Source organism: Miscanthus floridulus, chromosome 16 (assembly GCF_019320115.1).
Source record: "Miscanthus floridulus cultivar M001 chromosome 16, ASM1932011v1, whole genome shotgun sequence".
NCBI lineage: Eukaryota > Viridiplantae > Streptophyta > Magnoliopsida > Poales > Poaceae > Miscanthus > Miscanthus floridulus.
In genome coordinates, this window is record NC_089595.1 from 2,355,527 (window position 1) to 2,426,705 (window position 71,179).

The 71,179-nt window shown below is 43.6% G+C and overlaps 4 protein-coding genes across 13 annotated transcripts; 3 read left to right on the forward strand and 1 right to left on the reverse strand.

Annotated features, from left to right (window-relative positions):
* The first annotated feature begins 11,461 nt into the window (after positions 1-11,461).
* On the forward strand, positions 11,462-19,298 carry LOC136512798 (E3 ubiquitin-protein ligase MBR1-like). 6 transcript variants are annotated; one of them, XM_066506795.1, is made up of 9 exons: positions 11,462-12,635; positions 12,924-13,128; positions 13,222-13,406; positions 16,438-16,553; positions 16,680-17,321; positions 17,961-18,430; positions 18,512-18,610; positions 18,706-18,852; positions 18,978-19,298. In XM_066506795.1, the coding sequence occupies exons 4-9, from the start codon at positions 16,472-16,474 to the stop codon at positions 19,122-19,124; spliced, it is 1,587 nt and encodes a 528-aa protein (XP_066362892.1). In that variant the 5' UTR covers positions 11,462-12,635; positions 12,924-13,128; positions 13,222-13,406; positions 16,438-16,471; the 3' UTR covers positions 19,125-19,298. The 6 variants fall into 6 exon arrangements, with proteins under 6 accessions (XP_066362892.1, XP_066362893.1, XP_066362895.1 ...); XM_066506796.1 differs by lacking the exons at positions 12,924-13,128; positions 13,222-13,406 and having other exon boundaries at positions 11,462-11,618; XM_066506798.1 differs by lacking the exons at positions 12,924-13,128; positions 13,222-13,406 and having other exon boundaries at positions 11,462-11,618; positions 16,701-17,321.
* A 995-nt stretch (positions 19,299-20,293) lies between these two features.
* On the forward strand, positions 20,294-21,632 carry LOC136512799 (fasciclin-like arabinogalactan protein 11). The gene has a single exon (XM_066506799.1). It carries the CDS (start codon positions 20,622-20,624, stop codon positions 21,411-21,413), a length of 792 nt encoding a protein of 263 aa, XP_066362896.1. The 5' UTR covers positions 20,294-20,621; the 3' UTR covers positions 21,414-21,632.
* Positions 21,633-22,845: 1,213 nt separating this feature from the next.
* On the forward strand, positions 22,846-27,166 carry LOC136512119 (PHD finger protein ALFIN-LIKE 1-like). The gene is made up of 5 exons (XM_066506115.1): positions 22,846-23,083; positions 23,169-23,201; positions 23,291-23,513; positions 26,349-26,478; positions 26,556-27,166. Exons 1-5 carry the CDS (start codon positions 22,966-22,968, stop codon positions 26,811-26,813), a joined length of 762 nt encoding a protein of 253 aa, XP_066362212.1. The 5' UTR covers positions 22,846-22,965; the 3' UTR covers positions 26,814-27,166.
* Positions 27,167-28,365: 1,199 nt separating this feature from the next.
* On the reverse strand, positions 28,366-34,868 carry LOC136511653 (arginine--tRNA ligase, chloroplastic/mitochondrial-like). Of its 5 annotated transcripts, none has more exons than XM_066505697.1 (18): positions 34,706-34,868; positions 33,857-33,969; positions 33,639-33,736; positions 33,422-33,497; positions 33,169-33,270; positions 32,863-33,078; positions 32,218-32,298; positions 31,380-31,460; positions 31,202-31,306; positions 30,404-30,582; positions 30,198-30,282; positions 29,923-30,124; positions 29,786-29,855; positions 29,599-29,668; positions 29,418-29,507; positions 29,240-29,308; positions 28,830-28,928; positions 28,366-28,636 (listed from the first exon to the last, which is right to left on the reverse strand). In XM_066505697.1, exons 1-18 carry the CDS (start codon positions 34,800-34,802, stop codon positions 28,526-28,528), a joined length of 1,944 nt encoding a protein of 647 aa, XP_066361794.1. In that variant the 5' UTR covers positions 34,803-34,868; the 3' UTR covers positions 28,366-28,525. The 5 variants fall into 5 exon arrangements, with proteins under 5 accessions (XP_066361794.1, XP_066361793.1, XP_066361792.1 ...); XM_066505696.1 differs by having other exon boundaries at positions 33,639-33,742; XM_066505695.1 differs by having other exon boundaries at positions 33,639-33,760.
* Between the last annotated feature and the right edge of the window lie 36,311 nt (positions 34,869-71,179).

The following is a 71,179-nucleotide window of genomic DNA, read 5'->3' on the forward strand; positions in this document are numbered from 1 at the left end:
TTCCTTATTGTCCTTCTTCTTGTTCTTCTTGTTGTCATCATCATTGTCGCTACTGTATGGACATTGAGCAACAAGATGATCTTTGCTTCTACATTTGAAGCACCTTCTTGACTCTTCCTTGTTCTTGGATGAAGATTTCTTTCTTCTAGCACGGTACCCTTTCTTCATCATGAACTTGCCAAATTTCTTGACAAAGAGAGCCATCTTCTCATCATCATCATCCCATGACCATCATCTTCACTTGATGTATCTTGCTTTGCCTTGCCCTTAGATGATGTGGCCTTGAATGCCACGCTCTTCTTCTTCTCATCCTTCTTCTCATCTTTCTTCTCCTTCTTTTCTTCCTTCTCATCACCATCTCTATATGTATCATCGGTCATTATATCTCCTAACACTTGGTTTGGTGTCATGGTGTCCAAACCACTCCTCACTAGAATAGTGACCAATGTGCCAAATCTTGAAGGCAAACATCTCAAGAACTTGTGGAAGAAGTCCTTGTCCTTCACCTCTTCTCCAAGTGCTTTGAGATCATTGACAAGCACTTGAAGCCTATGGAACATCTTCGGCACACTCTCATCCTCCATCTTGAAGCTTGTAAACTTCTCTTTGAGAATATATGCCTTTGCACCCTTCATGGCTTGAGTGCCCTCAAATGATTCTTCCAACTTCTTCCAAGCCTCATGAGCCATCTCAATATTCTTGATTTGCTCAAATGTTCTCTCATCAATTGCACCATGAATGGCACTTAGAGCAATATCATTGTTTTGGAGAAGCACTTCTTCGGCCGCGGTGGGATTCTCTGGATCATTAATCTCAATTTTGGTTTCTACCACCTTCCACACTTTTCTATTGATTGACTTGATATATGTGGTCATCTTTGATTTCCAATACGGATAATTTGTGCCATCAAATTGGGGTGGCTTCTTGGTGTTGTTAATTTGAGCCATTTTTACACCGAAGGTTGTTAAGCCTCAAATCACGGTGACCTCAGCTCCGATACCACTTGAAAGGTCCTAATGGCTAGAGGGGTGTGAATAGCCTAATAAAAATTTCTACAACAACACTTAGCAAACCGGTTAGACAATTATGAGGCGAAGCAAGTGTTGCGCTAGCCTACCAAAAATGCAAGCCACCTACCACAATTCTAGTTGATATAGTTTCTATCCATACAATAGCTATGTCACTACACTAAACTAGTGTGCTCTCAAAGGCTAACTAAAGGGCCACACTAACCAAATTAACAAGCTCTCACAACTAGCTACACTAAAGAGCTTGACAACTAGTTTACGGTAATATAAAGAGAGTGAGCAAGATAGTTATACCGCCATGTCAAGGAGTGAACCAATCAATCACAAGAATCAATATCAATGAAGACCAATCACCTTGGAATCAAAGGATGAACACAATGATTTTTTACCGAGGTTCACTTGTTTGCCGGCAAGCTACTCCTTGTTGTGGTGATTCACTCACTTAGAGGTTCACGCGCTAATTGGCATCACATGCCAAATCCTCAATAGGGTGCTGCACAACCAACACAAGATGAGGATCATACAAGCCACGAGTAATCCACTAGAGTACCTTTTGGCTCTCCATCGAGGAAAGGTCAAGAACCCCTCACAATCACCATGATCGGAGCTGGAGACAATCACCAACCTCCGCTCGAACATCCTCGCTGCTCCAAGCCGTCTAGGTGGTGGCAACCACCAAGAGTAACAAGCGAATCCCGCAGCAAAACACGAACACCAAGTGCCTCTAGATGCAAACACTCAAGTAATGCATTTGGATTCACTCCGAATCTCACAAAGATGTTAAATCTATGATGGAGATAAGTGGGACGGCTTTGGCTAAGCTCACAAGGTTGCTATGTCAATGCAAATGGCCAAGAGAGTGAGCTTGAGCCGGCCATGGGGCTTAAATAGAAGCCCCCATGAAATAGAGCCGTTGTACTCCTTTATTGGGCATAAGGCGGGGTGGCCAGACGCTCCAGTCATATTGACCGGACGCTGGACCTCAGTGTCCGGTCACGCAATGCGTGCCACATGTCCCCTCTCTTCAAATGTCGATCGCCTGATCTTAACGATCAAGTGATGACCGGATGCAGCAGCTCAAAGTGACCGGACGCTGAGCCCCAGCGTCCGGTCGTTTCCAGTAAGCATCCAGAGATGACTTTTCCCGATCGGACGCATCTGGTCATGCTCGACTGGACTCACCCAGCGTCTAGTCACACGACGACTCCCCTGTGCGCTGCCACGTCAGCTGGACTAGACGCAACCCTCTAGCATCCGGTCACTAAGTGACCCAGTGTCCGGTCAGAGACCGACGCCAGCGTCTTCGCTGCCTCTATTGATCGGACGCGCCGATCCTAACAAGACCAGCGTCCGGTCACTTACAGTGACCTCTGTCTTTTCTGTCTAGGGCGCCGATGGCACCATCGGACTGTCCGCACTCTATGGACGGACACTCCACCGGTGAAGTTTCTAACCCTTGCTCAAATATGCCAACCACCAAGTGTATCACCTTGTGCACATGTGTTAGCATATTTTCACAAACAGTTTCAAGGGTGTTAGCACTCCACTAGATCCTAAATGCATATGTAATGAGTTAGAGCATCTAGTGGCACTTTGATAACCGCATTCCGATATGAGTTTCACCCCTCTTAATAGAATGGCTATCGATTCTAAATGTGATCACACTCGCTAAGTGTCTCGATCACCAAAACAAAATAGCTCCTACCATTTATACCTTTACCTTGAGCCTTTTGTTTTTCTCTTTTTTCTTTTCAAGTCCAAGCACTTGATTATCACCATGGCATCACCATCATCATGTCATGGTCTTTATTTGCTTTACCACTTGGAATGTGCTACCTATCTCATGATCACTTGGTAAACTAGGTTAGCACTTAGGGTTTTATCAATTCACCAAAACCAAACTAGAGCTTTCACCTTCTCAAGCTTCTTAACCAATGTATCACGGCTATCTTGAAAAGGTTGTGCTTCCTCCTTACCCTTCAACTGAATCACATCCTTTCTTAGCCTTTCTACTTCCTCTTTGAGCTCATAGTTTTCTAAGAGATTTTGCTCAATCGAAGATTGGCTTACTTGAGAAGCACACTTATTAGTACAAGAGATATTTAATTGAGATGGTGTACAAGTGAGTGTGTGAGTTAGAGGTTGAGATGATTTTACCGATGTGATCACAACCTCATGAGCTACCTCAAGCATGAAATGTGATTCCACTAACTTTTCATGTGAGCACTTGAGATGAACATGGTTGGCTTGGAGAACATTGTATTTGCTTGATAGTTCATCTAGTCTTACCATGAGCTCAATGTTATCCTTTTCTAGTTGTGACACACTAGAAGAGGAGTTAGTAACCAAAACATGCTCAATTGACAATTTTTCATACCTCTCATTTAAAGCCTTTAGTTCTTCCAACTTGGAGATGAGAAACATTTCTTCATTTTGAAGTGATTGCTCTTGCTTCTCATTCTCTAATTTTAACTCATCATTCTTTTCAACTATCTTCATGATGATGAGCTTGTCCTTGTGGGTGAGATGATCAAGATTGCAGTTGTCTTCAACTTCAACATCACTTTCATCTTGATCATCTACTTATGCTTTCTCCTTCACTTGATCTTTCTTAGAGGCTTTCTTCTTACTTTTCTTGGCCATGAGACACAAGTGATGAGAATCATGAGATACTGAGGTTGACTCATCACTTGGCTACTAGCAAGCTTGATCAACATCGCAGAGGTCAGCTTGCTACCTTGCTGTCTCAGCAATACCGGACACATCCGGTACTTGCGACCAGACAACACGACATATGTGGCTTGCACTTCTTGCTCCAGCTCGATGCTTTGCTAGTTCCTTGAGGCTTCTTCACTGTATGAGGATTCAATGGACATGCTTTCCATATACTCGAGCTCATATGCATCATCGCATTTGGATTTTCTATATAACTCAACAAGTCTAGTCCATTGAAAATAGCCTCATCTAGAACCTCTGCACTCAATGTACTCAACATGACATTAATTGCCTGAGCATTGAGTTGCACACATATCTCTTCCTCTTTTGGAATATTTTTGTAGTTGCTCCAATCAACTACCGAAAGAGGTATGCTTGCATCCACAATATGCTCAACAAGAGGACTAATAGCCCTAAAAGCATTGAGTACATGAATTGACCAAGGTAGAAAGTTTGAACCATCATTTTGGAGAAGCATTGGCTCTGACTCGTTAGGCGTCGACATCCTTTTCTCATGGTCGTAAAGCTTTTAGTGAGTCACGGCTCTGATACCAATTAAAAGAACCAAGGATGCCACCTAGAGGGGGTGAATAGGCGTTTCTAAAAATTCAACTCTTCAAAATATGAAAACTATTAGTGTAATCAGAGAAATAAACCCCTCATGAGTTAGCTAACAGAGTAAACAAGGTATGTGTAAGGTATCTAGAAGCTAAGACTCTGCACCACAAAGGTTAGAAATGAGATTGAATAAAAATAGCAAAGTCCACAAATACCGGACGTGTCCGGTATCAATACCGGACGTGTTCGATATACACGGGTTCTGCACGATCAGCTTTCAACTTGATCCTTTTGATTTCTCCTTTCACATCAAGTTGCTGGCACTTAGTAGTAACTTGTTCACAAGCTCCAGTAACACAAGTGGATCACGAATACTCAATGAAAAGAGAGATCGAGACACGATGTGTTTTACCGAAGTTCGGTCTCCATCGAGACCTACTCTCTGTTGAGTGGGCTGCAAGTGACCCAGCAAAGGTTAGCTCTAGAGGACCATGACGGCCACTTTAGCCGGAGTATTTTCCAACTTCTTTTTCCTCCTTCCACTAGCTTGATTCCTTCCCTTGCGGCGGTGGAATAGAACTGTTACAAACTTTCTGAGGCACACCACAATGTCTTGGGTGCTCTCCGGTGATGCCTAGCCATCTAGGACCGAAGAGTCCAAGAGTAACAAATGCAAATCATGAGATCGACAATATGCACAAGTGCTTAAGGGTGGCTTGCTTTCAAATTTGAATCTCTCTTAACCCACAAGATGAATTTTGCAAGATTGAATCAATCAATCACTAAGAGAGGGTTAGAGAGTGTTCTCAAGGCTCAAAAACGTGTGAGAGAATCAGCAGAATCAACAGCCTCCAAAGATGGATGCTAAGGGGTATTTATAACCCCTTTGAAAAACTAGCCGTTATGTGATCGTTGGGCAATACCGGACATGTTCGTTATCAATACCGGACACCGTACAGCCCCAACGGTCACTTTGTCAGTGACGCGCAAGACGTCGAAACTCCCGACGATCGCCGAAACTCCCAACTCACATCGGAACTCCTGATGAGCCAAGCCAAGACAACAAAGGAATTGTTGTGACTGGGCAAATACCGGACACGTCCGGTATCCATACCGGATAGCCAGACCAGCAGAAAATAAGTTAGCTCTTTCGTCTCTCAAACACTCAGATCTCACATGGGTTGGCTTGAGCACTCATGAATGATTATCTATCAACATGATGCATCCCTCTTAATAGTACGGCATACCTATTAACTCAAGATCAAATAAAAATAGAGTTTGAAGCGCTTGAGTTGAATTTCCTTGAACCGAAATGCCATAGCCTTCAATCTTCATCAAGTGAGGGTGTAAACATATTGATTTTGATTTTATCCTTGAGCATTACCATCTTGAGCATTTGACTTGATTCTATTCAACATCAGTCATCCCTTTATAAAGTCGTCTAGGATTTGATTCTTTACTTTAATATGACCAACATGATTTGATTGGTGCCTTGACTAAATGCAAGTACTTTCTTCTTCACCCTAGCTAGGTTCCTCGATCGCCAAGCCGTCGCTTGCCTTTCACCCTTACTTAGTACCTTGAAGTCTTTCCTTGTTATCTTCACCATCTCAAGCCGTCTAGTCACACTTGATGTCGAATCATTCATTAAGTTTATTTGTATACTTGTCTTTCATATAGCAAACTTGTCTAATTTTTTACTATTTGACCCTTTTTGAATAAATTTACATTTGGCCCCCTGAAAGACTTAAACTCATCTTTGGACCCTAGGGGTCGGCGCCATGAGTTCTGACGCCGAGGTAATACGTCTCGGCGCCACATATCTTGACGCCGAGGTGCCTAGCCGTGCACAGAAGAAAATCCTACGTGACTGATACCTCGGCGTCAGAACATATGGCGCCGTGGCGCCGAGCTCGAGCCACTGGCGCATGGCGCGCGCGACGAGGCGGATAAGGCTGGCGCCTGCTGCTCACTGCTTTTGCTGCTGCTGCTCACTGTTTTTGGTGCTGCTGCTCACTGCGCTGAGTTGATGCGTGCCTGCTGCTGCTCACTGCGCCAGAAGACACGATGAGAGAGGGAGATGAAATGAGTGGAGCAGAGCTGTCCACGCGTCGGCCAATTTCTTTTTTTTCTATTATGGTATATATACAACAGTTTACGAAGATGGATGGATCATGGATAAACGATAAAGTCCTGGTCCGGCGGCCTCCACTAATTACCTCTATTTCTACTCGAAAATATTCGTTTGCTTGGCACAAGCACATACGAGTTTCAGCGTCCGCCCCGTGATCTTTGCCTCTCGGTTAACGCAATCATGATATTATTTTAAGCAGTCCTATTTTTTCCTTTTTTTAGTTTTTTTGTCCTATTTTCTACCTAGATATTGATAAGTTTTTGCCGTTGTCTTTTAAAAAGTGGACCAATAAAATAGTTGTTACTATGGTCCAAATTCGCAACCGCCGTACCCGTAGCTGCCGAATTTGGATGAATCTTTCGCAATTCGCTTTGAAGATTCAATCATCTGCATGCTGGTACGACCCTATATTCGTCCAAATTCGTGCACGGCCTTGTTTAGATTGAAACTTTTTTCAACCTGATGAATAGTACCACTTTCGTCTTATTTGGTAAATATTGTCCAATTGTGGACCAATTAGGCTCAAAAGATTCATCTCGTGATTTCCAACTAAACTGTGTAATTAATTATTTTTTTTACCTATATTTAATACTCCATGCAAGCGGCTAAAAATTGATGTGATAGAAAAAGAGTAAAAAAACTTGGAACTTTGATAGTATCTAAACAAGGCCCACGAAAGTATCGCGGCAGCTGCGGGTACGGCGGTTGCGAGGTTGTTGTTTTAGTCCGCAATCAGCTACTACCCTATTCCATCACAATTTTCACAACATGGTGGCACTACTGGTCACTGGTCACTGGTCACTGGACACTGATCCTGCTTGTCGTGGCACGAGTAAAGCTGGGGCAACATTACAACTGCGCAACTGCAGTCTCAGCGTGAATCCGCAATTGTTAATTACCACATGGCAGCGGCAGCAAAAGACCTTGGTTTTCACATTTCTACCACGTTTCGTGATCTAGGTTCACATTTTATGTATCCCGAATGTCAACACAATATTTTTTAAAGGACCTATCATTTTTATTAAAAAAAACTGGATGATACACCACGTGTTGTTGCGGAAATTATGTTGTGTTCTATATGAGAAGAATTTTATGCAGATAATTAGTAGTGCTATCTAATAACAATATCATAGAGTGTGCCATGAAATTTTAGAGATAAATTTAGATAAACAATGAATAATAGTGTGGATATAACTATGGTTATGTTCGCTTCTCTTATAATCCGTACTTTTTAGCTTATTTTTTTAGCCGGAACATTGTTTTTCTCTCACAACAAAACAATCGGAACAGTGTTTCGGCTTATTTTTTTTAGCGAAGCGAACGGGACTATAGTAACAACTATTTTATTGGTCCACTTTTTAAAAGACAACGGCAAAAACTTATCAATATCTAGGTAGAAAATAGGACAGGAAAAACTAAAAAAAATAGGAAAAAATAGGACCGCTTAAAATAATATCATGATTGCGTTAACTGAGAGGCAAAGATCACAGGGCGGACGCTGGAACTCGTATGTGCTTGTGCCAAGCAAACGAATATTTTCGAGTAGAAATAGAGGTAATTAGTGGAGGCTGCCGGACCAGGACTTTATCGTTTATCCATGATCCATCCATCTTCGTAAACTGTTGTATATATACCATAATAGAAAAAAAAAAGAAATTGGCCGACGCGTGGACAGCTCTGCTCCACTCATTTAATCTCCCTCTCTCATCGTGTCTTCCGGCGCAGTGAGCAGCAGCAGGCGCACATCAACTCAGCGCAGTGAGGAGCAGCAGCAAAAGCAGTGAGCAGCAGGCGCCAGCCTTGTCCGCCTCATCGCGCGCGCCGTGCGCTAGTGGCTAAGCTTGGCGTTAAAATCTGTGGCACCGAGCTCGACGTCAAAATCTGTAGCGCCGAGGTATCAGTTACGTAGGATTTTCTTTTGTGCTCGGCCAGGCACCTCGGCGTCAAGATCTGTGACGCCGAGACGTGTTACCTCGACGTCAGGACTCATGGCGCCGACCCCCATGGTCCAAAGATGAGTTTAAGTCTCTCAGGGGGCCAAATGTAAATTTTATTTTAAAAAAAAGGTCAAATAGTAAAAAATTAGGGCAAGCTTGAGACCAATCCATATGCAATCTTTCTTGTCTCATTAATTATTTTTCAACGTGCCTGCTTTCATATGAGTTATCAAAATCCCATAATAAATAAGTCTTAATGAATTACATTTGCATTGTTGTCTTGTGTTTGAACTAGATTATTTTCAACAATACATCATTTTGGCTTTCAATAAATATATGTGAGATAACATATTTCCTATTCACACTTAGCAAATGGGTTAGACCTTTAATCACATTATCATTCAATCATCCAAAATCCACTAAAGGGATAGATGCACTTTCACCTAGGAGTGGCGGTGACCACCCGGCCAGTCCCCTGAAAACACTAGTCTCTCGATAAAAGGGGCGGTGCACCGCCATAGGGTGGTGGTGACCGTGGCAATGCCCAACTCCAGAACCCCCGCTCTTTGTTGAAATTTGGCGGTGCCACCGGACAGGGTGGCGGTGCTCCTGGCGGTGCACCATCGCACCTGGGGCGGTGCACACCACCACGTGCAGTGCCAGGTCCCACTTGCTCGCTCTTAGCCGAGTTCAGGTGGGAACCGCCCTAGGGGTGGCGGTGCCACTGGACAAGGGGCCGGTGCCAGCCCAAGCACCTCCCTCTCGCCCTGGCTCAGCCGGTCACTGCCACAGGGGTGGTGGTGCCTCCAGGGCAGCACCCCGAGCCAAGTTTCACCTTCTTTTCTGCGTCTTTTTCACCACCTTTGCAAATGTGCTAACACTCCAAGTGTTTCACCATCACGTACAAGTGTGTTAGCATTTTCACAATTACTTTTCAAAGGTTAATCGTTTTCTCACCAATTATGCACTAGGCCTAAAATGCATATGCAAGTTTTCCAACACCTAGTGGCATTAGATGATCGAGTTGTCCGATAAGAGCTCCCCACTTAATAGTACGACCATCGATCTCAAATGTGATCACACTCACTATAGTGTCTTAATTACCGAAAACAAAATGTCCCTATGAATATCACATTTGCCTTGATCCTATTTTATTTTTCTCTTTCTTCTTTTCCAAATCCCGGAGCTTGATCATCATCACATGTCCACACCACCACCAAGGACTTCATTTCATGTGGCCATTTCCATCCATGAGTGCCACCTAGCTCCTTTACTTAGGTTGGACAAACCTATTTCAAATCCACACTTAGAGTATAGGGTTAGTCCAAATAGGTTTCATCAATTAACCAAAATTAAACTAGGGCTTTCATCATGTTCAACCGTGACGAAACCGACTTGGGAAGACTCTAGAACACTCCAGAAGGCAACCACTGCAACCCAGCGCGAGCCTCTACCATGTGGGGCCAGCCGGCCCCACCTGTAGGCCGGTCGACTTGTGGGGCCCCATGCCAGCCTCTCCTCACTACGTCGGTTCTTCACCGCCTTAAAGATCAAATCTGCGCTGTTGCTCAAGGTCGGTTTGATCCGAGGGTCCAGATTTGACGTTGCCCCCAATATATATGCCCATGTACCCTCTCCAACAGAGCCATCCTAAAACCCTAATTCATATCATCGTCATTAGGATCAGAGTCAGCAATCAAGAGAAGATTAGTCCTCCAAGACAGGATCTAGTCTTGTAAATAGAAATAGTGAGATAGAGAGTGAGGGAAGAGATTGGAGGAAGCTTGTCGATGCTCTCTCTACGGCTCCTTGGTGGAGTCAAGTTCTACTTGAGCTTGCTTATGAGATTTCTCTAGTAATCAACTTCTAATTCAAGTAAGTATCATGTTTATATTGTTCATCAGGTTCGCGACTCTCTTTTGAGTGCTTTAATCTATAGACGCTCTAGGTTAAAGTATTTAATCATAAGTGTAAGCGTGGTGCTTAGACTTGGTTAATCATGGATGCACCCTGCATTCCGGACCGGTGGTAGATCGTGAGTGTGACACTCTCGTTGAGTCCTTTCTAGTCCACCTCCCGTCTGTAGGCCAAATAGGACCCGGTTACTACGGAAAGTATTATCTGTTGGTGTCTTTCCTTAGTACTATCCCCAATTAAACAGTAGAAGACGTAGCTTACCTAAGTTAGAACTAGGAAACCTTAGTAATCCTCTCTACGCTCCTATTTATCCTTAACCTTGTTGCTACCTTTAGTTAAGTTAGACTGTAGTTAATCTCACACATTTCCCTATGGATACAATTATTTGAGGTGTGTATTTTTTTTGTTGTACATATATAAAGCTTTTAGTTCCACACTTCCACTTAAATTGCATGCTTTCTTCGAGATGTACACATTATTTGTTCCCCTTTCTAGAATTTATTCCACATGGACACCATTTGTTTTAGCCAAACAATTTGTTCCCGAATGTACAAATTACTTGTTCTCCTTGTCTAAAATGTCATTCCACCCAAACAACATTAAGAAGAGCTTGCACTTCGGTAGATCAGAAACCGCCTGTGATCCGGCAAGTGAAAGAGACATGGATCATGAGACTTATCCTAAGTCAAATAATCTTGTGTTTAAGTTTAACCAAGTTTATACGGATCAAAAACGAAATGTCACTCTTTGCTCGACAGATCAGTGAACGGAATAAGAAATAGTACTATAACAGTATATGCAAGGGCGACAAATTACGCAGCGCACAACCTTCCAAAGAGAGAAACGTGAAAGAATAGCAAGAGCACAAGGAACGTGTGCCGCCATGGTCTTCCTTCGGTGCACAGAGACCGCCGCCGAGGCCACGTTGGCCGTGTCCGGTGCGGCACGGTCGCGGTCCCACCGTGGCATTCTGACGTGGGCCCCTCAGAGCCGACCTAAAAGACGCATCGCTTGCCGCCTTTTGAAAATCTCATCTCATCAAAAGACCACCGAAAATGCACCCACGTCCCACCGACCGATGGGCCCGCCGTCCGTCCTCGGCCCACAAACCCCAATCCCGCACCTCCAGCTCCGCCTTATAAATAAGCCCCCCCGCCGCCTCGACCCCCTTTCCTTTGCCCCCGGAAGAAGCCTCGCCAAAAGGAACAATTCCTCCGCTCTCTCGAGGGCGGTTGCGTGCTCGCGCGAAGAAGCCCCGAGCCCCGGAGCCCTCCCGCTCCGACCGGTGGGGGAGCGCCGATTCGAGCCGCCGATCGGCCGTCCGCGAAGGTATACCCCTCCGATTCGGCCCCCAGCCCCCGCTTAATCTGCGTGGGACTCGTATGCATTCGACGGTAGCGGCACTGTGTGGTTTGATCGGCCTTTTTTTTTTTGGTACAACCCATCCTGTGTGCGGGTGGATCAGTGGGCGGATGCTCGTGGATTTGGATCGTTGCACTAGGCTGGGGTTCTCCCTGCTGGGTCGCGGTCAAAGTAAAGGGGGATTTGGGGTCGCTGTTCGCTCGTCGCCGTCTTAATTACCCGGATTAGTGCGATTTGAGCGGCACGGTGCATCGATTCTGCGTGCGGAAGCGTGGCGGTTGCTGTGACATGGATGTGCCCCTGAATCTCCTAATCCGTGGTGGTCCCATCACTTCACCTCATATTGTCTGATTTGTATTCTAGCTGTTCGCTTCATCTCTATCACCAAACCCGGAAACCCCTGTTCTCTCCGTAAAAGGAATAGTCCCACATTTCAGCCTCTTATTATGTGTTTTCAGTGAATTGATTGTTACCCAAATCCATCACTTACTCCAGCTTCTACAGATAGGTCATGGTCTGAATCAGTTGGGCTCTTGAGCTATGTCATTTAGGCTGGGAAACAGAGTCTCTGTAAATGGGGAATGCTCCTGATTCGGCAGTATGGAAACTTGTTTTATGTTAGGGTACCCTTTATGTTATGGTCATGGTTGGGTGTGCCAAACAATCCCTACTACCAGGTGATCAACATGCGCCAACATGTCTTGGCTATCCCCTTGTTATCATCTGTTTTGACCATTGCCTCTTTCATGTCCCTTCTGTTAATTGACCATTCTCCATTTGCAAAATTATGTTACTATGGTTCAGCTTATATCTATATCCTTCTTCAATTGAAGCTCTCTGACGGTATGGATGACTAATTGGTGTCTAGCAGTTTGAGGAATCATGTTTCCTGTCCCAGTTTACTTACTCTGTAGCTTAGGAACTCCAATCCACCTTGGAGCGCATTCATGACTGATGCTTTTGACCTTTGAAGCTTATGAGTGGGTAATTCTTTTCTGTATCCCCCTTATTGTTTATTAGCTGGTAGCAGAAACCGACAAATATGTATCCATACTACAGATCTGAATCTCGTTTATCTCCACTTTTCAATCTGTGATGCCAGGATTTATCATTTTGTTTAACACACTTTCTCATAATTTAAAAGCAATGCACTAGAATTTCAGGTTATGCAATCTCTTAATATGTTTGTTCACAAGAAAAAAATTATCATATGCATGACTTGTGCTATATCTCAGACTTCAAATGTACCTTCTCCCTGTGACACTCCTACAGCCATTAAATTATTGAAGGTGCCCTTTGATGCTTCAATCTGTATTGGAAATATCTAAATTCCATCAGACATAGAACATATAAGTTCTACACTCAGTTTTTCTTTAGAAGAAGAAGCATTGAATCTGTTAAAGGTACAACACTGTTGTCCTTTGCTTTGATGGTAATGCATGAAATTCAAACACCGACGTGTCTTCTGCGTCTTCAGGTATCTTTATTGGTATTTAAAGACTATATTATACAGCATTCTATTTTATCAGAAATGGCACAAAAAAAAACGTTATTTCTTATGGGAATGCAGGTTTAGTGAGATCTGGCCTCCGCAATAGTCACCTTCTTGAAAGCAGATGTGTAAGGCTTATTAGAGTTGGAGTTCGATCTTTGGGGACATGAATTGATTCTGTTATTTGTTTGACTCCAATTTGGGGCAGTCACGGGCTTTAGGTTGGGTGAGGAATTGTCGTTTCAACGAATTCAGGTACTCAGGTTAGTGATAGTTTCAGAATATTGTAGTTACATATTTGTGGCGGTGAGTAAGCTATGAAGTCATGATGAGAACCTTAATTCATTGGGTACCACATTCACTCCTTTTTTTGGGGAAAATATACATTCACCCCCTAGCTTAATATGAGCATTTCCTTCTCTCTAGCTCTTCCATGGTCCAACTAAACCTTGGAAGTTCTTCTGGAGAATTATCTCAATCTTTTCAGATATTTGCATTTATTACTTCGATCATTTGAATTATTCGACTAATGACATTGCAGGTACTATTTGAACACTGCACTAAAAAATGGAGTTTCTTTTCTTGTTTGACATCTTGATGTGCCAAAATCAAGCTCTCATTAAAGGTCAAACAAATGGGCAAAATTTGGGCTCCTTGATTAGTTTTTTCAGTGTTAAGCGATGAATCTGCTTTGGTAAATGGGAGAGCTGATCCAGTTTGTCCATATGCCTTGTGAGGACTATTTGTCCTCAGTAAGAGCATATGTTCAACATCACTGTTGGACTTCTGTTGCCCTTAGAATGAGATGGTGGCTTCTCTTACAAGATTGTAACAGCCTTTTAACAGCCCAAGAGACAAGAGAGGCCCTCCAGTTGTGAGTTTTTGGAAGAGCCAATTGCTGCTAACTTCATATCATTCTGAGGACTGGAAAAGGTGGACCAGTGCCACTCTTAGCATCTACCACCTAGAACTTTTAGCCCATTGGTGGTTGTATGGTGAAGTTCATCAAGTATAAAGGCGAGAAGGGTAGTTTCATGGCCCACTGTTAACTTATAGGGAGAGAAATATTGAGGTTTGTGGAAATATTGGCTGGAGCAGCATGATCACCCACTAGTCCTGATTTTGGATGGTAGATTTAGGTTGGCGTAAATGTGGGATAAGGAAAACAGTTGTTTCACACCAAATTAGTTGATCTGAAGATCCTTTCCAAGTAAAAAATCAGCTTACCATGTAGAATTGGCTACGGCGAGGGTAGCTTGGCCCATGAAGTAACAATTCTTTTGATCACACTGAGAGGATGCCATTTGCAGATAGCTATTCAATGTTGTTGGAAGGAGAAAGATGCTAGTTGAAAATAGGTGAATTGATGATGTTGGAAACAAGATGCATTTATTCATAAGACGAACAAAAGGACAACAATTTCGAGGAGGAACCTTTAGCAATCTTGTGTGTGCATCTGTTATTCATACATGGGCATGTGTGTACCTGAAATGCTAGTGCTATATCTACCTGCCTTCATATTTCCTCGGGCTTCTGGAGCTGATAGCTAGTGCCATACTTTCTGCCTTATATGTCCATTTCCTTTCTGTTTAACAGAATTATGTACAATTTATTATTAGGTTCTCTTCCCATGACTAAGCTCGTTTGACGGGCTTTTCATTCCATGTAAAGAATTAGAAGATTCTGGCCAATCTTCTTATGTTCAATAGAATGTAATACGAACTGTACTGTTTGATAAGTGCTGCCATATAATTTAGTTGCACACTGTTTCAACTTCTTTGGCTATTACTGTATTCCTGTTGTTACAGATGCTGTCAATAGGTTCTTTGCCTTTTAAAATTGGTCCTTTCACCTGGTGTTGTACAGAGTCCTGGTGTATACTGCTTTACTGAATTAATGTGGTAAGGCTAGTGTCTTTGTAGGTTAGGTATTAGGATTTTATACTTGATACTGAACTATTAAAATATCATCTGTAATTTGATCCTAATATCAATGGATTGTATAGCTGCTTATCTATTATTTTCTATCACTTGGAGAGAAGACAATGCAGCCTTGATATGCTGCTTGTAATTATCTTGTATAAAGCCTGTTAAATGTAATCATATTTAATGGTGCAGTATCAAACTATCGATTTATATATCTACTAGCCTCTTTGTTATCTTCAAACAAACATCCTCTTTTTATACTGTTCATGAACAACAATACAGCAATAAATATTCTCCAATCCGGGCCTGGTGCAAGCGGTAGAGTCTTACCGCCTGTGACCGGAAGGTCCCGGGTTCGAGTCGCGGTCTCCTCGCATTGCACAGGCGAGGGTAAGGCTTGTCACTGACACCCTTCCCCAGACCCCGCACAGAGCGGGAGCTCTCTGCACTGGGTACGCCCTTTAATTGACCGTGCTGCATTTCTGATTTTTTTTTTTTTTGTTTCTTTCATCTTCCAATATTTGAGTGCAAATAAACCTTTACGGAAGGTAAAATTTGTTAGTGCCAGGCACCATAATGACATGTATACATAAAGATTCTCTTCCACTTGCATGTACATTATTGGCATAACATAGGTATCCTCTAGCTGCTTGGTGACCAAACATTAGAGAGTAGTATTTTGTTGTTTTCAAAAGGTTAGAATTTTGAACTATTCATCATATGGGAAAATCCTATGCTCTATCATTACTTACCAGGCCCAGTTTGGTGACCAAACATTAGAGAGTAGTATTTTGTTGTTTTCAAAAGGTTAGAATTTTGAACTATTTATCATATGGGAAAATCCTATGCTCTATCATTACTTACCAGGCCCAGTTACTGCCATCACCAAAGCTATAAAAGTTTCTGATTCTTGTATTGAGGTCTAAAAGTCAGGTTTCCACCCTATATATTTTATTTTGTAGCAGACTATTATACAAGTACGATGATGATGCCTTCTCTAGTTTAATTTATAAACTAAATACTGTGGTCAAAACATTTTATGTTTGCTTAGTTAATTAAGTCGGCATGGTTTCTAGTCTTCTTGGATATGACGAGGATTTCATTTGTGTTGTGTGTGTTGTACCAAAGTTAAATAAGACACTGGATATGATGGAATCTTTGGGGTTTTGGCACTGGCAGCTCTAGCCTGTGTGATTGTAATCTCACATCTTGCGGTTCTAAGGTTTGAATGATCCTTTTTAATTTGTTCTGGAAGTCTTAAGTATTTGTGATTCTCTTTATATTACATTTTCTTTTCTAAATCTACATGTATATTTGCATCTACAATTTGTTTTTATAGAATACTAATGCCGAGCCTATAATTTTCCAGGTTAAGCAAAATCAAATCCCTCTGTTCATGTGTTATGGCGGGACATCATCATAATAACACACATGCCTCCAGGATGGATCATGTGAACAGGTTCCAGAGTGAACCACAGCCTTTTGGTATATGGACTTCCACAAACATACTAACTTATTGTTTATTGTACATTTCAATTATTGTGAACTCATCCAATTGCACCCCTGTTATGCCAGGTCCAAAGTTACTTATGCATTCTAGAACTGATGCAGCGAATGGAGCTCTATCAACAGGTTATGGGGGCGCACCAATAAGATCAAATGACATTCCATCCTCAAGTCACACTGGGCAATCTCATATTCAGCACAGTGATGCTCCTGGAACCATGCTTGCATCCTATTCTGGCTATCCTCATGCTGGAAGCTCCAGTAGCATCTATGCACCACATAATACTCATCATCCGCCTTCTTTGAGTTATCCACATAGGTCTGAGGATAACTTCATTCTGAGTTCCCATATGGATGACAGAAGCGTTACACTGAAGCGGAGAAATCCAATTATTCATCCAGTGGATGGAGTCAATATCGGGAGCTGTTATGCTGGCAGTTCATCTAATCCTCAGTTCCCTCGCTACATTCCTGCTCCTGAATCCTGCCCTCCTCGAGTAACTTCAAATATGGGTTCAAGCTACTGGAGTGATCATCCCTTTGGTAGCCATGGAGGATCTCAGAGGAATGTGAGAGGACGCCATGATCACAATCCGATCCATTTGGGACACAATCCAGGTGTACCTTGCGCATCAAGCAGCACTCATGGGCCACAAAACCATACTAATGTAATTGGTCCTCCTCGAAGTACAGCAGTGCCACAAGATAGAGCACATTTTTCTATACCTCCAAGAGTGACTGCCCCAGGTTAATTTTGATGCCTTTTCTTCTAGTAAATTTCATGATTGATATTACTTTCAAGTGTTTTGTTGCTATAAACTGTATACTACCTCCATCCCAAAATATAGCTACTTCTGGGTCTGTCTTTAAGTCAAACTATTTAAACTTTGACCAAGTTTCTAGGAAAAATAATTAACATCTATGATATCACATAAGGACATTCTGAAAAATTAATTGATAGTTGATCTAATAACACTATTTTAGTGTCCTAGATGTTGATATTTTCTACGATAAATTTTGTCAAACTTATCACATAGTTTTGACTCAAAACAAACCTAGAAGTGGCTATATTTTGGGGACTGAGGGAGTAACTGTTTTATAGTTCTATTATAGTACCATCAGTTGCAACATAGCAATTTTCAATTGCTTTTTAGTGCTGTTGTTGTTTGGGACTTGATTGCTTCTGCTGGGTTCACGTGCCTAAACCTTGATTGCTTCTGCTGGGTTTCAACTCTAGCCTACCCCAACTTGTTTGGGACTTAAAGTCTTTGTTGTTGTTGTTGTTGTTGTTTTTAGTGCTGTTCAAAATGAAATGATAGATTGCCAAGCACCCCGTTTTTTCAAATTTTGTTGTTATTCAAGAAGTTAAAGCTTTCTGTTCTGCAGGGACCGATGGAAACTCTAGCATGGCCTTCAGGGAGAGGCCATACTATTCTGCTCCGCAGAGGACCAACATAAATGCCCCCCCTATCCCAACACCTCCTGGTTCTTCTTATAGTCTACATTTTGTGCATGGTGGGTATGCCCCCAGAGCAGTCCCCCCTAACAGCATCAGCCCATATCCTGCCCCAGCTTTTGCGACTTCGAACAACTCGGTGACAGTCACCCATGAGCCTGATATCTCTAGCTATCGGCCTGCTGTCCCTGGCTACCAGCCTGCTGTCCCTAGCTACCCGCCTGCTACCTCAGCAGCAGCATCAAGTGTTCATGCTGAAGCTGCTGCATCTTCAAGACATCTGGGGCATGTGGCTCTTGGTTCCAGTGGTAGTGCAAGGAGTAGAAGTCTGAGGGATTCATACCATGCGTTCCGTCCACTGATTATTGAAGAAAATAACTTGAGAGGACCAGCAGCTGAGGTAGATGGTGTTGATTATTTTCTCATAATTACACTAACATGAATTCTTGCCCTGTAACTAATACAATTGCATTCTGTGCAGCGGGTTATGATGCTGGATCAGTTAGTTATCCATGAGTCAAGAGAAGATTCTGATCCTCACTGGGACATGAGGCTGGACATTGATGATATGAGTTATGAGGTAGTAAGAAAGAACCTACAGTCGATAATTATTATCACAAATCAGCACAGAATGTGTTCTGTAACTAATATAACTTTCTATGCTGTTATCTGCAGGAGCTGCTGGCTTTGGGAGAACGAATAGGCAATGTCAACACTGGCCTAGCTGATGAAAAACTTTCAAGCTGTGTGATGGAGATAACTTGCTGCAGCTCTGCCCATACCCATGGTGACACTGAGAGCGCAAGATGTGTAATTTGCCTGGTAAGATTACACCCTTGCACAACATCCGGTTTAATGTTACACTTGCAATTCCTGTTATATATTATCTCGAGCTGTTATCTACTATTTCAAGTCAATGCTTATCAAACACCGGTGGCTGGCTGCAGGAGGATTACAAATTCAAGGACTCTGTCGGAAAGCTGAAATGCGGTCACGACTACCACGCTGACTGCATCAAGAAATGGCTGCAGGAGAAGAACGCTTGCGCAGTCTGCAAAGCTTCTGCGGCAGACGACAGCCGAGGCACCGAATGAAGTGGCCTCCTGATCCCGCCCCATTCACCCTATCTCAGGGGAAACTGTATCTATTTGCTGATCTGGTTCTGCTGTGTAAATAATGGTCCTGAAGTGAATTATTTGTGAGCTGAATTTGAACTCCGACATCTAAATCTATCCTCAAGCTAGTTGCTAATCGATGGTCCATTGATTCACATACCGGTTTGATTCTGCGGCTGTCCTTTTGCGCCGATGGAGGGGCCGGCCGTTAAGAGGTGCTTCGCAAGCCAGCTTGGCCTCTGCTCCATGGATGGTTCGGTGTTCATGTCAGTGATAATACGTGCGATCTCGTAAGTTGCTTGCCTTGGATAAAAAATCGTCCCATGGTGTATGAACAGTTTTGTTTGCTGCGGATGGATGCACCACCCTACTGATCCAGATGGTTGGATGCAATGTTGGCATCTGCATGTTGCTGGATCGTGACTAGCAGCTGTATGCATGCTAATCGCAAATTGCTGTCTCTGTAACCACTCTTTAAAGGATAAAAAAAGACTGCAGTTGAATTAATTTCATTATTATAGATGATAGAAGTTTATATAAACATAACAATAGTAAAATACGTTTTCTTTGGCCCATTTGGATGTAAGACAGGATTGGATGAAGAATTGCATTTAAGATGACTCCGAAGATTTGTTTAGACAATACATGATAGTTTATTGATGATTTGAGAAATTGTTCATTCTCTTCCCATATACTACGTATATTCGGTCTGAGGTCGTGCTCGAGAATTGTCCCATCGTGAAGGAGATCGCGATCTGACGGCCATGAGGAGCTAGCATCACCACGTACGTGAGGCACCATACACACAGTGACGGAAAATCTTCATTGGTAGTAGCAGTAGGCTCCATTCCGTTGCTCCACCTTATACGCATTTTCCCTCTGGATCCAGCATTGCAGGCAGCATGTCTGAATATCTCGATTCCATTCACCTTCACCATGCATGTACAGCTCGGACCGAAAGCTCCACCGATGGATGCAGCAGGTTGTTAAATGTTAGCAACTCTTTACCCGATCACTGTCCCGATTTATTTAGTTAAGCCGTCTTTACGACGTCCATCTCCACCTAATTAAATTACAAAAAATTCTCTAGCTCTCACTCGCGCACAGGAGTCTTAGAAGACGGAGAGATCCGATCGATCCCAAATTCCCAGTGCAACCCTCAGCGGAAACCCCACAATGCCAGTGGAGTTGCTGCTCCTTGAAGCAAACCACCACGCCACCTGCTAATCAACGTGCCATCTTCCAGCTCGACGTCTAGCTAGCTAAGCTAGCCCCCTCCATGGCAGCATGGCATCCCACCATTTCTCTCTCCATCCCCTCGCTCGCTCTCACTCCGGCCTCGATCGGCAACCTCGCTCCTTGTATATATATAACCCACTGATCGCCTCCATTGCAATATGCACATATCAAGAATCCAACGCTACACTACACACAAAAGCTAGTACTCCTAGTCCTAGCTAGTACAACTAACCCATCATGGCGTCTCGCCTCGCCTCCGCCCTTCTCCTCGCCGTCCTCATCGTGTCGTCCGCCGCTCCGCGGGCGCGCGGCCAGGCGGCGTCGGCGCCTGGCCCAGCCCCCGCGGCGCCCAAGACAATCACGGCGATCCTAAGCAAAGCCGGGCAGTTCACCAAGTTCATCCAGCTGCTCCAATCCACGCGGGAGGCGGAGCAGATCACGAACCAGCTGAAGGGCAAGTCCTCAAGCGGCGGTCTCACCGTCTTCGCGCCGCCCGACAGCGCGTTCTCGGCGCTCCCCAAGGGCACGCTCAACTCACTGTCCGACCAGCAGAAGACGTCGCTGGTGCAGTTCCACGTGGTCTCGGCGGTGCTCGCCGCCGCGCAGCTGGAGACCGTCAGCAACCCGCTGCGGACGCAGGCGGGGGACACGGGGCGGGGCAAGTACCCGCTGAACCTCACCGCCGACGGCACCAACGTCAACGTCTCCACGGGCGTGGTCAACGCCACGCTCGACGGCACGCCGCTCTACGCCGGGGACAGGCTCATCGTCTACCAGGTCAGCAAGGTGCTCCTGCCCTGGGCGCTCTACGGCCCGCCCGTCCCCGCGCCGGCGCCCGCGCCCGCGGAGAGCAAGAAGAAGAAGAAGGCCGCGGCGGATGCGGTGGCGGACGCGCCCGCGGCTGAGACCGCGGCAGGGACCACGACGACGGCGTCGGCGGCGACGCGCGCGCGCGGTGGCGTCGGAGCTGCTGTTGCTTCGTCCTGCGTGGCGGTCGCCGCCGTGGCTGCTTTGTGGTGGGCCATCTGACCACCACGTACAGTAGAGTAAGGATCCATGCCATGCGTGTCTTTGTCGTCGTGGAGCTTCTTTTAAATTTCGGGAGAGATGTTTCTAATTCATCAATCAGTTGTTTCCTTTTTTATATAAAAAAAATGTATTGTGGATGTATTTGGTGGCGTTTTGTAATGTTTGTGTTGTATACTTTGAACTGTACATGATGTTGAGTGGACGTATATTGTTATCCAATTGTTTAATTTGGACATTATAATTTGCTTATTATTACACAACACTTTACATTGAACCCAACACGTATGGGATTGTCTTTTATAGCGATGCCCCACGGTCCTGGGTGATGGGTCATCGCTAAGACAAAAAGTTCGTTAGTTAACTTTTTTTATATAAAAAGTACTCCTACATTCATGTCCCGTTCATTTCTCTTATAATCCGTCTTTTTCGGCTTGTTTTTTCAGTCGGAACAGTGTTTTTCTCTCACAACAAATCAACCGGAACCGTGTTTCAGCGTTTTTTTAGCGAAGCAAACGGGCCTCAAAAGGAATAAATTTTCTTCCTCCTCAAAAGTTAAGACTCATCTAAGTTGTGAGCGGAGCTCAAATATCAGTTTACTTCTACAATACCCTGGAGCTCAAAATATTAATTTATATATATGTTTTCGTTGTCTCTTTTCATTTTTCCCCTATTTTCATGATCTATTAGACATACAAAAAGAATTAATTTAACTAATAATAGTAAAAAAAAATGTGAACCTTAAAACAACTTATATGTTTAGATTGTAAAAAATAATCATATAGATATACCAAAATATACTAGAAGTTCACCTTATTTATTTCCTTCTATATGCAAGAAAATTATAATCTCTTGGAAAGAATTTCCTCTTATAGTGTCGTTGGATGACAAAAAGTTTGTTACCATACAAGATCAGTAGACGACCAAACGCCATATGTGCCACACGCAAATAGAAGAGTCTTCGTGTAGAGCCAACACTAGATCCAAGAATATTGCAGTCTCATAGATTGAGTTTCCTCTCAAACTGCGCTAGATGACAAAAAAAAAAAAAAGGTTTGACATTTACCGTTGCGCTTAAACGAAGAATCAAACCATTGCAGTAATTTTCAACAAAGCAATAGTATTTTTCTCTTACAACAAATCAGCCTCAGCAGCAGCCAAATTTAGATGAAAAGGGTCCTTAATCGTCTTGCTGTATGACTTTATGATATATATGGATTAATAAGGAGCCTGATTTTACTATTCCGGTCACAATACCATCTGTACCTTTGTGGCTTTTATCCTTAATAAGATCCTAATATGATTGTGAATTTGTGATCCCACCGAACATTCTCCGACTTGATTTAGCTCCCGTGATTTTGAACAAAAAAAAAATCTTTGTCCAAGCTCTCGTAGACTTTAAATAGATGATGAGGTTTGCTTCCATCGTAGGACAAAATAAAAATCTAGACATCCGCAGGGGCTCCCGACCGCATCGCGATCAGTCATCTCCTCCCTTCCCTCCTGCGGTCTCGCTCTCGCCGGAGATCAGACGCACACGCGCCGCCCCGGGCCGATGGACGCCTCCTACCGCCGCGCCGGCGCCGGGAGCGGCTCCGCTCCCCGCTCCGTCGACGACATCTACAAGGACTACCGCGCCCGCCGCTCCGCCATCCTCCGCGCCCTCACCCACGGTACGCCCCCGGGGCTCCTGCTTCCCGCCACGCTTGTGAAGGTTCCAGCTCTAACCCTAGCCCCTCCCCTCCTCTCGCTTCGCAGACGTCGAGGAGTTCTACGCGCTGTGCGATCCAGGTCAGTCTCCTTCCCCTCGCGATCTCTGGCCTTCGATTTGATCTGGGTGCGAGCTGATCCGGTGTTTGGTTGGGGTTGGGTGTCGGTAGACAAGGAGAACCTGTGCCTGTACGGGTACGCGAACGAAGCGTGGGAGGTGGCGCTGCCGGCGGAGGAGGTGCCCACGGAGCTGCCGGAGCCGGCGCTCGGGATCAACTTCGCGCGCGACGGGATGAACCGTCGCGACTGGCTCGCGCTCGTCGCCGTCCACTCCGACTCGTGGCTCGTCTCCGTCGCATTCTACTACGCCGCGCGGCTCAACCGCAATGATCGGTACCACACCATTCCTCCTCCATCTCCCAATTTTCGCCTCTGTTTCTCAAGGTCCGAAGCTTGCCTTGTTGCGGTCGCCTGCTCCTCTTGGTGTGTGCTGTCTGTGCTCATTGACACATATGACATGCATATACATGTGCTGAGGCTGTCTCAGGAGTATTCTGTGAGTTGAAGTGGATGTCAGGGTATGCAAGGTGTGCTGTGCCCTCTGTATGCATGTCCTGGTGCTGACGTGTTCGGATCCAACATTTGATTTGACAAGTAACTGTTCAGATTTGGGCCTTCTGGTTTCGTGGAATTTGCCAATTTTCGATTTAGAAAGCAAATGAGTTTGTTCCCATGTAACAATTTAAGGAGCTGCTCTGTTGAGCAAATGAGTTTGTTCCCATGTAGCAATTTAAGGAGCTGTGCCGATGAATTGTTTACTATAATCATGCGAATTACTAAGTTATATTAGCTTACAAAGCAATATTTTGCTGAAGTTGGGGAGGATATCTATTATCTGTGCTGTAGTTAGTTTGATGTAAACTTCTGAGCATGTGTGTGTGAACTGAAGTTTTATTCTTCCCTAAGATGTTAATACTGCCCTAATGAAAATTAGTGTTGTTTATTCATGTGGAAAGCTTAGTGGAGACCCTTCCTTGCCATCAGAATGTTCATATTTTGCTGAACTAAATATGCCTCAGAAATATTCAAATGCTTAAAGCCTGCTCTGTCGTTTTAAGTAGATTCCATTTTTGGGAATGAATTTCTTCCATCATGTATATAAGTTATTGCAGCATAAAGATATGAAGATACCTCCATGTGAGAAATTTCCAGCTTGTTATTCCTGAAAGACTTCTTGCTCTGACTTCAAGGCTTTGAAACTTTTTCTGTGATGGTTATACTTAGTTACTTACAAACTTTTTAGTTAAAAAGCATGCAAGTGTGAATTCATGATTACGATCTCTTCTGGCTTCCACTTGTTACTCACTGAGATTGTGCTTACATTTGGATTTGGTGGATGGTTCTGATTTTGTGGTTTGCTTAAGTACTATACTTCAAGCTTGTACTAATATTTCTGCCGAAGTAGCTATTGATGACCGTGGCCAGCCTTTTAGTCCCGAGCAGGCTGGCACAGGCTAGAGATGGAACCCAGCAAGAGCCATAGGAAAGTGCAAAAAAGAAAAGAGGGATTAGTAAGAGGCACAGGCCAAATCTGGACTAACTGCTAACTAGTATGATTTGACAAGATTATCCTGTGGTTTGAAAATGTGCAGCACTGCAATATCTCCCATGCTAGACTGAGTTAATTGCTCATTGTTAAGATCATTTGTTAGTCTCCAACAGTGGAAAAAAAGATTGATGATGAGTATAGGGAGAGACGATTTTTTTTTTTTGAGGTTGGGGGGGGGGGGGGGGGGTACAATTGTATGAAATCTGTCTTATAATATATGTATTTTCCCATATTCAATAACCACTTCTAGAACTAGAGCAAGCCCTCCTGATTATTCATTGCTATGATATATAATGACTGCAGATTACTAAACAAGAGACACAACTATTAGGTACCTGACAACATATTGTATTGTTTCTTATAATCAAAATCATTGCACATGTAATCACCACCTTTCTATACAACCTGAATGCATACTCCATTTTGTGTAAAGGACATGGATACTGACTGAAAATTGTTTGGACTTGATGTCATATAATACATCCTCATGTAGGTTGTTTGGAATAGGTTCCATTTTCTTATGTATCTCCAAATTTATTGTCCTATGAATTAGCTGATTTCTGATTAAAATCTGGAAAGGTGGTGGTATCATATATGGAGTTGGTAACTGAAGTTTGTTTGGAGCAAAAGCAGCTCATCCTTAAATTGCTTTGCTTACTAGTTCCATTTGTACACTTGCTTTTAGTTTGTACTCCAGATACATTGACATTATTTAACTTTTGGACTTGTTGTCAAACTGCTAATATTTTATAGATTTGTTTGAGGCAACATTTTCCATGAGTATTTAATGAGTTAAGTGTTTTCATCTTCACATGTGCAAGCTAGTTTGGTCTTACTGCTTTATATCTTTTGAGGACTTTGGGACAATACTGTGCACTCAAGTACTTTCGTAAATAGTATATAGCTCCAACTGCTCAACTCCTGTGCAATGTTGCCAAATTAAATTTATGTTTAGCTAAACTTCATGATTTTAAAAATATGTAGGGTAGCTTGGTATATTTCCAGCACTTTATTTGTTCTTTCCCAATGATACATTCTTCATTTGAATAATCTTTGTTGTAGACCAAGGGTTTTTTGAGAGCAGTCAGTGATGAGTACAAGTGAATTATTTCCTTTACAGCATGATGAGTATTGGGACCTTAGTCACCCAGTAAAATCACTTGTAGTTGTAGACATTAAGACACTTAAAACAACATTAAGGCCCCGTTTGGTAGGGCTCCTCTCTGGCTCCGGCTCCTCCGGAGGAGCCCTACCAAACGGTTTAGTAGGAGGAGCTTTTGGGGAGGAGCCCTCCCAAACACACCCTAATATTGGCCAGTTGCAACTTGCAATCTTATAGTTGTGGCATTGTTTTTTTCATAAAAAATGTTCTTACAGTTACCTTTGGCTAGTCAATCATACTAAGTTAAAAGGTATTAAGCAGCCTTGACTTGAACTACAATGGAAGTGAAACATTTCATATTCCACCCTGCAATTGTTTTTGGTTGTTGTAGCAGGATCCAGTAGCCCATGACACAATAATAACAGATGTTACTACAATCTATATAATTTAACTGCCATTACAGAAGTTGATATTGCGGTAATCATTTGTGTAATGCTTTTGCTTTCAAATTGAGCAGGAAGCGTTTGTTTGGCATGATGAATGATCTGCCAACTGTGTTTGAAGTCGTCTCCGGTGGTGTGAAACAATCTAAGGAGAGGGACAGATCCGGTACTGACAATAGTGGTAGAAATAAACTGTCAGCAAAGGTAACAAGAATCCGCCTTTGTTTTTACCACCTCTTCTATTGTCATGTTATGATGTTGAACTTGATCTGTCTCTCCAGCAAACAAGCGAGCCACGATTAGAAAATAATGCCAGGGAGCCTGACGAGGGCTATGATGAAGACGACGGTAACCACAGCGAAACCTTGTGCGGGACATGTGGTGGAATATACAGCGCAGACGAGTTCTGGATCGGGTGCGATGTGTGCGAGAAGTGGTACCACGGCAAGTGCGTGAAGATCACCCCCGCGAAGGCGGAGAGCATAAAGCAGTACAAGTGCCCGAGCTGCTGCAATTCAAAAAGACCTAGGCCGCTCTAGGCCTGTAGCACCGCCCTCCTCACGGGGAGGACGACCATGGATGGAAGACTGAACGAGCAGGGAGGTCATAGCTGTCCTCGCGCAAGGTTAATACCGCCTTGCGATGTTTACTGTATCTTTTCGATTAAGCTTACATATGACGAAACGATGGCGATGCTAATGTGGGCGGGAAGATCACACATATTGATTATAACCTTGTTGTGGTTTCTCCATGCCATGGAGAGTTATGGTAGAGTTTGTATGTTGCCGGAGAAGGAATAGGGGCAGAGGAAGCCTTTGTAACGTTTATAAAGGTGAATTGGTCAGCTTAATAATCCGCGAGGTTTATGTTAATATATTTTATTTACTACCAAGACTGATGGTTTGCGTCACTAGACATGTGTGATTACGTAAGCTACCACCCACTTTGTGATAATCCTCGTCATCCGCTTCAAAAAGAGTAACAAACAGATGCACTTCGACAACGATTTACTACTAGGCTAGGCAATTTCCCTTAATGCGGACAGCTTTCTTATATTTTGTTGCCTATTTGACCAATTGTGGACAACATTTGCTTAATCACCCTCTTAGTGTCATGTTTTAAAAAATTAGCACGGGATGGTTTCAGTGAATTCTGGTCGACTATCACAAAACAACTCCTTAGTTCTTACAACTTGTTAGTACTTACAGGGGAACTTCTCCAGAAAATCAGCTGCTATTGTGATCAATTTATTTATTTATTTTTAGCAAATTGTGATCAACGTTCATGGCTTACTATAGATTGTTGTTTCATTGCATATGGGTACATAGCAAGCTACCAATAATTCTCTGGAGACCGCGGTTATCACTACCTTAGTCAGACAGAATAGCTACACAAACATTTGCTATTCAAATTCAACTTGTCATATCATTTATCACTTGTAACATCCGCTTCCTCTGTCCAGAGAAAAATCACGAAAGTGCTCACTTTCTGTGGTTTACAGTGACACAATGACCATTCTGAATTGATAGCATCAAAAGAGATGTGCAATGTGGCTGGCAAATGCTATGAGAAAGTATGAAGCCAAACCTTTATATATGTGCGGGTCCTGGTACAGATAGCCAGCAGGTTCAGGTTCAGGTTATAGCCATCAGGTCAGGTGAAACTTCCAACTAGCTTTTGCTGTTTTATTTCATAGTAATCCAACACTACCAGGAACAGAAATCATAATAGCAATTCAACACTAGGAGGAACAAAGATATCATACCAGTAACTCAACACTGGGAAATCTCCAGTCATCAGGATATTGCAGGTTAAAGGACCCATTCTAGTCAGGACAATGACCCCAATCCGCTATTTTCAACTTGAATAGAGAATATTTTCGAAGAACCCGAAATGTGAACATGTTGTCTTCTGAAGAATTTGGAGTAGCCAAACCCAGTTTTACCTCAACAGGGGAGCACACAGAACAAGGGTGGAGTAGACAACGGAAGATTAGGGTTTGCGGTCTAGGATCATAACCTAAACTTGCCTACCGGCACGCTTGCCATACAGCATTGGCTGATAAGCTGCCACGAGGGAAGACGAAACACAAAATACATAATGGAAGGGATCAATAGAAACTCTGCAAGCATATTTTGCTACAACCTTTTGACTTTGAGTATGTTAGCTGCCTCAACTAGGTTACAAGACCAAAACTGCAACCTTCATGAATTGGGGTTTCTAAGTAAAGCGATGTTCGACATGCAGCCGATCACAGCTTGTAGACTGGTGTGATCCCGAGCAGGTTGAAGCACTGTCGCATGACGACAGCAGTCGCTTGGCAAAGCAACAAGCGGCTCGTCTCCTCCGGTGACCCGACCACCTGTTGGGATCAATGCAGAGTGAGAGTGGTTAAAGAGCATCAGGTCATCAGCACAGTATTACTGTTGTATGGAAATAAACGGGTCTTTTTGCAGTTTGTTTGAGCTGATGCTAACCTAAATAGTAAATACCCAAGAAACAGTGTAAGGTTCATTTGAAGAGAGGAAGAGTGATGCAAATGGAAAGAAGTATACCTGGCAGTTGGTATAGAATTTTGTGAACATTTCAGATAGATTGTACAAGTATTCACACACAACATTTGGAAGTAGATTCGTGCAGGCCTCTTCAACAACCTGAAACATATTGCAGTGCAATCAGAAAAGGCAAATTGTAGTAATTTCAGTTAAACTAGATTGCACCTGAAGCCAAACAGAAAATTGTTCTTGGAGTATACAACAAGAAAAAAAACATTCTTGCAGTATCCAAGAAGGAAAATCATACAGCAAAAAGCCAAAAAGATCCCAACACCCAAATACGCCTTATAATTACCATGTATGCTCTTCAGATCAAAACCAGAACTGACCAGCGACTCAACATTGGCATTGGTATCCTGACTTCCACAAACTTATATAAAATAAAGTTCACTAATAGTGAGGAAAGGTACCTCTGCAAATCGGATAAGATATAGCCCCAACACGCGCTCATCTGGATGGTCGAGAGAAATGGCTCCGCTCTAGAAGAAAACAGTAAGAAATTTTCAGCTCATGACTGATAGCAAGGAGAATTGGTGCTAAACCTTCACCAAATTAATGATATCTGCACGAGTAAAACATAAAGCTTACCATCTTCAGCTCTTCCACATCCTTGTTGGATTTCCGAATAATGGAACAAATACGAGCATGTGCATACTGAAGGTACACAGCAGTATTTCCCTGTTCACATGGAAGAATGAACATGAGCATAATGATGATCATGTCAACAAAATTTCCACAGTGCATTCTATGAAAATAGTTTGAGTTTTACCTTATCGCTCAGCATCTGTTCAAAATTAAATGTGTAATTAGTCAGCCGATTATTTTTGAGATCAGCATACCTGTAGTAAAGTTACAGAAATTCATTATGATAAATTGGATTATCCCTAAAATACTTAGTTATTTCTTAGTCAAATCAAGAGATGCATCTTTCTAAAACAAGACATTTCTGAACATACTTCACAGCACCATATCCAACTGCCTCTGAAGTTTGCTCTAATTCCTCATCCGTCCAGTCAACAATTTTGCCTGAACAAAAATAATGATCATATTTACCTGAAGGATAACAATAAGGTTCCGAAATAGTCCAATTTACCATTTTCATTGAGCCGTTGTTGTAGTTCTGATTTGCTCCGAGATTTAGCCTCATCAAGTAGCTCTACCAATCGAACAACCTCAGTACTGCGGGTTCGGAACCGCTTGCCATCTGAACCAAGAACAAGACCAAATCCAACATGGCTTGTTTTCAGAAACTTCTTTTCACTTGGATCTGGGAGCCAACCGGCCATCTTTGCAGCCTGTAGAAAGACAGTAGAAGATTAAATAAAAGCACAGAAAATGGATAACACCTTAGTGCTACTCCGTGCTTACACTGAAAAACATGTCAAAGTGCTGCTGCTGACCAACATCTGTCACATATATGATCCATTCTGCCTGCTCAACATTGAGCCGATACCTCCATAAAACCATGGACAGAAAAATATTAAATCCACACTAGATGCATCAATTACACAAATACATTCTGTTTGCTTCAATAGAGAACAACTGAATGAACCCTCAAAAGCACAAGCACTTACCAAAGAGCAGCTAAGTCTGTTGAGGCATAGTTGAAGCCACCATCACTCTTAACCACTATCAAAGGGATTTGATGACCTTGAATAAATATAACTCGGGCACCCTCACTCTCCTTGATCAAGCCTTTGTTATTCAATTCCTCCAGCACTTGAGGAATATAAGGATTATAGAAACTCTCCCCCTGAAAGGTGCTACATTAATTAGCCTAAACCAATAACCTGGTCAGCTGCTTCATTGAAGAGGCAAACTAGCATAAACATTCAACAATACCAATTCATCAAACTTTGATTAACAAGGGATACAAATGCTCCAGTTAAAACGCAGATATGCATGTACTTTTTCTGTGAAAAATTGAACATGGTAGAAGTTGATGTGAACAGGAATGCTGCCAAGACAATGCTAGAAACCAAAATTTAGATGTGAATCAAAGCCCAAAATATCCATGAGTAATTTCACCTCACACCTAAATTCTGTTGGCAACCAACCTTTCCATCAAAAATATACTCCCTCCGTTCCTTAATATAAGCCATATAGTTTTTAGCACCAATATTAACGCACGGCTTGGGGAAGGACGTGAGACCGAGGAAAAAAAGGAAAATCAGGCCATCTTCTCTCTTCCAATCAGATTGCTTCCTAAATCTAAGGCATTGGTTCGGGCATGTGCTATGTACGGTGGGAAGGTTTCCAAACTAATCGGCGTGGGAGCTGATACGTTCCTATATTTTGGAATTTTCTTTAGAAATCTATATGGCTTATATTAAGGAACGGAGGGAGTATGTTTCAACTACAATGTATCGTACCTTTTCTTCAAGCACCACATTTAGGCGCTTGTAGACCAAGTCAAATTCGCTCCTGCTAATGTCACAAATCTTTTTCCATGCTTCTCGATATTTTTCCTCCCCTCCCTACAGATAATACAACGCTTGGATGAGAACATGTCAACCTTCCCAGAGTCGACATCCAAAATGATGCTCTCACCTGTAGCCGAACAACTCCTTGTTGAGCCCTTGCTTTAAATTCTGCATCGTCAAACTTATGCTTGGATGCTTTATAGAAAATCTGTGTCATATAACCAAAGTTAAAATGTTAAAATGTCAGTCCCAACAGCAGGAATAAGACACGTTGTCATATGGCAAAAAAAATTGCCAATTCCCAGCACTTATTTTAAGGGATCCATTGATTTTGAAACACACAAGTGCTTTGATGGACTATGAAGGAAAACAGGCAACCAACTATGAAGTAGGTAGAAGGATGCTCAACTTATAACAAGAAACTACCAACAAAAAGAAAAATCCAATGTGCTAACCCAGATACACACGTTGAGGAGATAAATGTAGTGGATTTTAGAATGACACCACAATACAATCACAACAGTAATTTACTAATTTATGACACTGACAAGGCATAAGCCACCACAGCAATAATACTGTGCATAACAGTTGAATAAGCCTAGGGACTCATGGTGGGTTTCAACTCTAGCCTACCCCAACTTGCTTGGGACTGACAAGCTTTGTTGTTGTTGTTGTTGTTGTTGAACAGTTGAATAAGCATTTGGGTGTGGTATTCACAAGTGCTACCATGAATACAGTCAGAGCCTATTAATTTTGACCAAAGATCTATTGTTAAGTGATTGGATATATGGTTTGAGTTAATATTTCACAGAAATACTTTTGTCATTTTATCCTAATAACTTTTTTAGTATATGACAACAAAACTTAGTGGTCAACTTGGTATCGAATTTGGCTTTCATGTTTGCATGTTTTGTATGCAGAGAGCTAAGTGATAAATAATTGCATCATTGCACTGAACGTGTTACCTGAAGGTCCCCAATGGCCTGGCTACCTATCTCCTTCCAATTTGGAAATTTCTCAAAAAGATATTCTATTAGCATCCCGAACTGCATGAACAGAAACAATAGTTAGCATGCTGCATGTGCTGCAGTAAACAGTCTCAATCTTTCAGGCCACCTACAGGAAACCAAGACACAAACTTCTCCAACAGCCCAGCCAAAAAAATCTTTTAATCTAAGCATGATTTTACTTCTTACAAATGAAAATGTGTTAATAGGAAATCCTGGATACAGAAATTACATGGCAACTACTACACATATAAAAAAGGTAGTCACAATGTTAAGGAAAGTGTGGTGATGCTTCCATAGATATAAATAAATTGCCAAAGTGGAAACAGACTCTGGGTATCCGGTTACAAAACAGAAGGTGATTAACACAACACCAGCAGAACCGGTGCCAACTGAACCTTTTGGCCAATGAAGACATAGACAATTGCAGATGTATTAAGCAATGGTAGGCTATTAAGTAGGTATAGAAAAGGTTGGGTACCAGAGAAAGTATTTTCCACAAGAATCAAGTACTAAAGCAGTTCAACCATAAATATGTAAAAACATTTTGTTTCACCAAAAGCAAGTAATAAAATGTTTAGCACACAATACAAGGCCTGTTACCTGTGTACCCCAATCTCCCACATGATTTCTTCGCAGAACATCAACATTCGAGAACTCAAACATGCGTGCTAATGTATCTCCAATAATTGTAGACCTTAAATGTCCCACGTGCATTTCCTTTGCAATATTAGGTGATGAAAAATCAATCACTGCCCTCTTTACTGGCAGAGTTGGTGCCCAAGTCTTGATACCATTAACAAGCATGTCTTGTATTCTCTGCAATAATGTAGCTCATTGAAAATTTGCGGAATAGATAATGGCACTGCTAATGCTAGCATAACTTGTAGATAAAAATCTCAGTCAAACCTGTGCAACCCAGCGGTTTGATAAGGTAATGTTCACAAAACCAGGTCCAGCAACAGATGTGGATTCAATAATATCAGAAGAAGGCAAGTTCTTGGCAATGGCCTGAAAAAATGTGAAGAGAACAGTATGTCGTTAATGTTAAAGAGCTTGAGCATGCATGAAAAAAGTGAAGCGGATCATAAGGAATATTAGTTCCAAATCTTATGAGAAAGTTCTTAACGTAAGTCTATAAAGAATAAAGATAGACAAATACCTGCCCAATGGCATTAGGGTTTTTGAAACTTGTTCCAGATCCTTTAACCTTTGACCATAATCCCATAGCATTGTTGCTGCACATGGTTCAGCAAGAATCAATCAATCAATTGATGAGAACTTGGAAGAATTATGATAACAACTAACAAAGGACCAACAGATACTCAGATTGTATGAGGGATTGATGCAGCAGGTAAGGCAACATGCAAACAACGTACCACTGGTAGTCAGCAAACTTTGCTGAAACTTCAACCATTGGTTCTACCTCCACATCAGGCACGGTAGCCCGGAGGGATGAAAGGACCAGCCTGGAGAGCTGTTGCTTGACACTCCCAGCCCGTTGTATAGTCAAATTCAAATCAAGCAGGGAAACTGGAAAAAGAAATTAAGCGATGCAATCGTCTTCAGAGGCAGCAGCCCACTCAAGTGCACTCACCACAGTGGAGTCCTGCTCCTGGGGGGCAACGGAGGTTGAGGTCTCATCTCCCATGGTGGTGGCACTGCACGAGAACCGCACAAGCCTGGAGGAAGAAGCGGCTCTACAATGACCTGGCTAGGTAGACAACACCAGAACAAGAAAACAAGTCCAAATTAATCAATTAATCAATGCAGTGAGTCTGAACTGAAAAGGAAGCATAACAAGTGCAACGCTCCTGACAGCGAATCCTAATCCGCTAACAATCCAAACCTAGTGCCCACACTGGTTAATTTGAAGCAAATTAAGAAATCAAATGAGCACAAGTAACTGATAACGTACGAGAAAGCAAGCCCAAATTAATTAATTAAGCAATGAAATGAGCATAAGTAACCGAACCAAAGGCGTAACAAGTTCAATGTTCCTGACAGATAATCCCAATCAGCTGATGCAGTCCAAATCTAGCGCCCTCACCACTCACCAGTTATTAATAGTTTTAAAGCAATGTTGGTGATGAACCTAACAATTTATTCATCCAGAAAAAGCGCACGTGAGCCCTGACGCTACACTAATCTCCGCTGATGCAACGGGGTGGAGAGGGTGAGCCCCAATACAGAGCAAATCTATAAACCCAACCTCACCCAACATCCAAACCCCGAGCCCCCTCTCAAAAATCCACGGGAAACCCCACCACCATCCCTAACAGAATCTAACGCCACCCTCACCACCAAACCCTAAACCCCAAACCGCGCGTCGCGCTCACACCCAGACTGACCCTAAAATCCCCTCCCTCCCTGTTTCTCCGCGCCGAGCGGAGGCGGTGGGAGCAGCGGGCTCGGGGAGGAAGGCGTGGCGGGGGAGCGAACTCACCGGAGCGCGGGGCGCGGGGGAGGAGCGGGAGACGGAAACGGAGGCGCGCGGGGGTAGGCGCCGCCACTGCAGTTGCTGCTGCCGCGAGAGCTCGCATCCTCGGCCCGCCGTTAGTTAAATACCCCCCTCCCCCTCTCACGGTCACGCGTGGCACGGCTGGGGGAGCTGCAGCTGCTAGTGGGGAGGCGACCGCAGCAGGTAACGTAGCGTGCGCGACACCCAGGCGCGGCACAGACACGCACCGCGCGAGGGGTTTTTTTTTTGGCTGGAAGGTGAAATCCTTTTTGGCTTGTTCTTTTTTCTCGTTTTATCTCCTACAACTAAAAAGAATAAAGCGTAGATATTTTTTTGTGCGACATTTATTTTGATCCGTCCGTCTACCCACGCCTGCAATCCCGCGCCCGTCGCTCCCTCGGTCTGCCTTCCCCTGCGATCCCCTGCCGCTCGTTGCGCGACCGCGTCCACACCGCACAAAAGGAAACCGCTCCTGTGATTCAGCCTCGATCTCATGATTCCTCCGCCCGCCTCCCCATCGTCGCCCACCCGCAGCTGGCCGTGGCGCCACCGCACTCGCCCGCAGCCCGCCGCGACGCAGCCCGCGCACGCCCCTCCTCCAACGCCGCCCCATTCATGCCCCTTATCCCACAACGATCGAGTGAGGTGCCGGCATGGGCGGGGAGCAGGAGCTCGACATGGGCGCATGGCCCTCAGTGGATCCAGAGGAGGAGGAGGAGGAGCACAGCGACGGGGGGCAGGATGCACGTGGTGGCCGGTGGAGTCAGGTGTCGGCCGAGCAAGGTGGGGAGCCCTAGCGCCATGGGAGGGGCGGCGCAGCCACCACACGTGCATCGTCCAGCTCTGCTCCTGCCTGTACGCACTGCTCCCTTCCTCCGATCCAACCCTGTACGCACTCATCCCTTTTTATTTTCAATCAGTTCTTGATTTCTAATCGGGTCTAATTGGTTGCGAACAATGGCGGAGTTCCGTTTCTCGCCGCATCATGGATAAATTTTCTTACAACCTGTTCCTACATCTGGCACACGTTTACTCAAGTGTGATGGTTCCCTTAAGTGATTCTGCCCTCCTCCTACATGGGAGGGGCGGCGCAGCCACCACACGTGCATCGTCCAGCTCTGCTCCTGCCTGTACGCACTACTCCCTTCCTCCGATCCAACCCTATACGCACTCATCCCTTTTTATTTTCAATCAGTTCTTGATTTCTAGTTGGGTCTAATTGGTTGCGAACAATGGCGGAGTTCCGTTTCTTACCGCATCATGGATAAATTTTCTTACAACATGTTCCTGCATCTGGCACACGTTTACTCAAGTGTGATGGTTCCCTTAAGTGATTATGCCCTCCTCCTATTGCTTAGAACTCATTCATATTTAAAATTGATTTATCGTTGCAGATATCCAAATGAGATTGTGATCCACAACAGCAGGAAAGAGTTTCCACCGGTTCCTATAGTACCTATACTGCACGCCACCCCCTTCTCCTCACCCATCATCCCCTCAATAATGTGAAACTCATGGGAAATAAGAATGTTTCTAATTCAGTTTACTGGAGTCCTAATTTATATTTTCTTTTCGTCTGTATAAACTTTACAAAATTGTGGTATATTGTATACACTACTCTGTATGTGTTCTTAATGATTAAGGTGCAGACCACATTTGGCTTTTCAGAATAACGAAACACATCACTGAAGAAGGGTCAAGAGGACTGGCAGAGGGCATATGAGAGAATATAGACTCCTAAATCAACCAAAAGCTAATGAGGTTAGTGAGGACAGAGCCACCCTTTATTCTAAAAACACACATACTTATGCTTGTTTCATTTGTGTTTTTGGGTCAACAGATTACTCAAATAGGACATAATGAATACTTATGCTCATTTTATTTGTGTTTTTGGGTCAACAGATTACGCAAATAGGACATAATGAATATGTTGTAGGATAGAGAGGACATGGCCAATGCTACTTACAAAAAATTATGGGCATTGTTAGTATTTTGTTATCAAATTAAAACTAAGTTCACAGTTCATCGTTTCATTGACTTTATGGTCTTTTACTTTGCTACATGTACAATAGTGCCTTGCTGTTCATTGGTCAACAAGCGGCTTTCATTTATATTTGTAAATGATATAGAGCAAGTGATGAGTGATCAACAATACTAAATTCCACTGCTCCTTAACCGACCTCCCAGCAGATGCCCGAGCCGTTCCGGAGGGCGACTCAGGTGGCCCGATGGCCTCCCCTCAATGGGGATTCTGTGGGCTCGGCTCGAGGTTAGGATCAAACGAGATGGTTGAGATGACCCTGTTCGCTTCTAAGCGGGTCAGGCGAAGGCCGCTGGGGCTCATCTACGTTTTCTCCCCTAGCTCTGTTCGACGCGAGGCGGCCTCGAGCCCTTCGCGGGCCAGCCTTCGAACCCCGGTCAGATGGATTCCTGAGTTCGGGTCGGGCGGCTCGAACCCCCGAGCCCCGTGGGGGTCGGTAGGGGTCGGCTAGATTTCATGCGTCACCCCGTCCTCGATTTTTGGAACCGGAGGGGCTGAGCTAACGACACTTGCCTCGATGGCTCGAGTGTTGCGCTGGGTGAGCTCGCTAACGGGCACGTCCGAGTAGAATCTAGGTCCGTCATTCGCTGATGGGGTCGGCATAGCCCTCATGTGGCATTCCACTGCTCCTTAACCCGCTTCCCAGTAGATGCCCGAGCCGTTCGATTGGCTTGGGTGGCCCGCTGGCCTCTCCTCGATGGAGATTCTGTGGGCTTGGCTTGAGGTTAGGATCGAACGAGAAAGGTCGAGATGCCCCTGTCTGCTTTTGAGCGAGGTCGGGCAAGGGCCACTGGGGCTCATCTCGGTTTTTCTCCCCTGGCTTTGGTTGACGCGATGCGGCCTCGAGCCCTTCGCGGGCCGGCCTTCGAACCTCGGTCGGTCGCCGCTCATGTCGAATGAGACGACTACCGCTTCGTGACGCGACGTGAAGCGTTGTGATGCAGTAATTGCATACGCAGTGCTTGGATGTATGGGATGAATGTATGAATGTATGAATGAAAGTATGAATGCGTGCATGAGAATGGATGAAATGAATGATCATGCACCAGAAAAGAAAAGTGGGTTGGCAAAGTTACCTCGATGTCTCGAGTGATGGGTTCGGGGAGCTTTTTACCGAATATGTCCGTGCGAGGTCTGGGTCCGTCGTTCATGATGGAGTTGGCATAACCTGCATGGAGCATCCTATTTTTCCCTACCCGTCTCTCAGCAACGGCCCAAGCCATTCGATCGACTCGGGCGACCTGCGGGCCTCTCCTCGGGGGAGATTCCCCATGTAGGCCCCTCCAAACCCTTCTAGAGAAGGCAGAGGCTAAAGCTTGGGCTGCGAGGATAGAAACTCTGATCACGCTGGTGAGCAAAAAACGCCATAGCCACTGGGGCGTAGGTTTCTCGTAGTCCGATCATTTTTACTCAGAGTTTGCTTCCGCACACCTTACCTCTAGTTTTTAACGTAAGAAGGGGTTGGGCAGATAGGATGTCTACCAAATAGACACCCCTGCCAGCCCCTATGCGAGGCCCAACCCCCTGCCATTGCTGGGGTCGAGGGCTTGATAGCGAAATTAATAAGAGAAAACACGCGTAAAGTAAGGGTGACCCGTCTCTCGACGGCGGCCCGAATCGTCCGATCGACTTGGGTGACCCGTTGGCACATGATTTACCTCAATGGCATGAGTGATGGGTTTGGAGAGCTCTTACCAGATACGATCGAGCGGAATCCGGGTTCGTCGTTCGCGATGGGATCGGCATAACCCGCGTGGGGGCATCCTGCTGCTCCCTACGGCAGCGGCCAAGCCATTCGATCGACTTGTGTTACCCGCTGGGATAGGACTTACCTGCGAAGATATGGGATGAGAACATCCTGCCCAAAAACTTAGTTAGGCAGATAAGCCAGGTGACAAGCTTGTAATAAATAGACAAGCTCTTAGATTTCGTTATGGCCAAACAGTTTGTTTTAGCCGTTCCCCCCTTTCGTATAAAAAGGTTAGTCCGTTCCGACCTTTTTTGTCGTTGAGGCCGTAAAGCTTGGGTTCCGCAACCCTAGCTTCTAGGTCTTAACGCGAGAGGGGGTCGGGCACAGAGAAATGTTTGCCAGGCGGATAGACTCTTAAATGTGTATCAACTCTTTCCATAGCTAAGGCCAAAAAGGCTAGGGTGCGGAAAGAAACTCTGATCACGCTGGTGAGCAAAGGCATTGTAGCCGCCGAGGCGTAGGTTTCTCATAGTCTGACTAGTTTTACTCAGCATTTATTTCTGTAAACTTTGCCTCTGGGTCTTAATGTGAGAAAGGGTCAGGTGTAGAGAATGTCTACTGGATAAATACGCTCTTATAAGCCCCCGAGTGAGGCCCGACCCCCTCTTGTTGCTGGGGTCGGGCGTCACCTAAAGATCGAGGAGTTTGATAGTGAAACTGATAAGAGAAAATGTGCGTATATTAAGGGTAAAAGTGATGTAGCTACTCGATGTTCCAGGCATTGACAAAAACTTCGTCGTTGATGGCCTTGAGCTTGTAGGCGCCTGGTCGGAGCACCCCCACGACGACGTACGGTTCCTCCCACGGTAGAGAGAGCTTATGGCGGTTCTTGTTGCTCTGGACGAAGCGAAGCACCAGGTCCCCGATGTTGAAGGCCCGATCCCTCACTCGATGGCTGTGGTACCAACGCAACGCTTGCTGGATAAGAACCGAGCGGGAGAGGGCGACGTCGCGTGCTTCATCTAGCCGGTCTCCTTCCTATGCTCCCCATTGTCAAAGCCTCTGGATAAGAACCGCCTTAAGAGGTCACTGTCCTTGTATAGGTGCTCAACAGGGAAAGCATGGTTCAGGCACGGCCCTTCGAGCAGCTCCTCGAAGTGGTTTGGGGTAACCTTGGTAGGCTTCCAACCCCCCTTATGGCCAGCGGTGGTCACAAGCGATCCCTCACGCCGTTGTTTGTTCTTCTTCTTGTTGGGACGTGTGACAGAACCGCCCAATTTATACAAGATCAAGTACGGCTGTCCCCGCTAACACGTTGACGCGCGCATACTTTCACTCATATAAACCCGGTAGTCCGCCGAGTGTCCTAAAAGACCTCGGTAAATCAACATCACAACCAAGATCGTGGGATTAAGCAAATACACATCATATGCATAGGGTTGCAGCGGAAATAATATTACAAATGGGTTCACAAATAAAAGTACCAGTTTGGGTTTCAAAACCGCTTAGTGAAAACAACATAGCTTTTAAATGATTACATTAATATAGGTTCCAAATATATTGCTAGCATAAGTGACATCATCCGACAAAAGCATATAGATGAGAAGTAAGTATAGAATCACCGAACCCACCGGCGGTTAGCCACCATCATCAACAGGTCGAGAACTTCACCTGCAACAAGGTGGGATAAACCCTGAGTACTCAAATGTACTCAGCCAGACTTACCCATCGTAAACCAGAAATAAAGTGACACCAAGGATTATGCAAGGCTTTCTTTAGTGGGCTAGCTGACTCGTTTGTGAAAAGCATAAGCTATCAGGAAGAAACCATTTTAAGTACTTTGCATCATCTTTATTATGACCTATCCATCTAGGTAAGCACCTATACTATAGCAATCACTTGATTAACAAATAACATCCAGTTACCAACTTAGATTTAGCATATCCCATACCATCCAGATAACCATCAGTGTTTCATCATAATTACTACGATGCTGTAGCTCGAGTCAAGTGCTCACTATCCAGAGCGATGGTGATTCGAATCGATTCCTAACCAGCTGGTGATTTATTCCTCACACAAACCACACTCACCGATCAAGTGAGCTACAGATCACCAATGACACTTTCCAAGTAGCCGCGGGATAACAGCTGGGACCGCACTACCCAGGGACCGCCTGACTGCTAGGACGCACCTTGGGCTTACTCTTCGCGTCCCCGTCATACCCCCTTCAGCACCAGTCTGCCAATCCAGGTTTATCCCGGCTCGAATAGTGTCACTAGCTTCGCGGTCGAAAGGTACTTTATTCGGCCAGCTAAATATGAGGCATGCGTTCAACATGACAAGAGGGACAAGCAATGATCGGTCCTTAATCGCCACAGACGGAAACTAATAGCACCCCAGAACCCTGTCTGGTTGCCTCCAACTTTTTCCGTCCGGTCTCTAATTATCCATCACACATGGTTAATTCCAGGATATCATTCTTTCCATAGCTAAATTCTTCCAGTAACCACCTATAATGTAGGTGATCGGATATCACCGATCGCTACCGGTCTAAGCAAGGCTAAGCAGTTATTCGATCCTGACCTAACAGGGTAAAAGGTAATAAGGTAGGCAAGGATAGTAATAAATGCATCAACGGTTTCAATCAACTCCTACAACTTAATGCAACAATATATAAACTCATATATATATAGAAAGAATTGCTTTTATAAATTAGGAGACTTATAATGCTTCAGGGCTTGCCTAGGATCCCACACTGAGTCAGTGTTAGTTAGACGGCACTCGCAAGTGAGCATCTCCCGTCCTGGCGACATCTTAGGTCCTAGCACTTGCTTAGTCCTTCCATCTTCGGGATAGATCCATCAAACACCGTCTTCGGGTTTGGCTCCAACATCTCATCCTTCACGTGGTGCATCTAGCGTACCTAGATGAGATGCAATATGCAAGTACATAAATATGAAGAATAGTACCATGAGACGCATCACAAAATAGCAAGCAAGACAAGCATAGTTTACACTAACACACTTAAGTACTTTGCGATGCTTAACTTAAACATCACACAATCTATCATGCTAAGATGGCAAAGAAGACGACAACACCAAGCATGACACAAGTTTCCCAAGATCTCAGGTGCTCTAACTCAGTCATCATTCAAGGCATAAGTCACATTTAACAATATACAAGCAAACACTATAATTGGAATATGCCAATTTCTGGACATGCAAACAGCAGCTACAAGATTTAGCTATAACTGGAGTTATACAAATCCAAATGACTTGCAAGAAGACATTATGGAAAGCTTATGAAATTATCTACATTTCATCTATAACCATCACAGCATGATTCCTAAGTTAAGTAGGTCGAAATTATACCTTTACAGAAACTAGTTCATACAAAACAGAGAGCAACAAATCCTGTATTCTAACTTTAAACAGTTGTAACTCAAACACTACTCAACCAAATGATACCAAATTTTTAACAGTAGCTAGATACATAAATTATCTACAACTTTTATATAAACAAGTTTCACAACAAAGCACATTATCATGAAGATCTTTGCTAAGTTCCTAAATCTGTCCATAAACCACATTTGCAAGAAAATAAATATTAACTTATGTTGCAAACACATAATTGGGCAAAACCAACTTTACCAAAATGTCACACATGACTAAAGAACACCAGAAAACCTAGTGTCCATGACCAAATAAATTCTTTTAATGCATTTCTTAATTTATTTTAGATAACAAGGTGACTTAATGAACATATACCAAAAGTGCACAATAACTTCTACAAAAATTACAGTGGCTCACATATACTCTCAATAGTCTAATGTACAAATTTTACTCCATTTGAATATGTATAGCAACCTCTATGAAAAGGACAAGTTGCTAAAGCAAGAAATCATGTGAGAGCAAGATAAACCAATAACTCACTCATGCAGCAACCAATGACCATGAAATTTTTACCACACATCAAACATCACATGAGTAGCATGCCACAAAAATTTCACTTCATTTGGAGCCCTACAACTGTAGTTATGAAAAAAGACAAATACAACTAGAATTGAAAACCTAGATGCATAAATCCATTTTCACAGCTAAAACTTTAAACTAAAACCTGAAATATTATAGATCTACTGCATAGAAAATTCCACAAGGATTCCAAAAAGTCCTCATTTGCTATTTTACGAATTTCCTATGATTTATTATGAATTTCCAAAGTTCCAGCCGATTTCCAGCACATAGGTCCTTATCGTCACTATTCATCTGAGTCTACGGTTCTACAGAAAATCCCCTGGACTTGTTTCTCTTCTCGCGCGAGGTCCTCCTCTCCTTCTCTGGCCGAGCAGAGCAGAGGAGCTCGCCGGAGCTCATGATTCCGGCACTGCGGTGCTCGTCGGTGGCAAAGGAGGGGTGCTGCGGCTACGCCGGGATCGTGCGCGCCCGCGGGAGTACTCGGCACGGCCGGAGGTGGCTCGTGGCTGCTTGGCCACGGTGACCGGTAACCCGACGGCCGGCACAGCGCGCTGACGGTGGCGCGTGGGCGGCAGCGGCTGGCTGCCCTAGGCGAGGAGGAGCGGTGCATGACGGCGAAGGTGTTGCGACACACGACAGAGACGGAGGGGGCCCGCAAGGGCCGAGCCACGCGCACCGGCGGCGCTACCCACGGCGGCTCCGTCGGCGGAGCAAACAGACGGCCAACAGGACCGGGGAAGGGGCGCATCGGGGGCGGCGTGAAGAAAGGAAGGTGGTCCTACGGTCCATTTGGGTGGAGGGAGGCCGTAGGCAAGGAAACGCGGCGGCAGCGAGCTTGAGTCGCCGGCCATGGCGGACGGTTGCACGGGAGCGAGGAGAGCGCGAGAGGGAGCGAGCAGGGAGTGGAGAGGGGGATGGAGAGGGCGTGCTGGTGCCCCTCCTCATCGGCAGCAGGGCATTGGGCGCGTGGAGGCAAGGGTGAGCTTGGTGGATGGCATGGAGCGCGCGTGTCACCCATGGTGGGGGCACGACCGTCGCATGAAGGCCACGGAGGCAATTCCTCGAGCACGTGGCGGGCATCAGTGTAGGCAAGGTGGGGAGCCGATTTGGGCCAGCTCGGGTTCGAATTGGACATTGGGCCAAAAACAAAGTTTGCTCACCTTGGCCTGCTCTACATATTTCATTTAGTTACCAAGGTCATTAGGGCAGTAGATTAGCGGCTAATTAGCTCCTAAAATGCCACTGTCAACAACTTAATAAGGATTAAGCCTTGCTCGGTTAGGACTCCAATTTGTTGGTGAAAACATGATCAAACTTGACCCAACTTTTTACATGCTCTTCTCTAATGAAATATCTCCAACTTCTATTTTTGGGTCAAAGCATGATGCTTAATAAAAACTCAAGAACGTGGCATGCCAACCTAATGACAATGAATTCCAGACTTGGAATAATTCTAAGTGCTGAAAACAACAGCAAATTCGATCTTGTGACCTCGATTTGACTTACTTCCAAGCTGATCTAGCTCTTAGTCCAAAAACAAAGTTTGTTCTACGTGATATGGATTACAACTTTCATATAAGGTCCAACCTCAAAACTGGTATAGAACCTACTGTTCTACTTTGACCAAAGTAGGATCACGATGAAGCTTAAATTATCCTTTTGGATCCATTGGAGCATTTTCTTGGCATTTGCCCAACATGAACCTATCATGACTTTTGTTGTAGAGTTCATCTAGAGTCATTTTGGCAAGGTTGCAAGGTTTGGTTGACATCTCATGTTCTCATTCACTTAATAGTGCAATTCAAGCACTTAGTAAAATCATTCCAACAAGGATATAACTTATCATTTCATGTGACTTTTTTATTCCAAACTTCATGAAACTTTTCGAGTGCCCAATATAGATGGGTATTGATGTGAGACACATGAAGATATCCCAATCACACCACCCAAGCATATATCTTGAAAAGGGGTCTATAGGCGAGCAAAGGTGCAATATCCAAGTTTAGGTTGGGGCTCATTTCTATAGGTTTGACCTTGACATCTTCATCATCACTTAATATGCCATGTTTGAGCTCAAATCCATTGCTTAACTGGTGGCAAACACCTGGGGTGTTACAGCCCTCCCCCCTTAAAAGAATTGCGTCCCGAGATTTAGGACGAAAGACTTTTATGGAAGAGAGACATGCTACCAGTTTCCAATATCAGCCATAGCTTTAGGCTACCTAGCTTCAAGCATAAGAGAGGCTAATTTGGTTAAGACACTTTCTGATACTTGTCCTTTGTAGTAAGTTTTGTCTGAAGAATTTCCTTCGTTGGTCTTCATGAAGTATTGTTACTTTGGGAGGAATCCAAGATAGCAATGTCCTACGTACTTCGTCCTTGATGTACGAAGAGCGATACAAACGTAGACTAAATACTTGTAGCATCTACTTCCCAAGTGGATATAGCACAGATCATATGGACTTTGCACTAGACCACAGCCTATTGACGGATATTCCTTGCAACGGTGCTATATTTGTTCACAAGGTTTGAAAAGCAGTTCTCTACAAAAGTGGATTGAGCACAACTTTTCATAAGGGATGAGATCCTATACAACAAACATCCACTAAGGTTATGGAAAACCGACTAACCAACAGACAATGTCTATTCCGGTTGTAACTGTCTAGTCATTTGATGCCAACTGATGAAAAGCTACATAATGTTCCATGGGTGTAGTTCTCTTTCTCTGATAACCACACTGTATTGTCTGAGCCTGTCGAGGGAGTGGTGAATGTGATAGCTAACTCTGTCGACTCAACGCTCTCGATGGTCATTATTTAAGGAAATCCCCGTATACAAACGACAACAGTCATTTGGGTTGAATTTGATGCAACTTCTTGGGTAAAAACACATATTAGGTACCAAAGGCATATCAGCATTGGAGAACCATTACCAAAGAAGGGTAATAGCGAGGCCTGGAGGATGACAAAGGTTGCAAGTATTCACCAAACTAGGGAAATAGTTCACTACCAAGCAGGTTGAGTACAATTTGCCTTCGTGGTGCAGTTGCACAGCAAGTTGGGTTGACTTGCATCGTAGCAAAACCAGCTTTCTTAATACATTTGTCGTCGAGGCTTCCATTCTAAGGCCAATCAATATCTCAAAAACCATAATCTGAAAATCTATGGTTTGACACCTTTCCAATTGCTTTCGAATTGCAAGGGCACAATTTTGACTTCTAGAACACCTTGACTGCTCACGCATTGCTGATCTAAGAGGGCAAAGGCAAGGCACATAGGGGTGCAATTAGTCTTCTCAAGGGTATGGAGGGTTGTCTAACAGCAATACACCTACAAGTTGTAATTTCTTGGCATGAATTACAAACACAACCGTCTAATGCAAAGGATGATCGCAGTCACAGCGAAATTACAGATTCTGCACCCTTTTGTTTTCTATTCATATCTCACAAACTACTACTCCAATATACACAAATTTTGGTGGGCATGTAGATCCATGGGTCTTCTAACTACTCACCAAAATTCAACTCAACCGAACACCGTTTGACCATCCAAACAATTCATCTACCAAAATTGTTGTGTTCTGAAATGGCAGCAAACCGAGCCGACAAGATATCTCTCAAATCCGATGTTTTACTCAACCAATACTCAAACCAACTTAAGACATTGAAGGGCCCTAAGCAAGGAATGAGATCACCAAGTTTGGGGTCAATCCAACTTCGTTTGAGTCACTAACCGCCGGCTTGAAGATAACCGGTTTAGTGCCACAAAATCTAGATAGATTTCATGTCCTCCCTTTTCTTCGCTCCACACGTTGAGGTGTGTGTTTTGCACTCTCTAACCTTTCTCAGAGCAGCAGCAGTCTTTCTCTATCTGAGGATGGAGGCTAGAGTTTTCCTCACATGCTTCTCTGGTAACACTTCAACCATCGTTCTAGACACCAACTTGACTATGCACAAGCATTGGACTTGTGGGCTGTTTTCGCAGGGCACAAAACATTATTCCACATGTAGGGCATTTCTACATAGACAAGGAACCATTCCTATATATCCTTCAGCACTTCATTCAATAGAGTCCGACACATGTGTTAGTGGCACCTTGGGGCACAAAGATGCTGACTAAAACTAGGGACGTGCTTTCGCTAGCTCCTACCTAGCCGATACAACGTCTTGTACTATATACGTGATTGTCCAAGATGGAATTGACTTGATAGCACATTTGGAGAAGAAGTAGCACTTGCATTGCGGGGCCAGGTTTGTTGTTTCCTTGATCAACATTGTTCTGTGAGATCTGGCCTTCATAGTTACCAAATAGTCGTTACCTAACTGAAGACTAACTTTCCTACTGGTAACAAATCAGTTGTCCCTCAACACTAAAAAGGTTCCAAATCTTCACTCTTGATAATAAAAATTGTGGTCGAAGCCTACAGATGGTCGCCATTGAAGTCAGCAGAAAGGGGTCACACCAAAGAAGGTCGGTTTGTCTACGTGATCCTTATGCACCTAAAGATTGAGAACTTGGATAGGAACTCATATATACCAGGTGACCTATTATAGCACATAATATCATGGTCCATTTATCATCCGACTGATAACTTGTTTAACCTTAAGTGTGGTGCACCTTTCTGATCCAACGAAAATGACATAAGTTGCTCACTAGATGACCGACGTCATTATAGGGACAGTCACGTCGAGTAGAGTCACTTGTCTACCCTCTTGCAGTCTATTTATGTTCCTATTAGTGACCTGTTCTTCAAAGGTTAACCGTTGGACGACTTCAAAAGGGAGTCCTATTGCATCTAGTTCGACATATAGATCGCTTGACATGATAAAGAGAGATAACCAAGGAAGCGCTCACGTGAAAATAACACATCGGTGCAGTTCAGCAATGGATCATGACTAGGAACCTCGATACCAGCGCGTGCCGAGCAGCACATCCTTGTGTGTGCACCCACAGGAGGCTCTTGGTTTCGTCGTGGCACCGTAGATCGCTAATCGTGGCACCATTACTGAACATACAACCCACCGGAATTCTCACGTGGCACAAATTTGGTTGCGTAGGAGCAAGCACAATGAGAAGGAGGGATAGCAAACAAAGGTAGTCACAAGGTTTAGAGTCAACAAGGAGGCGATCTGAAGGTCAAAACACAGCACAAGAGAACATAGATTAATTGCCAAAGACAACTAAGTATGAGATTCTTGTTTAAATTCCACGCACGCCTCGTGTCTACCAAGGTGATTACTAGATGAAAGATTATCATAAGATCCGGTCATGTTGAGCAACAACATGAGACCAAGACTGATAGACATCCCGAGACGTGGGAAGGTTGGAGATGGATTAAGCAAACTTCAAGGCAAAACCGATATGCCAATCAGAGATTGAGTCGATAAGGCAGCCACCTGATTTGCAAGCAGAAGATTTTGAGATCAAACAGCGAGAGATGAGCGTTGCCTAGATCATCTATAGAAGAGAAAATCGGGAGGTCCAACATGAAATTGGGTACGGTCTCCACACTTGACAACGTATAAACCATGGTCCAAGGCTGGCGATCGCTAGAGCTTCACTTGGTTGGTCGATCAACAAGGTCTTCTCCAAAAGGTAGCAGATGTCCAAGGCCTAAGCAAACATATAAGGGAACTACGCTAGGGCCTACGGTTCAAGCAAGGCATAGATACACAAACGTTCAAGGGCTAGCAACCATGTCTATAGGCTTAGGCTCCCAAGAGAGAACCTAATTGGAGACGACAACCATGCAATTACGTAACTTGAGCGTTGTTCTAGGATAAAGCTATTTGACCCTCGCATGCTCACCAGGGACAAACGAGGTGACAACTATGGCACTGCCTAGAAACAAGCATCCACACATACATCATAGTTTTAAGCAAGCAATTTGCATTCAATCAAATTAACTCAAGCAACTAATACTAAACACCAAGCTTTCACAACACCAGCAGTCATCTATAGCAACACAATCACACATAGACATACAAAACATGGTGGCAAGGTATTGTTATCTTTTATTCTCTTTTACTGAGTAGGTGCATATTTCTACTCCGGAAGCCACATTTACCACATGCAAGCAACCTATTAGATAATTTGTTCATTATAAGTAAGGGTTCTAAAACATTCCGCTAACAACTTATTTAAATCAAGTTTGATTTAGCAAACATAAGAATTTAACTTTCATAAAGCAAACAAGCTAGCAAAAGATTCAGAAACTAGGCTAGGCAGCAATTATAAAGCAAGCTACATATAAGAGCATACTTCTGGCATAGCCAAGCACAAAAAAACAATTTGTATACAATCCAAACATGTTAGAAAAGCTAATGTTTAGCCCTAATTAAGTTGTTTTATAGGCATTTAGAAAATTACTTATCAAACAAGGTGACATCACACATCATATCCTAATAGGACCCTTCAAACAACATAGGTCAAGGCATAACTCTAATTTCTTACAAGAAAACAAGCACACTACTACTATTACATGTTGTAACAAGTTACTCGTTAATAGAACAGAGGTGAGGGGAGCATATTTATGCACAATGCAACAATCATCATGATACATGCTCGTCCTATTCGTCCTCACATAATTGCCAGCCTAAGGTGGCAATAACGTTCTATGTCGGTGGCATAACACGTACTCTTTCGATATATAGCTAGTCATCAGCTACATTCAATCTACGCATTTGTGGTTAGCGTACCTACAGGAAAATTCATTGCAGCCCATCCCCACAAGAGATAAATAAGCGCACAATGAAAGCAGTAAACTAAGATACTCTCCATATATACATCCCCAGATGTATATACTTCGGTATCCATAGCTACCCAACAGATATACCCACAATTAAGTACCTTCATATATACATGTGTGTAACATGTAAATATTCCAGTAACCACAGCTAACTCTCCCCTAGACCGACAGTTGGACGTTCATGCTCTCATAACTCCCACTTACCTGGGCGTAGAGGCAATTGATCCATACATTGCCATTCAAGTGAATGGCATCCATACAATAGCACGTCGTATGGACGACGAAAGTAAAACCCTCATGTTAGTACTTAGATAGCCACCTAATAGTCCTTAACTAGGCATAAAGGAGAATGTCGCTAGCATAGTTTTGCAAATTAGTTTTGATAAATTTGCTTGTAGCTAAAGTTTTAGATAAAATAGGCTTTTTAAAACCAAAACTTTGTTTTTAAAACTATGTACATGATAGTATTATGCGTAATCTTGCTCTGATACCAGCTGTGACAGAACCGCCCAATTTATACAAGATCAAGTACGGCTGTCCCCGCTAACACGTTGACGCGCACATACTTTCACTCATATAAACCCGGTAGTCCGCCGAGTGTCCCGAAAGACCTCGGTAAATCAACATCACAACCAAGATCGCGGGATTAAGCAAATACACATCACATACACAGGGTTGCAGCGGAAATAATATTACAAATGGGTTCACAAATAAAAGTACCAGTTTGGGTTTCAAAACCGCTTAGTGAAAACAACATAGCTTTCAAATGATTACATTAATATAGGTTTCAAATATATTGCTAGCATAAGTGACATCATCCAACAAAAGCATATAGATGAGAAGTAAGTATAGAATCACCGAACCCACCGATGATTAGCCACCATCATCAACAGGTCGAGAACTTCACCTGCAACAAGGTGGGATAAACCCTGAGTACTCGAATGTACTCAGCCAGACTTACCCATCGTAAACCAGAAATAAAGTGACACCAAGGATTATGCAAGGCTTTCTTTAGTGGGCTAGCTGACTCGTTTGCGAAAAGCATAAGCTATCAGGAAGAAACCATTTTAAGTACTTTGCATCATCTTTATTATGACCTATCCATCTAGGTAAGCACCTATACTATAGCAATCACTTGATTAACCAATAACATCTAGTTACCAACTTAGATTTAGCATATCCCATACCATCCAGATAACCATCAGTGTTCCATCATAATTACTACGATGCTGTAGCTCGAGTCAAGTGCTCACTATCTAGGAGCAATGGCGATTTGAATCGATTCCTAACCAGCTGGTGATTTATTCCTCACCCAAACCACACTCACCGATCAAGTGAGCTACAGATCACCAATGACACTTTCCAAGTAGCCACGGTATAATAGCCGGGACTACACTACCTAGGGACCGCCCGACTGCCAGGACGCACCTTGGGCTCACTCTTCGCGTCCCCATCATACCCCCTTCAGCACCAGTCTGCCAATCCGGGTTTATCCCGGCTTGAATAGTGTCACTAGCTTCGCTGTCGAAAGGTACTTTATTCGGCCAGCTAAATGTGAGGCAAGCGTTCAACATGACAAGAGGGACGAGCAATGATCGGTCCTTAATCGCCACAGATGGAAACTAACAGCGCCCCAGAACCCTGTCTGGTTGCCTCCAACTTTTTCCGTCCGGTCTCTAATTATCCATCACACATGGTTAATTCCAGGATATCATTCTTTCCATAGCTAAATTCTTCCAGTAACCACCTATAATGTAGGTGATCGGATATCATCGATCGCTACCGGTCTAAGCAAGACTAAGCAGTTATTCGATCCTGACCTAACAGGGTAAAAGGTAATAAGGTAGGCAAGGATAGTAATAAATGCATCAACGGTTTCAATCAACTCCTACAACTTAATGCAACAATATATAAACTCATATATATATAGAAAGAATTGCTTTTATAAATTAGGAGACTTATAATGCTCCAGGGCTTGCCTGGGATCCCACACTGAGTCAGTGTTAGTTAGACGGCACTCGCAAGTGAGCATCTCCCGTCCTGGCGACATCTTAGGTCCTAGCACTTGCTTAGTCCTTCCATCTTCGGGATAGATCCATCAAACACCGTCTTCGGGTTTAGCTCCAACATCTCATCCTTCATGTGGTGCATCTAGCGTACCTAGATGAGATGCAATATGCAAGTGCATAAATATGAAGAATAGTACCATGAGACGCATCACAAAATAGCAAGCAAGACAAGCATAGTTTACACTAACACACTTAAGTACTTTGCGATGCTTAACTTAAACATCACACAATCTATCATGCTAAGATGGCAAAGAAGACGACAACACCAAGCATGACACAAGTTTCCCAAGATCTCAGGTGCTCTAACTCAGTCATCATTCAAGGCATAAGTCACACTTAACAATATACAAGCAAACACTATAATTGGAATATGCCAATTTATGGACATGCAAACAACAGCTACAAGATTTAGCTATAACTGGAGTTACACAAATCCAAATGACTTGCAAGAAGATATTATGGAAAGCTTATGAAATTATCTACATTTCATCTATAACCATCACAGCATGATTCCCAAGTTAAGTAGGTCGAAATTATACCTTTACAGAAACTGGTTCATACAAAACAGAGAGCAACAAATCCTGTATTCTAACTTTAAACAGTTGTAACTCAAACACTACTCAACCAAATGATACCAAATTTTTAACAGCAGCTAGATACATAAATTATCTACAACTTTTGTATAAACAAGTTTCACAACAAAGCACATTATCATGAAGATCTTTGCTAAGTTCCTAAATCTGTCCATAAACCACATTTGCAAGAAAATAAATATTAACTTATGTTGCAAACACATAATTGGGCAAAACCAACTTTACCAAAATGTCACACATGACTAAAGAACACCAGAAAACCTAGTGTCCATGACCAAATAAATTCTTTTAATGCATTTCTTAATTTATTTTAGATAACAAGGTGACTTAATGAACATATACCAAAAGTGCACAATAACTTCTACAAAAATTACAGTGGCTCAAATATACTCTCAATAGTCTAATGTACAAATTTTACTCCATTTGAATATGTATAGCAACCTCTATGAAAAGGACAAGTTGCTAAAGTAAGAAATCATGTGAGAGCAAGATAAACCAATAACTCACTCATGCAGCAACCAATGACCATGAAATTTTTACCACACATCAAACACCACATGAGTAGCATGCCACAAATATTTCACTTCATTTGGATCCCTACAACTGCAGTTATGAAAAAGACAAATACAACTAGAATTGAAAACCTAGATGCATAAATCCATTTTCACAGCTAAAACTTTAAACTAAAACCTGAAATATTATAGATCTACTGCATAGAAAATTCCACAAGGATTCCAAAAAGTCCTCATTTGCTATTTTACGAATTTCCTATGATTTATTATGAATTTCCAAAGTTCCAGCCGATTTCAGCACATAGGTTCTTATCGTCACTATTCATCTGAGTCTATGGTTCTACAGCAAATCCCCTGGACTTGTTTCTCTTCTCGCGCGAGGTCCTCCTCTCCTTCTCTGGCCGAGCAGAGCAGAGGAGCTCGCCGGAGCTCATGATTCCGACCATTGCGGTGCTCGTCGGTGGCAAAGGAGGGGTGCTGCGGCTGCGCCGGGCTCGTGCGCACCCGCGGGAGTACTCGGCACCCGCGGGAGTGCCCGACGGCCGGCGCAGCGCGCTGACGGTGGCGCGAGGGCGGTAGCGGCTGGCTGCCCTAGGCGAGGAGGAGCGGCGCATGATGGCAAAGGTGTTGCGGCACATGAGAGATGGATGGGGCCCGCAAGGGCCGGGCCACGCGCACCGGCGGCGCTGCCCACGGCGGCTCCGTCGGCGGAGCAAACAGACGGCCAACAGGACCGGGGAAGGGGCGCATCAGGGGCGGCACGAAGAAAGGAAGGTGGTCATGCGGTCTATTTGGGTGGAGGGAGGCCGTAGGCAAGGAAACGCGGCGGCAGCGAGCTTGAGTCGCCGGCCATGGCGGACGGCTGCACAGGAGCGAGGAGAGCGCGAGAGGGAGCGAGCAGGGAGTGGAGAGGGGGATGGAGAGGGCGTGTTGGTGCCCCTCCTCATCAGCAGTAGGGCACAGGGCGCGTGGAGGCAAGGGTGAGCTCAGTGGATGGCATGGAGCGCGCGCGTCACCCATGGTGGGGGCACGGCCGTCGCATGAAGGCCACGGAGGCAATTCCTCGAGCACGTGGCGGGCATCAGTGTAGGCAAGGTGGGGAGCCGATTTGGGCCGGCTCGGGTTCGAATTGGACATTGGGCCAAAAACAAAGTTTGCTCACCTTGGCCTGCTCTACATATTTCATTTAGTTACCAAGGTCATTAGGGCAGTAGATTAGCGGCTAATTAGCTCATAAAATGACACTGTCAACAACTTAATAAGGATTAAGCCTTGCTCAGTTAGGACTCCAATTTGTTGGTCAAAACATGATCAAACTTGACCCAACTTTTTACATGCTCTTCTCTAATGAAATATCTCCAACTTCTATTTTTGGGTCAAAGCATGATGCTTAATAAAAACTCAAGAACGCGGCATGCCAACCTAATGACAATGAATTCTAGACTTGGAATAATTCTAAGTGCTGAAAACAACAGCAAATTCGATCTTGTGACCTCGATTTGACTTATTTCCAAGCTGATCTAGCTCTTAGTCCAAAAACAAAGTTTGTTCTACATGATATGGACTACAACTTTCATTTAAGGTCCAACCTCAAAACTAGTATAGAACCTACTGTTCTACTTTGACCAAAGTAGGATCACGATGAAGCTTAAATGATCCTTTTGGATCCATTGGAGCATTTTCTTGGCATTTGCCCAACATGAACCTTTCATGACTTTTGTTGTAGAGTTCATCTAGAGTCATTTTGGCAAGGTTGCAAGGTTTGGTTGACATCTCATGTTCTCATTCACTTAATAGTGCAATTCAAGCACTTAGTAAAATCATTCCAACAAGGATATAACTTATCATTTCGTGTGACTTTTTTATTCCAAACTTCATGAAACTTTTCGAGTGACCAATATAGATGGGTATTGATGTGAGACACATGAAGATATCCCAATCACACCACCCAAGCATATATCTTGAAAAGGGGTCTATAGGCGAGCAAAGGTGCAATATCCAAGTTTAGGTTGGGGCTCGTTTCTATAGGTTTGACCTTGACATCTTCATCATCACTTAATATGCCATGTTTGAGCTCAAACCCATTGCTTAACTGGTGGCAAACACCTGGGGTGTTACAGGACAGTTGGAGGCGCCTTCGCCAGAGTCCTAGTACCGCTTCGCCTTACCGTGCCGGCCAAAGGCCTGAGATCCCGGTGAGTCAGAGCTCGGGCTTCGGTCCTCACCACTGTCATAGCATCCATCATGACGTGGGTGGTATCCACGGCTAGCCCCTCCCTTGCATCGCTGTAGGTATGCCTGCGGGCATCGAGGGTGTCGCCTGCGTCATAGTGGAGGCCGAGACACTCATGTACCAGAATCGTGGTGCGCGGCTTGCCGCCTCACTGCGCCAGGTGGACCGACACGTCCTCATCGGGCTGCTCTACGGGCGTCGAGGGTGTCGTGCACGTAGCGGTGGAGGCCGAGACGCTTATGCACCGAAACCGCCATGCGTGGGCTGCTGCCTCGCTACGCCTAGTGGACCGACACGTCCTCGTCGAGCTGCTCTGCGGGCATGTTATGCCTGCGAGCGTCAAGGGTGTCGCACGCATCATAGTGGAGGCTGAGACACTCATGCACCAGAACCACGGTGCATGGCCTACCGCCTCGCTACGCCTGGTGGACTGACATGTCCTCGTCAGGCTGCTCTGCGGGCGCGTTACGCCTGCGGGCATCGAGGGTGTCGCGTGCATCACGGTGGAGGCTGAGACGCTCAAGCACTAGAACTGTGGTGCGTGGCTTGAACGACAGCACTCTCAGGGCGCTCCGGATGAGATATTCTAGGGAGAGTGGCTCTCCCCCGACAAGCTATGCCACGATGTTAGTGAATGAGAAGGTGAGGTGACTTAGGTCCTCCCGGGATGGTCAGGGTCCCTAGAAGGCGCCAAGCTGGTGCCCTAACCACTTGTAGTTGAAGCTGAGGAGCTGGTTGCTCCTAGGGGCACGGGCCTTCGGCGTAGATAGCTGTAGCTCCTCGAGTGCCTCGGCAATCGTGTTGAGGCCGGTGAAGTGGAGAGGTTGTGCGGTGGTAGGAGGCCGCACCAACTCTCCCTCCGTCGTGACAACAAAGTCCAGGTTCCCAAAGCGCACGTGCGTGCTCGGGACCCAGCTGACGTTGTGATTAGCCATCCGAGGCCTGGTGTGGATGTTGAGATGCGCAAAAGACCCCTACCTAGCGCGCCAACTGTCGGTGTTTTGAGTTGCCACCGACTAGTAAATTTTTAATATTGCGCATCTGGCTCAGATGGTATGCTTAGAGGACATGAGGTGTATACTAGTTTGGGCAGAATGTCCCTACGTCCAGTTCATTGTCGCTGCTCGTGTTACTAGCACTGAAAGTTCATAGTAGGGATTACAAACAGTCGAGAGAGGGATAGGTCTTAAGTCTCTAGTGGAAGGACCAAATGGGTGCCAAGAGCTCGATCGCTGCTTGGCTGTGTGTTCGGGGTTTGATGGATCGATCGGATTCGAGTCTGATGGTTCGATGCAATGTGTTGTGATCATTGGTTCGATTTGAGTCCCCTTCATGGGATGCCCTGCTTTTCCTTTTATAGACCAAGGGAAAGCACATGTTACAGTCGAGGGAAAAGAGGAGAAGAAGAAGGAGAAGAAGTCCTCTAGGATCACCGGGTCCTTCTTTTCCTTCATGCGGGTCCCACCGACCCTGTAGACGTCAACAGGAATAGCCCCATGCCGTGGCCCTGTCCATGACTAGAGCCATGCATAGGCATTGTCTTTCGGTCGTGGTAAACTGACATGCCTGTCAGTGCCTGTATGAGGGTTAGGCAGAACAGCACTGGTACGCCCGACGCTGTTGCTGATGTGAATCCCTAGGTATTGCCCGTCATAGCCACAGGTTATATTGGGGTGTGCCGATCACCTCCCTTGTGTCAGAGATTTGACCCAGGCCCATTCGCTTGGACCTGGAGTGGTTGGCGGCGGTATGGGTCTTCATTAGGTGAGGTAGAGCCCACGGCCCCGGGGTCAGGCGAGGTGGAGCGTGGACCCAAGGGTCGGGTGAGGTGGAGCGTAGACCGAAGGGTTGAGCGAGGCGGAGCCTATGGCCGTGGGGTCGGGCGAGACGGAGTCCTCCCCCAGAGGCTGGGCGAGGCAGAGCGCGGACCCAAGGGTCAGGCGAGGCGGAGCTCATGACCTCAGGGTCAGGCGAGGTGGAGTCTGCCCCCAGAGGCCAGGTGACGCAGAACCAGCCCTCAGAAGTCAGGTGAGGCAGAGCCCACGACCTTAGGGTCGGGCGAGGCAGAGTCCTCCCCCAAAGGCCGGGCGTGGCGAAGTGTGGACCCAAAGGTCGGGCGAGGCGAAGTCCTCCCCTAGAGGCTAGCCGAGGCGGAACCAACCCTCAGAGGTCGGGCAAGGCAGAGCCGGCGACCTTGGGGTTAGGCGAGGCGGAGTCATCCCCCAGAGGCCGAGCGAGGCAGAGCGCAGACCCAAAGGCTGGACGAGATGGAGCCCATGACCTCGTGGTTGGGCGAGGCAGAGTCCTCCCCCAGAGGCTGGGCGAGGTGGAACTAGCCCTCAGAGGTCAGGCGAGGCGAAGCTTGTGCACCTGGGGGTCGGTTAGAGCTGTAGTCATGCTCTTGACTGCTCGGACATATCAACGTTGATGGTTATTAACTTCTCCTCTTCGAGTACCCTAGTATTGGTCCCCGACACATACACTTGTGGACTATGGAATGAGATGTGTATATAGGTTCAACAAGAAGGCAAACTTGATGATATTCCACATAATGTTCAAATCAAGACCAAAATTGTGTATTGTTATGTTGAAAGATTATGGAAACAATCTAGTTCAAGCAAAAGACAACAATGCAAATGGAATCAATAAAATGACCTCTATGTTGTGGGATATCATAGCATCATGTGAACGCAAGCATACTTGGCTAATGGCAAATGAGACATGAGTTGATGATTTTGGATTGGTCTCAATAATGGCTTGCTTTGCATAAACAAGAAGAGTTTGATAGTGGATTAACTTTGATCAAGTGTTGAAGAATGAGTCAATAATGCATAAATGAAGAAATACCAAGCAAAGGATAAATGATAAAGGACACAACTCATATTGGATATAAGTCAGTCTCTATATTGGTTTGCTTGTATGGATAAAGATTTGGAAAATCACTTTGCATTGATCAAGCTAGAAGTATAAAGATAGATTGAAGTGAGTGTTAGGAGTATCAAGCCAAAATGAATAGGATATAAGGAATCGTGAATTGGCTTGACCATATTGATGTTGATTCATATATCTCAATCTGTCGATAGAATATTATCGATAGTCCTCCGAGGGGTATCCCACGAAGGTAGATTGATCGGTAGAGATGCATGTAATCGAGAACAAGAAGGCAACAGAGACACATGAGTTAGACAGGTTCAGGCCGTCAGTATGACATAATACCCTACTCCCGTGGTCTGTTGGATTGTATTGGCTATCGTATGATATTACGTGTGTTTGGAGGGGTCCCTGCCCGCCTTATATAGTCCGGTGGGTAGGGTTACAAGTCAGTTAGATCTAGGAGATAACCAAAAAGTAATAATAGATTATAGGAATCATGGGATCATACGTATCCTAATAGATCTTGTAGTATCTTTAGGATATCTTCCTGGTATCTTGCAGAAGGCACCGAGTAGTGTCGTGCCCCGTAAGGCTTGTCTTGTGGGCTAGGCCACCCCTGTGGGTGCAGCCCATGTGGTCTGTCATGGGTATCCGGGGTTGTACCCCCCCATAGCTAGTCCCCAAGCACCTTGTACCCATTATGCAACGCCGTCTTGAACTTGTCTGAGCAGGAGCGAACAAAGCCAAGCAGTCAAACTCATGGTCCGACCACCGTGATAAGTTGTCAAGCAGTTGTGAGTAGTTGCCAAGCAGCGTGAACCATCGCCGAGCAGCGTGAACTATCGCCGAGCTGCATGAGCCATCGCCAAGCAGTGTGAACCGTCGCCGAGCAGTGTAACCCAAGTACGGCTTGCCATAAGGGTGTAAGGAGCTTAAGCTCAGAATTGAAAACTTTTCTCGCAGTGGACTAAGTGTGCCCACTTAGAGTCCGACCATGAGAAAGGGAGATAGTCTTCTTCAGCTTCAAGAGGCGCGGAGTCTTCTAGATTAAAGTAAACATACTTCAAGTGTGCCCACTTAGTCCCAAAGCCTGACAGTAGGTGACATAGTCACATGGTGCCAGGGTCCAAAGTAGAGGAAAAGTAGAAGACCAGCCGAGCAGGCAGCCAGTCCCTAGGCATAGCCCTGAAATGAGAAAAAGCACATTTACCGCAAGGTGAAGTGTGCCCACTTAGTCCTCGAGCCTGACAGTAGGTGACATAGTCACGTGGTGCTAGGGTCAGAAATGACAGTCAACAGGAGAAAGTTTGCCGACGTCATCTGACATGCGCGTATCAAGACCCCAGATGTGCTGCCCAAGATCAGCACCCTGATCCAAACAGCATGGAGCAGCTTGATAGCACACCGATGAGACATAGCAAGATCCGACCATCGAGGGAGTCCTCAGCTTAGCTGGTGATGTTCGAGCATCGAGGAGTCCCCGGCATAGCTAGTGATGTCCGAGCACCGAGGAGTCCCCAACGTAGCTGGCGATGTCTGAGCAGCGAGGAGTCCCCAACATAGCTGGCGATGTCCGAGCACCGAGGAGTCCATGGCGTAGCTAGCGATGTCCGAGCACCGAGGAGTCCATGGCGTAGCTGGCGATGTCCGAGCACCAAGGAGTCCTCGATGTAGCTGGCGATGTCCGAGCACCGAGGAGTCCTCGGCGTAGCTAGCGATGTCCGAGCACCAAGGAGTCCCCGGCATAGCTGTTAGCTGGCGGTGAAGTCCGTCCGATAGGTGGTCCAACCACCAAGGCAATGATCATCTTGTCCAATCCCAGAGCGTAAGCTCGTTTGACCGAGCCGTGCCCCTATGAAACAAATGTGTAGAATAGATAGTATATGACATAAAAATAGAATATATGAACTCTGGAGAAGAATCAGCAATAGTGTATTCAGCTCGGCGATCAGTTGGTGTGAAGATGTATTTATATTTAATACAAACCGCCCAACCAGTTAGTGTGTAGCTGAGTCTCCAGCCCTAACTAGCCTGTTAACCATAACGTGGAGCGCGGAGCCCATGTGCATGTAGGAAGAACAAGGTATCGCTAAGGAGCCGCTGCCGACCACCCATAACGCAGAGGGTAGATGCTCGTGCACGTGTAGGGAGGAGCCGGAGACAGGGCTGTCTCTGGAGGCGTCTGAGCATCAACATGACTGTTCAGAGGTTCACCTAAGACTTAGTTGTATGTCATCTTTAAGATGGTATACATGAAAGAAAATCGTTTGGAGAGCAAACATAGAGAAAACAGCTCAGAAAAACATTATGACAATATACGAAGATTGGAGAATATTTAGAAAAATGTTAAGATCAGAGACTCTATGTGAATCCAAATGAAGCTTGATTGATCTCAACATTCATATCTAGAAGATACTCGAGCAAGAATCATAATATTGAAGAAATAGTTTTTCAATAGATGCTTAATATGATGTGACTTGGGTATGGCTCGATAGGGTGAAGATAGCAAGGAAAAGGCTTCAAGGAACTAAGCGAAGGTGAAGGGCAAGCAAAGGTTTGAGGACCGAGATACCATGGCTAAGGTGAAGAAGAGAATACTTGCATTGAGTCGAGGAACTAATCGAGATATGAGGAGTCATATTGTGTTGAGGATCAAATCATTAGTAGAAGTGACTTGAAGCCATGAGTTGAACTCATATATGGAAATGATTCAAGTCACATGCTCAAGATATGTTTGCTCAATGAGAGGAGACAAAGTTGATTGCAACCCCTTATGAAGTGAATTTGAGAAGAAATGGCATATGAAGATATTAAAGACTCAAGTAGTTGAAATGGCTATATTCTCTTGATCTTAAGTATAGATATGCCATACTATCAAGGGGGATGCAATATGAATCATAGGCAAGTCTCAAGTGCTCAAACTAACCAAACCCAAGTGCTAACATGAGAGAAAACTCTTAGCACAGCACCTGCACTTTCTGATCTTGAGGCTTGTTCTTGGCTAGGCTGAATATCCCTCAAAACAAGCTTTCCGGAAAGTCCAAGATCACTAAAAACGGAGTTCGGAGTAAAAAGTTATGGCATTTTCTTTGACGTGACCAATGTTGTTTTTCAGAGCTACGACAGTGCCACAAATTTTCACAGCAGTGTTGCACCGCGGCAGTGCCGCACCTGTATAGGTCATAATGGCTAGTTTTCGAACTACAACGGCTAGTTTGTGTGGGGGTGGCTATAAATACTCATCCCACGCCTCCTGGTGAGACTGCTGATGCTCCAACCATTCCAAACCCTTCCCAAGCCATTTGAGAGCTCTCTAACCTCTCTCTTTGTGAGAGTGAGTGATTAGTGATTGATTAAGTGTTAGGGAGCAATTAAAAGCATGCCAATCCTTGAGCACTTATCGGGCTTCGTCAATCTTTGTTGCGCATTTGTTACTCTTGGAGGTGAAGCCTCCTTGACGTCTAGGCGTCGCCCGACGAGCTCCCGTGCTTGTGGTGAGCTGTGGGAAAGTTTGTATTACCCATTAATCTAGTGGAAACTCCTCATCTCAAGAGTTCACTCTCTTGACTTGAGAATGAGGATAAGCGTTGCAAAGCCCAAGCCTTAGTGGCTCCTCAACAACATGGACATAGGCAATCCTTGGTGGTGAGCTGAACCACAGGATAAATCGTGTGTCTTCTCACTTGTGCTTTGAATTGCATTATTTGTGATCCACTTAATCTACTTGGTTGTGCGTGTTTGTGAGTACAGGTACTTAGTGGACTTGCCACTGGACATCTCCACGCACATCTCCAATTTTGGGTTCTAGGCGCAGCTATTGCTGAACTCTCTACGTAGGCGCGGCAGTGCTGCACTTAGAATCTAACTTCTGCTACAATTTTGTTTTAAACAGGCCTATTCACCCCCCTCTAGATGACATCAAGGTCCTTCCAATTGGTATTAGAGCTAGGCTCTCAATTTTGGGCTTAACCGCCTTGAGAGATGATGTTGACAAGTGAGGAGGTATCTCTAGAACTTCTACTTTTAGATGGCTCAAATTATGCATCTTGGTCCACTAGTGTGCTTGCTATTTTTAGGGACATAGGTCCTCATATCGAGCGGATTGTAGATGTGAGCATTTCACCTCCTAGTGTTGAATTGGCCAACTTATCTAAAGAGGAAATGAAATGCTTACAACACAATGCTCAAGCTACTAATGTCTTATTTAGTGCTTTGAGTGAAGATGTTTTTTATGCCGTCATATTTGGAGATGGTGAACCGCTTGATGATGCTCATCTTTTATTTGGATCATGCTCAAAACAAGATATGACAAGTCCAAATGTGATGAGAAGTTGCTCTCATTGGAGGAACCACTTGAGGAGTGCTCAACTTCATCGACAAATGAAGTGCCTCAAGTGATTCTCCCAAATGGTCAAAGTGATCATGCCACATCCACTCCCTCACCAACATATTTGAACGGTAATGAAATGGTTGAAGAAGCTTGTGATCGGTGGAGGCCAAATGATGAATCCACCTCTCCTAGAAGCTCAACTCTCTATGCCACCTCTCATGTTGGTCTCATGGCAAAGAAAGAGAAAAATGTGGCAAGTGAGAGTGAGAGTGAAAGTGGAAGTAAAAATGAAAGTGAGACTGAGAGTGAAGATGAAAGTGATCCTGATGATGAGTTCAATCAACACTTGGCACATCTAAGCAAGAAAGACAAGTTGATGGTGCTCGAGCTCATAGAGAAAATTCAAGAGCAAGAAGAAACACTTCGTGACCACGAAGAGTTTCTCATCAACAAGATCAAATGCTTCGAGAAGTTGACCAAAAACCATGAAAATCTTAAGTGCTCTCATGCTAGTTTGGTCGAAAGGTATGAAAAACTTGTTAATTGAGCAAACTCATACTATTAACTCTCTATCTTGTGTTGCTAAATTAGAAGATGAGAATTATATGCTCAAGGACAAGGTGGAAAGGCTCACTAGCAAGAATGAGATCTTACAAGAAGATCATGATGAGCTCTTGTGCTCTCATGAGAAGCTTATTGATTCTCATCTCATGCTAGAAATAGCTCATGAGGTTGTGGTAACATCGGTAAAATCATACCAACCTCACACTCACAAGTGCACATGTACACAAGTTCCATCTATTTTATCATGTGCTAACAATTGTTGCTCTCAAGCAAGCCAACCTTCCATTGAGCATGTACTTGTAGAGACTTGTGATGATTCCATTATAAAAGAAAATGAAGAGCTCAAGGAAGAGGTTGAGAGGCTAAAAAGGGACTTGATTCAACTAAAGGGAAAGTGCAATGCTCAACCTTCTCAAGATAACCGTGAATACATGGTGAAGAAGCTTGAGAAGGGATCAACCACAGCATGCATCAAGCCCCATCAAGAGGGTCACAAGTCCAATAGTGGCAAAGTCAAGGGGAAAATTGAAGAAGTGCAATCTATCCAAAATGTAGTAGTTCAGCTCAAGGCTATAGAGGTTTCAGGATGCGACAGTGCCGCATCCCAGTGCGGTAGTGCCGCACCTAGGCAGAATAGCAAAGCCCCCAAGGCCACCAAGGTGCAACTTTCAACCAAAGAAGACTCATCACTTGCTTCAGGTATAAGAAAGAGGGTCACCATGTAAGAGATTGCTCCTTTAAGAAAGAAAACAAAGGTATGAGCAATATTCAAGAGAAGAAGAAGATGGCTCATGTCAAGTGCCTCAAGTGTTCCAACATGGGACACAATGCCTCTATGTGTCCCAACAAGGTTGATGACCAAGCCACACTTCCAAAGAAGAAGACAAGAAGAAACAAGAGGAAGTGTTATGGTTGCAATGAGAAGGGACATGAAATTGGCTCATGTCCTAACAAGAAAAGTGAAAGCCTTGTGTCATCAAGAAAGAGGCTGATTAGCAACGTAGCAAACAAGAAGCAAGATAAGAAGATGTCTTACAAGATCAAGCGCCAAATTTGTTACACTTGTCGAGGCAAAAGACATCTAAGTATGGATTGTCCCATGGATAACACTCCTAAGCTCAACTCCTCAATTACTTTAAATTTGCTTAGGAGGCCCAAAAATGACACTTGTGCTAGAAAGGTGATTGGTTCACCATGTGCTAGCACAAAGGCCATTTGGGCGCCTAAGTCTCTTATGACTAACCTTGATGGACCCAACATAGTTTGGGTACCAAGTTGTGCTTGATGAGTGTTGTAGGTACTTAAAGGCGATATGACGCTTTGGGGTGCTTGAGCAAGTTTATTGAAAATATCATCTCAAGCTATCAATCTTATTCATATTATCTATATTCTAAAGATTGACCCAAGGACAAACTGATGGATATATTTCTAACTTTATACTCACCTCGGTAACTAGTACTTAACCCTTGCTTGTTAGCCACTTGACTTTTGTAGTCTCTAGTAGTTCACAAATAGGTGTATGTTTGTGAATTCTTAGGAGTGGCTAGAGCACTTCAAGTTTAAATGAATCTTTTGCCATATGATGCTTTTAATGGCTCTCTAGTAGAGCAAGATCTTATTCATGTTGTAGGTATGAGGAACCATCTTCAGAGGCAATCAAGAAAATGGCCATCGATGATATAAGACCACAAGAAGTAGTCAGGCTACAAAGGTAGAGGCTCCTCATGTCACAACTGATCTGCAACCTGCTGCTGAAATATAAGCAGGAGTGCCGCTCACACAAGGAGCAGTGCTGCGTAGAGGAGCAGCACTGCCGCACCCATGCAGGCATCAGCAGCAGCTGACATCAGTCCAATTCATGGATAAAACCTACAACCCACCTTTGAGCAAGAAGATGAAACTCATGATGGAAGTGATTCATTTCTATGTGATGAATATGGAAGGTCAACTCAAGACCAATCTCTAGTGCCACAACCAAGAGCTCACCAAAATATTGAAAAGGAGTGGTAATCTCTAAAATCACAAGTGCATGTTATTTTCAAATTTTACTCCTTTGTGTCTTGTGTAGCCACTTAGAAAAATAAAGCACTTGAGGATATACATTGGTTGTTGGTCATTTTGAAAGAAAAGTATGATTGGAATTGAATTGATCATCGACACCAAGCAACATAGATGACTTGAGTTTCCTTTGTGGACTTCAAACCAATAATTTCAAGATGAAGAAAGTTTATGTTCATCCATGCATACTATTAGTTGGTTTGAGGGATTCAGAAACTTGGTTCACATAGGAGGATACAAGTAAATTTCAAGAAAGCCAAGAATAAAGAATCAAGCTCAAGTAAACTAAAGGCACTTATCCCTCACAATTCAAAAAGCCTCTACCTGATGGAATCTTGACAAATGGTAGATTGCCAAATTCTCATTCTCATGTTATGGCCATCTACATGCTCTAACGGTTTCTCAATAAATGAGAATGTGTTTCTCAAATAGAGTGTGCTATCATATGAAGGCTATCAATTCAAAACATTGTGATGTATTCTCTTTAGTTAATTTGGATTTGATTCATCTATTTTAGCCACTCACCATAATATGGCTTAAATCTACCCTTTGTACTTAATTGACCAATCATGCACATTCAAATTCCCATTCCACTCAAGAGTGTGCAAGAGGCATCAAGGGAGATTTAGTCCATATTATGAGGTTTCTCTATTTTAGCAACCCATTTGCCTTCCACACATAAAAGGTTACTAAATGAGAAACTAGTACTTGTGTTGCTAATGCTCTCTTATGTTGAGCTTATTTATAGAAAATCAAGAAGAAGAGGTTGTGCTTATTGAACCGAATAAATCACAAGTCTAATGGTTATTCTTCACCTAAAGTAAGATGAGGTTGCTAGAGGCCAAAGAGATAAAATTCTCAGTTTGGATAAAATCAAGTTTGAGATTGAGTTGGATAAGCTATATTGGAAGAATTCACAAGACTACAGGTATTGATAAGGCGACTGAATGAAAATGACATCTTGTGAGTATTCTCAACCAAATTCACCTCAAGATTGGACAAGAAGAAGAAAAGAATTGGAAATTATCAAATCTGTCTAGAAAATTAGGAATCTGAGATGGCTGCCTTCAAGCATGGATTTGGAAGTTCAAATACTGATGAATTGTCCTAAAACTTTGTGAGCATGTATACACATCTTGTACCTGTTGTTGTACAATTGGCATGAAGATTGGCTTAGAAGACTAGCCGAATTCTGTCAGCTTTAGCACTGCAGTTTTAGATCTTAGCAGTTTTGGTAGAAAATTGATTTGACTAACCAAATGGAGTCCAAATGAGCTAAAACTTTCACAGCAGTTAGAAGATTCATGGGTGCACATCTCTACTAAATTTCATACATATTGGACCAGTGATCTGAGAGATATGAATTTTTCTCCAAGGAAGACAGAATCTGAAAACTCACTGTATGGAATTGGATTGCATTGAAACAACAAGATTAAGTTAGCTCTCAAGATTGGTCATGAAGAATCAATAAAAATGAGTAGCATCAGTTTGGTCTAAAGGAGTTACAATCAAATGACTAGCAGCAGCAAGTAGTTGCAACTAGTTGGAATTTGAAGAAATCAGTTGTAGGCTTTCAGAAATAGTAGCTGGAATCAATTGAAACTAGATGAAACCAATTAACTTCAGAAGCTACAAGTAGCAGCAATGAGTTATAATAGTTGGAACTAGAAGAAATCAGTTGCAGGCTTTCAGAAACAGTAGTTGAGATAAATTGAAACTAGTTGACTTCAGCAGTTACAAGTAGCAGCAATAAGTTACAATTAGTTGGAATTATTTGAAATCAATTGGAAGCAACTACAACCAGCTGAAACTAATTGGACTACAAGCAACCTGAAGGAGTTTGAAACCAGTTGGAATCTAGTGAAGACTTCCCTCTTGACCTCATGTTAATCATGTGCATAAGTGTACTCTGTGTACTATTTTATGCATAAATTGATGGAGAGTTTAGCTTATATCTTGTCAGACTAGTGGCTTCTTTCAAGTTCATATTGAATAGTCTTACACATTGAAGAAAGAAGAACATCTAAGGAGGATGCATGGTTCCAATAGAATCTTTGGGTGCTTCACAATTATTCTAGGAGGTCTTGGTCTTTATAAACCAAGTGCTCCCGACTTAGTGTCAGATGCCCAATCCTTTAGTGGAATGGAATTTGAATGAGTTGGAGAAAATAATTGAAGAAGTGGACTTTCATTGTTAATTCTCTACTCTAGAGATCATCAAGTGCACATGGATCCATCCCGTTGATCACCAAAGACCTTGCCAACAAAGAGTGGTAACTCCTAGTTCGCATATTTCATAAATTTTACCTTTTGCTCTCTGTGGGAGTTGCATTAGGTAAAGAAAGAACTAGGAACCTAATATCGATCTTGAATGATCATAAGAGCTCTAATTCACCATGAGTCATCAAGTAATAACTATGGCCATCCAAATCATTGAAGTCTCATTTATGATGGTCATGACAATCAAAATTTGTGTGGTGATCTATCTACCTTGGTGATGGTATATTTCCTTTGGCACAATTTCAATTATTGCAAGATTATTATGCCTTGACCAAGATATAGGATGAACTCCTCTAGACTCTTAAACCGATTCAAGTGCATTCACAAGTAATTCAAATACTTGATGCACATATTAAGGGGGAGCCCATTCTATGTCTTGTGTCTTTTAAAACTAACCTTTTCTTCTAGTGAATCTGTATAGTCTCTCGGTGAGAATAAGTTTCTCATAGGTATGCTACATTGACTCAATCCAAATTGGTAAAGTTATCTCTCATATTCATTTGGATTGCATTTTTATCTCTTAAGTAGCTATTCTCCGTAATATAGCTTAAATTCCCTTGTTTGGACTTAATTGACCAAAAGTGCATATGTTCTTGCCTTCCACATATATATGTATGCACTATCAAAAGGGGGAATTTAATCTATGTTATGAGGTTTTACAATTAGTGATCCACTTGCCTTCCATATCCAAAATGATCACTAGTTGTGAAACTATAGCTTGTGCAATTTAATGCTATCTCTTGTCTTTATGAGCATTCCCTAGGTGATATTATGAGATACAAGAATCCATTCCAATTGGCATCAACTTGTGAAGACTCTTTCAATTGGTGTCAAAATTGTGAAGATCATATTTCAATTGGTATTGGTGGATAATCTCTCAATTTGGTATATCGAGAAATATGTCTTCAATTGGTATATCAAAATGACAACAAGAGCCAGTAATGGACTTTCAATTGAAATCAAGCACAAGTTTATGATATCTCCTATAATCAAGAGAGATGGGAGCAAATGAAGTCTTTTACATTGTGCCAAGCCCATCAAAGCACTAAATTCAAAATTTCATGATAATGGTGGAGATTATGAGGCTTAGAACAATGGTATATCGCTTCATGAACTCTTGTACTACCTTTGTGCATCTAGGCCCTTACATGCTAGCGTGTGCATGTGTATGAAATATTTTGAGTCACACCATGAGTTTGTTCTTGTGGTGAGGATTAGAGAATTCTCTAGATATTTGGTTGATACCTCTTGTGATGATGGAATGAGTTAGTCTCATGTTAAAAGTGTCATCTAAGTGAGGTATAAGCCAAATATTCTAACTTCTCAAGAATCTTGACTTAAATTGTTGTATACTTTGTTTGGTAGAAAACTCAGGAGAGAAATCCTATATGCTAAACTTTTACCTACCTCTTGCCCTCACTTGTCTACCATTATTTCTTCCTTTTGGTGGAGAGATCCTTTTTGGAGATTAATGCCAAAGGGAGGGAAATATTGAGAGAGATGGTAAGGGGAGGAGAGATTAATATACAGATTTAAAGGAGTAAAAGAGAGGCATATAAGATTTTTCATTTTTATTGTGTGGTGTGTGTAAGGATAGTTTAAATTGATTCTCTTGATAAGGACCATTTGTGCTAGTGTGATGTTCATGCCTTGAATGGTGGATTGTTTATTTTCTCTGGCTGTCATTTGTGCGGCAGTGCTGCGCTCACTCACGAAAGTGTCGCACATGACAGCTTCAAAAACTTCTTGAGCGCATGAACTGTCATAAGCATCACATTTATCATGATGACACCTTACACCCAACGGATGTTAAGATTTAGGAGAGTTCCCACACTTCATCTTAAATATGTGCATCTGATATTTGAGGCCAAAAATTTAAAACTTTATTCTATGCACACATTTAAGAGGAGCTCACTATATCATAGGATTCAAAATTTTATCATCAGCCTTTGAGCCACAGCTCTGTCCATCTTGTTTTTATAACAATTTAACACCAGAGATTGGAGGATTGGTGACGGAATAACTGAATAAGTGAGTTCAGATAATAGGTGGCACTATGGTTGGACTTGCACATCAGCACATGGGATTTTTAGGATCCAGACATCCAGATTTCTAGAATCCAGATTCAGGATAATAAAAATCTCTCCCTGTTTGATTTCTTGGAATATGATTGTAGATTATAAGAATTTGAAATCTTATTTCCCAATATGCCCCCAACATTGTCTTTCATCTGTTTGTTCGCTTGGTCATAAACGATCGTAAATTTTCAACCAGAACAATATTTTTCTCTCACACCAAACCAACTAGCAGTAAATAATCCACGATCGTTTACGGCCTCCCGAACAGGCTCTGTTCGTGAAATAGTCATACATGCATACTGACCACCCTCTGTCCGTCCAAAATACACCCTATGTCCGTTTGGATCCACAGGAGATTTTAGGAATCTAGATTCTAGGCAAAGATTTTTTTTAAAAAAAATCTGGATGCTAGATTAGCATGCATATGAGTGTAAGGGGGTGTTTGGTTCCAGGGACTAATTTTTAGTCCCTGTCACATCGGATGTTTGGACACTAATTTAGAGTACTAAATATATTCTAATTACAAAACTAATTACACAGATGGAGACTAATTTACGAGACGAATCTATTAAGCCTAATTAATCCATCATTAGAGTATATTTACTGTAGCACCACATTGTCAAATCATGCACTAATTAGGCTTAATAGATTCGTCTCGCAAATTAGTCTCCATCTATGTAATTAGTTTTGTAATTAAAATATATTTAATACTCCAAATTAGTGTCCAAACATCCGATATGACATGGACTAAAAAATAGTCCCTGGAACCAAACACGCCCTAAGTGCGGCAATAAGGTAGAAGTACAAAGCTAAGTGAAAGCGAGCAGAAAGAAATAGTTTAGGAGAAAGCTTGTCTCAGCCCTCAGGGTATTCATGGATTCTGTAGTGTTGCTGCGGTTGAGGGTGGCAGACTGACAGAGCGAGCAGTATTCCGTGGTGTTGGAGGTGAAGCCGGAGGAGGCCGCGAGGAATGACTACCTTTTTTTTTTGTGTGTGTATCAGTGTATGTGTGCAAGTCTCTGGTAGCTTTGGCCACGTTGTCTTATGAGTTGTACTATTTCAGTGAATGAACGGTGTTTTTTCTCATAATAAATCAGCGAATAGTACTTTCAGCCATGACTTTTTAGCAAAGCGAACAGGGCCTTTGAAATTTAGTTTTTATTAATCTTTTGGGATCATACAATAGATGTTTGATGGTTTTAAAAGGTTCCTAATTTCAATAGTATATTTCTATTAAAGTTAAAATCAAGTTCTTATCAATTAGGATAGAACAAAACCACCAGTAAATAGTCCTTAAACAAGTTCTTATCAATTAGGATACAACAAAACTACCAGTAAATAGGCCTTAAACGCTTTGTAATGTATGCTTGTCCAGACGTTGGCTATGGCAGTAAAAGATGGTAAAGAAATATGAAACCGAATCACTGTACTGTGAAGAATATCTATTTGTTCCATGAAATAGCTAACCATAAAACACGTACTATTTAATATTTTCATGTCTGAGATGAGCCACTGTACTTTCTAGAGCTTGAATGATGTAATAAATTATCAGAGCTGTAATCATCTTAATATGACCTTTGCCATACCTTTGCCATGAGCACAGTGGTGGATGCTCCTTGCGTGCATTTTAACAAACACATGTAGCCATGTAGGGCGTTTCAGACTTTCAGTTGAATGTTCTGGTAGTGAGGTAGTTGACAGAGGCCCTGTTTAGTTTCCAAAAAATTTTTTGCCTCCTACAGTAAAAGAGTATGTTTGGACACATGCATGGAGTACTAAATGTAGACGAAAAAAAAACTAATTGCACAGTTCTCGGCAAAATCGCGAGACAAATCTTTTAAGCCTAATTAGTCCATGAAAAGCCTTAAGTGCTACAGTAACCTATATGTGTTAATGACCGATTAATTAGTATCATTAGATTCGTCTCGCAGTTTTCTGATGGGTTCTGTAATTTGTTTTTTTATTAGTATCCAAAAACCCCTCCCGACATCCTTTCGATACATCCGATGTGACACCCAAAAATTTTCACCTCCCCAACTAAACACACCCTGAGATGAGGTACCTAGTGCGCAGGTGCTATATAGCTTAGGATTAAAATACTCTCTCAAAGAATGTTCTGGTAGTTATCGTCCTGTTTGTTTGGGCTTGTTTGGCTGATAAGCCATGGCTGAAAGTACTGTTGGCTGATTTAGTGTGAGAGAAAAATATTGTTCGTTGGCTGAAAAAATACGGCTTATAAGCCAAACAAGCCCAAGCGAACAGAGTCTCCGAGGGCAGCCTTCTTCAGCCTGCGCTAGATGGGCAGGATGGGCAGTGCGATGATGGGGGAGGCGGCATGAGGTTGGGGCTGGGGAGGGACGCGGCATTGGGAAGAAAATTTCAGAAACGCTATTTCATCTGCCTCGTCTGAAGCAAG

Excerpts from the sequence above, each read along its gene's own strand:
- LOC136511653 (XM_066505695.1), bottom strand. The coding sequence starts at position 34,802 with ATGCGAGCTCTCGCGGCAGCAGCAACTGCAGTGGCGGCGCCTACCCCC. Across the intron at positions 31,307-31,379 it reads AAGGAGTTGTTCGGCTACAG|GGAGGGGAGGAAAAATATCG; the intron begins GTGAGAGCATCA and ends TATTATCTGTAG. Across the intron at positions 30,283-30,403 it reads ACAGACTTAGCTGCTCTTTG|GTATCGGCTCAATGTTGAGC; the intron begins GTAAGTGCTTGT and ends GGTTTTATGGAG.
- LOC136512799 (XM_066506799.1), top strand. The coding sequence starts at position 20,622 with ATGGCGTCTCGCCTCGCCTCCGCCCTTCTCCTCGCCGTCCTCATCGTG.
- LOC136512798 (XM_066506793.1), top strand. The coding sequence starts at position 16,472 with ATGGCGGGACATCATCATAATAACACACATGCCTCCAGGATGGATCAT. Across the intron at positions 18,431-18,511 it reads TGAGAGGACCAGCAGCTGAG|CGGGTTATGATGCTGGATCA; the intron begins GTAGATGGTGTT and ends CATTCTGTGCAG. Across the intron at positions 18,611-18,705 it reads TTGATGATATGAGTTATGAG|GAGCTGCTGGCTTTGGGAGA; the intron begins GTAGTAAGAAAG and ends TGTTATCTGCAG.
- LOC136512119 (XM_066506115.1), top strand. The coding sequence starts at position 22,966 with ATGGACGCCTCCTACCGCCGCGCCGGCGCCGGGAGCGGCTCCGCTCCC. Across the intron at positions 23,514-26,348 it reads CGGCTCAACCGCAATGATCG|GAAGCGTTTGTTTGGCATGA; the intron begins GTACCACACCAT and ends CAAATTGAGCAG. Across the intron at positions 26,479-26,555 it reads GAAATAAACTGTCAGCAAAG|CAAACAAGCGAGCCACGATT; the intron begins GTAACAAGAATC and ends CTGTCTCTCCAG.